Genomic DNA, 72089 nt, shown 5'->3' with positions numbered 1-72089 from the left:
GTGATGGGTGAATGCAATGAATCTTGACATTGTGAACATTACATTCTGCATTAGAATAAAAACTTTTATTGTTGTTTTTTCCACAGCTGAAGCCAGGAGGAAAGAGAAGCTGGGCTGAAGGAGCAAGGCTATGTTTAAACTTCTGCAGTTTCAGAAAGCTGAGCAACCAACCTGAGATATCTCTTACCTTGCTGCTGGCTTTTAGTTTCCTTTTCCAACCCTACAAACAACCTTTGAAATTCTTCCTTTTGATAAGAAACTTGCACAAATGCAGAACAGAACCAAAAACGTGGATTAGAGGTATGAGAGCTGTACTAACCACCACTTTGGAAGAAGGTGCTAACAACTGGGATTAAACAACCTGAGCCTACCAGCACATGAGCAATGATGTTCCACCTTCTGCCCTAGACCCAGGGTTTCAGGAGTGGAACAGATCATAGAATCACAGAATGGTTTGGGTTGGAAAGGACCTCAAGATCACCCAATTCCACCCCCCGTGCCATGTGCAGGGATGTGTCAGCCAAGGTCCGATCTTTTCACTGTATAAGCTTTGATCAGGATCCAAAGCATACACCTCCTTGGGCTCATCCTGCAACGTTCCACCAAATGCTGATATACAATACACTCCAATTCAGATTTCAAATAAATTAATCTACATTTTAGACACTACATTTGAAAATGGGCTGAGCTACATAAAGGTATTTTCTACTCATAAAAGCAAGGTGAGATCAAGTGCTGCCCATGACCTACAACAGCTGCAGTTAGAAAGCTATCTCCAACACAAGTTGTATATGGGATCTCAAAGCATTCTTGATGAAAACGTACTCACAGATGACCTCAGGACAGGAATCCTATACTGCCATTCAGACCAGACTTAGACAGCTGTTGGAAACAATCTGCTGCTTATAGAGAAAAGCTTTCCTAGTGTCTTAAAAACAAGGCCTATTAGTTCTTGTCTATGCTCAGACCTGGAAAATTAATGACTACTGTCATTATAATACCCTTTCTAAGCCAGAAAGCCCTCATAATGCACAGTGTAACCCAGGAGTTTCCACATTCAGTTAGAACCAAAAGCCATGTAGTTCCAGTTAAGAGCATTGGACACCAGCCTGCTATCTCCATTCTGTTTGGCAGGACCACACATAAACAGGATAGAAATATTTATTGTCACTTCCTTGCCGTCCAACGTCAGACGTAATGGCCACACGTAGCAGTTAACAACCGTGTTGCAAGATATGAGCAACCCCATTGAAAACTAGGGTTTAGCTTTAACCTTCGTACAACACTATCGATCACAGCGAGGAACAAATTATGTCATTTCAGCAAAGGAAGTGCTGCCAGCACGAGGATTAGCAACATCAGTTGTAAGGAGCCACTTCATTTACAAATAACATCTAGAAAAGCGCAGGGCCTGGAATTGCAATGATTAAATGGATAACAGAGCTGAAGGGACCGGATATGGATCACTTCTGATTCTCCACTTCTATCCAGTAACCCATCATAAACTATCCACAGTCCTTTGGTCTTCATTTCTCTCACACCAGAATATTTAAACAAAAAAAGATGATCACTCATTGAAGTTACAGTAGTGGAAAGCCAATGAGAGATAAGAAGCTGGCTACAAGTTCCCAGACTTGGATGTCCTGTTTCCAATTCTGGCTGTGTTGGGGAGAATTAAGAGAAATGCCAATGAAGTGACAGCAAAGGGAAAAATTAAAGCAGACCCGACAGAACATGAATCTATGACTTTTTCTGATGTAGACAATCCATACTTATGCATCCGGTTTCACAAAGTTCATTAGTCCCTATTCCCACGCGTAAAGACTGGACACACATCTAAGGACCAAGACCTCAGGCTGAGAGCGCAGCTGGTGTAGAAGTGTTGAAACAGAGCAATTCCCTTAAAAGAACAGAGATCTAAAGAGAGGTATTGATTTGGATGACTTTTTTTCATGGAAAAGGCAGAACTTCTGTTACATTTCTGCATTACTACAATAAAAAAGCTGAAGTGACCAGTCCTCCTGTCAAAGCGTTTTGGTAATGTTAAACCCATTTTTGAAGTGAGCCTGAAGGACACATATAGTTTGGCATTTTATTCCAGTTGGGAACAATCCCTTTCTGTCTCTCAGAGTACAGGATTTCTGAGGGCGCAGAAATTCCTCCTTGGTACCTTCTGTACTACATATGGCTACAAGGAGGTCTTTGCCATGAGTTTCTAACGTTGCCTTTGCAGTTCGAGACACTTAAGCAATTACAGTGCTATTGTCTCTTTCCTTTTTCAATTCCATGTCAAATCTGCTAATGCAGAAATGTTTCAGAATAGAAGTTGCGATTCAGCTGCCGTACCCTTCCTTCTTCAGCTTTAGTTACACTAACATGTAAAGCGGAGTTCCACTAAGCTTGCTAGTGACAGAGTAGCTGGGGTCAGTTTTAATCCAATCCACCTCCTGTAAGCTGTGACCTCCCCAAAACAGGCCAATCCACCTGGAAAAATTAATGCTTCTCTCTTTCTTTCCACATTAAAGTAATGACATAAAATAATCAGATGCTGGAATGTGTCTTGGCATGAACAACAAACACAGGCAGCTAGCTTTATTAGCTGTTGCTCTGGAAGAAAGCTCCAAAGGCCCTACACGTATTTACTAATGTGCACTGGGAATGACCTCAGATCTTCCAGGCCAGGCCAGGGCAAAAGCTCCTTTAAATGTCTTTATAACTCACTTTATACTTTACTTCATTACAAGCGGAGAAGGATGGAAAAACACTCCCATCGCCTGGGAAACTTGTGGAAAGGGGGATGATGTATTGCAAATGGGGACTTGGCATAGGGATGCCTCCCAAACCGCCTGCCATGGTGCGTGGGTTTTCTTCAGCTGGTAGTGTTTAAGGGGCCATGCTATTTCAGGGACAGGGAACTGCCTGGGATCAGTGCAAATGCCTCTGCAGAGCTGGAGGGTTTCATGGTTACTTCTCGGTCTTGGAACCATCAGCTTTTTGGTGGAAAGTATTGATATAGACTCATAGAATGGTTTGGGTTAGAAAGGACCTCAAAGCTGATCCAGTTTCAGCCCTGGACAGGGACACCTTCCCCTAGAACAGGTGACTCCAAGCCCCTGTGTCCAACCTGGCCTTGAACACTGCCAGGGATGGGGCAGCCACAGCTTCCCTGGGCACCCTGTGCCAGCTTCTCAGCACCCTCACAGGGAAAAGCTTCTGCCTTATATCTAACCTGAACTTACCCTGTTTCAGTTTGAACCCATCACCCCTTGTCCTATCCCTACAGATCCTGTGAAGAGACCCTCTCCAGCATCCCTGTGGGCCCCCTTCAGATACTGGAAGGCTGCTATAACGTCTATACATCCTGCTTTTGGGATAATGGCTATTTCCTTGGGGTAAGGTGGTCAGCAGCAATTCAGAAAGGGTATCTTGATATACCAGCAGCAGAATGCTGCTGCCCCGGTGCCTCTGGCATCACCTTGATGGCCTGGTTCTGCAAGCCCTCCCTGCATCACAGAAGGCATCACACACACAAAATTAACTGGAGCTGTTGAAGAGCAAGCATGGAAGCAGAGGGATATTGGAACTGGCATGTTCTGTCATGAAGCAGCCTGCTGAGAAGCTAGCAGGGATTTACACCAGGTGACTCAGGAGCCACATCTGGTTTGTTCTGTGGTAGGCAAATCCCAAATGGGAGGAATTTACTTCAACCAGGGACACACTTGCGCAGCACCTGACCAGGTAGAACTCTGGTGTAAACTAGGACATCACAGGAGGGAGGGTGCAGTAGAATAAAAGAAAGAGAGAATGATATTAAATTTACACATGGCTACATGAGAAGGAAGGAAAAAACCTGATCCTATGAAACAGAAGAGCTGGCTTACAGCAGACAAAGCAAAGCAATGTGTAGACTGAGGCATGGATGAAAGACGGAGGTGTAAAGAGCAGGCTTTTCTTTGAGGAGCTGGGGTCACCTCAGCTCTGTGCTCATCTAAACCAATCACACTGAGCTGCAAGGGCTGATGCCAGCCAGTGCTCAAGTCCTGCAAGAACACCCCTTGTTGTTCAGAAGGGCCACCTGAGACAGGGCCTGCTCTTCCAACAGCCATCAGAAACCACTGGAAATGGCCATGTGCTCTGCTATGGAGAATCTGAGCAGGAGCTACAGCCCCATCGAGGACATCAACAATAGCAGAGAAGCTACTGCACTGCTTCACCAGAGAAGTTTCCATCACCTGGGCCCCATTCTGGCCAACCTGGGATCATCCCTCTGTCAAGCCTGGGCACCAATGCCACCGACAGAGCTTGCCTGTAGGACCGAGAAAGTTTCCTGCTGGCCACTGCAATAACAGACAGCTATCTGGAGGTGTTTGCAAGCCTATAGCATGCTGTAGCACTAGATCCCCAAAACACTTGGCAAAAGCAGTCAAATATTCCCGTTTACACCACAGATTGACAAGATTCTGTCCTGCCTGCCCCAAGTTCACACCACAGACCTAAGTCCGAGTCCCAACCCTGCTCTCTGACCAAAAGGAAATATCACCGCTATCTTATATAAGACAGTCCACTCTTGTTCATGAGCATGCTGGACCATGGATGGCAACTCCAGCCATTAGCAAAGCAATTCACTGAAAGATGAAGCCGGATGAGGGCTTCTGATATTTCAGATGTGCACGTAAAATCTGAAGTGCAAAACACTGAGCAGCCTGAACCTTGAAAGTACTTGTCTCCCAAAGAAACACCACTGCCAGGGCCTGATGGACTTAGGACACAGGAACTCCGTCCATTCAACAGCATGACTCTCCATGATGTCAGTACACATGAGAGTAACGACAAGTCTCATGGTCTCTGGAGGGAGGTTTAGAAGTCTTCCTCTTTGAAGACGAAGCCTCAAAATTTCATTTTTCTCCCCAATTCTCAGTCTTGCATACACAATATTTAAAAAAAAAATTAAAAACCTAAAGAATCCAACATTTGCATAAATACAAATACAAATGGCATCCTGTGTTCTCTCCCACACCCCATTCTTCCTCCCTCCTCTTTCCTCATTGTTTGTTCAACAGGATGTTGGCTTCGCTGTGAGGTACACCAAGCCATCTGTCAAAAACATGGAAACAGTTAACGCGCGCGCACACACAGAGGCTGGAACGACATGTTACGGAGCCTCTTGAAGGTCACAGAGCCATAGGCTGTGCTTTCAGAGAGCAATCCAAGCCCCAGAGCTGTGTCTGCTTAAACCAAATTATAGCTTTTCCCTTTTCACAAAGGCAATGGCACTTTGTTGGACTGGAAGCTCATCCGGGATACACCAGAGCTAACAGGATGGCATCCTGGGCAAAGCAGCCTCTTCACAGGAAGATCTGGAGCCTCCAGGAGTGACCGAAGCCATGTGTTCTTCTGGAATTCAGTGTGAAGAAAGGCTGAGAAAGTTGAGGGTGCTCAGTCTGGAGAACAGAAGATGCGTGGAGACCTCCAGAGCAGCTTCTAGTATCTGAAGGGAGCCTACCAGGATGGAGAGGGACTCTTCATCAGGGACTATAGTGATAGGACAAGCTGTGACTTAAGGACAACTTAACCAGAGGAAGTTCAGGTTGGATATAAGGAAGAAGTTCTTTACTGTGAGGGTGGTGAAGCCCTGAAAAGGTTGCCCAAAGAACTGGTGAATGCTCCATCCCTGGCACTGTTCAAGGCCAGGCTGGATGGAGCCTTGAGCCTTGGGCAACCTGATCTAGCTTGAGGTGCCCCTGCCCATGGCAGGGAGGTTGGGATGAGACGATCTTAAGGTCCTTTCCAACCCTAACTATACTATGACTCTATGATTCTCATACGTATATGAAGGCATGAAGGAATAGGAGTGACATATGAAAGGTTTTGGAGGTCTTTCTACTGGAAATAAAGGATAAGAATAAATCATTAAGAGATTTTTAAACCACAGTGACCTTTTGCAAACCTCATTGCTGAAGTTAGACCCTCTCTTCATAGAATATTGCTCTAGGCCAGTGGTTCAGCTGTTGCCTGTGAACATTAGAGACTCCTGACAGACAAGTTGGGGAACACAGAACTGCCCCATTTTGAAATGAGTGGTTTGATGCCACATCTTGATGCACTAGACCCTCAGGAGGAGGGGGGGGAGAGAGAAATACCTGATTCAGAGCTGGAATCACACATTAAGTTGATTTGCTTGGCAGAACTTCCCACAACTTGGTATTTATCTCAGTCCCAGGCTGAAATAGCCTACCTAGAAAGGGACCAGTAGGTCATTGCAGTTTTTTAGTCCCTGACCCCACTGAGGCCATCCAACAGAGCTGCCAAGTAGCAATGGTTGCAGAAGCATTTGTTGCTCTCCTTTACTTGTTCAGTGGTGGGAGAGAGGAGCCAGATGGCTGGACCTGAGCAATGCACGTGACACTGGAGGTAAAGAGCTAAAGGTGAAAGGTTCCATAAACCCATTCCTGGGAAAACACACAACTGGAAACAAACGCTAATAAAAATTGCAACATTCAGAGACCAAACACCTTAAATCATCACATTTCTTCCATTTAAAAATGAAGGAGGAAATAAACTAGAAAGGCTCTGCAGCACGTTTAAGCCAAGGCTGTATGTTCCAGGCGTGTCCCTAATGAATTTCCCAGCCCAGGTCTAAGAAAGCAGTTATAAATTCTCACTCAACGAAGGTGGAAGAGTTATTTCTATAGGAGCACACCTAAAAAGTTGTTCTCTCCTTCAAAAATGCCATCGACAAAAACCTCCCAGCATTAGGAAATGTACTTTTATCCCTTAAGAGCTGAAGTTGAACATATTCAAGTCAGAATATTTCCATTGATTTTCAGTGGATTTCTATCAGCTTAAACCTAGTCATGACTGAGAATCACAGTAACCCTTTATTCAAAGGGTCTTGTAAGGAGCAGGCCAAGAGACACCAAAGATAAAGAAGAGATTCAGAGCAGCCCTGCGGAGAAGGACTTGGGGGTGTTGGTTGATGAGAAAATGAACATGAGCCAGCTTTAGTGTGCGCTTGCAGCCCAGAAAGCAACCATATCCTGGGCCGCATCCAAAGGAGCGTGACCAGCAGGTTGAAGGAGGTGATCCTGCCCCTCTACTCTGCTCTTGTGAGACCTCACCTGGAGCATTGTGTGCAGTTCTGGTGTCCTCAACATAAAAAGGACATGGAACTGTTGGAACAAGTCCAGAGGAGGCCACGAGGATGATCAGGGGACTGGAGCAGCTCCTGTATGAAGACAGGCTGAGGAAGTTGGGGCTGTTCAGCCTGGAGAAGAGAAGGCTGCGTGGAGACCTCAGAGCAGCCTTCCAGTGTCTGAAGGGGGCCTATAGGGATGCTGGGGAGGGACTCTTCATTAGGGACTGCAGTGACAGGACAAGGGGTAATGGGTTCAAACTTAATCAGGGGAAGTTTAGATTGGATCTAAGGAGGAAATTCTTTCCTGTTAGGGTGCTGAGGCACTGGAATGGGTTGCCCAGGGAGGTTGCGAATGCTCCATCCCTGGCAGTGTTCAAGACCAGGTTGGACGAGGCCTTGGGTGCCATGGTTTAGTGTGAGGTGTCCCTGCCCATGGCAGGGGGGTTGGAACTGGATGATCTTAAGGTCCTTTCCAACCCTAACTATTCTATGATTCTATAACAAGATCTAATGCTGTTCAGCAGGGTCAGGTTTTTGCCTCTATTACAGTCAGAACAATGATAAAGGAAGGAATGAGACCTTTATGCTTCATTCAGCCTCAAAAAACCTTTTGGAGGTTTTACCAAGCCATGGACGTGTCAAGCTAGAGCCCAAACTCGCCAGTTTTGGGGGCTTCACAGGGATGCCTATATTCTGTTTGTAACCCCAGTGTGCAATGATCATAACCAAACCCAAGGCAATGCTCTAAACATTAGCACTGACAAGAATTAGTTGAAACACAGTTTAATACACAAAAATACAACCAAAATGCACAACAGCATGTGGGGACTAAGGGCTAATCAGAACCAGGTCCCCTGTACTTCCAGCTCCCACTCAGCTTTCAAGCACTGAAAATGAAAACCTTTCCGCTTTTAAGAAGCTACAATATTCTGACAACAATTTGACTAAAGTCAAAGACTTTGCTTTTGTTAATTATTTCCCCCAAGAAATACTGGTCTGTCTCTTGAATACAGAGAACGTTTGTATTTGGGGAAAGAATAAAGCCCAAGTAAAACTACATCCTAACAGCACCTCTGGTACCTGGCCAGGACATGGGGTTGAGCGCTACCTGGTCCAAGCTTCATGCACTCAAGTTTCTACATGTGGATTAACAGCTAAAGCCCAAAGCAGGTTCCTGCAGAACCTTTGTGCCTTTGCAGCAAGAGACTTGCAAGTCCTTTTAGGAGCCTGGAAAACTTTGCTAATACTGTAAAGACAGATTAACCCAGAAATTGAAAAGCCAGATAGACCACATCCATCTACTCTGCAGAAACACACACATTTGGGGCACTGCTGAGGAACAGCATGGCCCATTTATCTTCTCTAGTGTTTCCCAAGGAGCCTACCAAGCTTAGCCTGGGCATGGCCTTACATCTACACAAGTCAGCATGAAACAAGGTCAGACTCCAGTTAGTGCTTAGAGTAAGCTGTAGATGCAGCTCATCTCTGCTCATCACCTAACCCTACAGCTGAGTGTTGTCTCATCTCCTCTTACCCATTAACACCACGAATGCAATAGGAAAGGTCACCGTTGGTTTCAATATGATTGGAATGAAGGAGGATTTGCATAACTGTGCCCAAAACAGCTCAGCTCTGGTAGCTGCCTGGCCTTATCTCTCCTGCTGCCCTTTGTTTGCAGATGGGGATGATACTTGGAGACTTCCAACATAGGGTTTGCCAAACCAGTAAATTATGGTCTTATTCATGTATCCTTCCAGGCCTTTCCACGTACCCCAGGAGGATGGCAGAAGTTACAGGACCCTCATTTGTCATTTTTGTCATTTGTTGTTTTCCTCCAATGGCTCCCCTGCCTCTATCTAATCAGGGGGATGTTTCCTGTCTTTGTTCTCAACCATTCATCCTGCAGGAATGATGATTATCATCAAACAGCATTAAAATAGAAAGCCTGGAGCCAGCATCCAATTAGCATGGAGTTAGGGAATCCTGGAAAGGCACAATGGAAGAGACTATGGACACTCTAAAAATGGGCATCAACTTATGTTCCATTCAACCACAGCATCATCTCACCTTCAAAAACAAACCCAGCTTCAAACCCAGCTTGGGCCAATGTCACGTACTCTTGGTACATGACCAGTAGGCCTAGAGAACAATGCGAGTGCTGGTCCATCCACCAATTTAAACCTGACATGACTGGGAGACAGCCGCTCACATCATGGGAAATTATTCAGGTTTCCTTTGTGCATCACATCCCTGGTGCCAGGAAGCAAAGTCAATTCCCTCCTGAAGGAACAGCGAGATAACAGAGAGGTCCTCAGGGTGGATAGATTATTTTAAGCCTTGGATCTTTATTAGAAAAGAACTATTCCTGCTTGTTGCCTGCTCAAGTTCCTCACGTGTATCTCATCATTGTTAGAGTTGGAAGAAGTTTATACTTGTACGTAGCTCACAAATATGAATGATGGACATGTCAAGATGGAAGACTATGGCCTGTAGCGAATTGTGGATAAGATATGACCAAAAATCTGGCTGACCCATCTGTTTTTCCTCCAAAAGTGTCCCTTTCACATATTTTGTTTTCCTTCCTAAGAGAATAAAGACAACATTTATGATTGTGCTTTTTATTTGTTTGCAGAAAGCCCTATCAGCTTCCCCAACCCCTTCACTTTGCCTTGATTTTTAACTGGAAAGCAGATTTAGTAAGCTAAAGAAGTTGGTAATGTCTTTATTAATGTTTTCAGCACTGAAAATACTAATTATTCGAGGTAAGAAATAAGTATTTAGTCTTTTAACCCTTGAGAAATCAGGATTTTCCCAATCTTTCATCAAACTATTCTCATTTAAGTCACCTAGGACAGTGCAAAGAAAGCTCAGCAGTGTTGCTGCTTCCCCACTGCCAGGTGAGTCCATCACCCTGCAGGCACAAAAGTATGAGCCCAGTTGATGGGACACAATATCCTGCTGTTCCCATTGGCATTAGCACAACCTGAGCAGTAGCACATGAGACACTTCAGGTCATGTACACAGGGACTAGCACCAGGTTGTACCATCCCTCCTCTTCCTCCAAAGTACCTCTAGTTTAACCTGTTAAATAGGGGAGACAGGGTCATAAGATCATAGAATAGATTGTTGGAAAGGACCTTAAGATCATCCAGTTCCAACCCCTGCCACAGGCAGGGACACCTTCCACTAGGCCAGCTTGCTCCAAGCCCCTTTGTCCAACCTGGTCTTGAACACTGCCAGGGATGGGGCAGCCACAGCTTCTCTGGGCAGTCATCTATTGCAGGGGTCCCAGGACCTGTGCATCACAGTGGAAACATCAAATTAACCTCAGAAGAGGCTGAAGCTGGAGAAAAGCTTCTCCTAACATCCCTTATGACAAATCCAGCACAATCTGCAACCCCTCCTGCATCACCATCTATTGGCTCCAAACCCTAGATATCGTTTCAGCTCATTTTAGGAGGTAATTCCAAGTGTTGACCTCCAGGAAATGGGGAAATTCAGACCAAATTGTTGGGTTCATCACTTTGCTGTTGGCTGGAAAAGAACCGAGTCAGGTTTAAAAGTACAGCTGCATTCACAATTTGAACGTTTGCTCTTGTGATTATGGTCAGCCTGTTTGTCTTCTTTTTCCAATCATTTTTTTCCACTTTCGAATTGGAAGATAAGAAGTGCTCCCATCCTTACAAAAGAACAAGGCTGAAAAAGGGAACTGTTTTTTTCTTGCTCATCTTATCCACCCTGGCGCCAAAGCCTGCGCTGGTGTAAATCATGTACTCGATGGGAACTTTGCTCATTTATATCCAATGTGAATCCGGTCGCCAGTGTCTCCAGATACTGATCTTGTTGTGTTTAATACTGCATAAACACATAGGATGATGCGTGCCCTGCCTTTAAAAAGTTTGTTTAACTTTTCATGTCTCATCTTCAGTCAGAAGAGCAAACAACGGGAGGGAAGGGTGGGGAAAGAGGGAGATCCTAGCAATGAGATCATGCAATACAGAGTCCGGTAAACTCAAGGGTGAGAAGTCTTTCAAACACAAATCTATCTCTGCAAAATCAATGGGAGGAAGAAAAAGAAGAGGCTAAATTTAACCCCTGTTCTATTTAAAGCCCATTTGTAGCATCTCACATAATTGCATTCTGTAAACACAATTGTGTTATATTTACGGTTCAAAACAAAACACAACCCCCTCAGCTACGAGACGCAAAGTCCCACCCTGCTATGGCATCTTCACGCTGAAAGAGGCGTAGACAGGGAGCAGTCCTGAAGCCCAGTGCTGTGTTGGACCCCCATCCTTCTTGTGGTGGCCACCCACCTTGGCCACAAAGCAAATCCATGCTCCAAGTGCAAATGGCTCCCGATTTGCCACATGGACCCAGTCCTCTTGGGATGACCACCCCGCTGCAGGTGCGGCGAGCTGCAGGCATCTGACACAAGCTGCTTTGGTGGTGCCAAAAAAGCCATTGACAGCAAGGTGGCACAGCGGGAGCTTGAAAGGAAAGCAAGGCACCAGCCTGCAACCGAACCACTGGATACGACCCTTGCTGAAGCTACTTGGCAGAACTTCCAGTGCTGCAGCAAACAACGCTGAAGATTTCTACAGGAAAAACACCAACCATCCTCCCACTTTGCTGCCTACCAAAACATCTGCTTGCCAGAGACATCCAACCCTGCGTGTGTCACTGCTTTGAGTCACACGGGAGGCCTATACCAGTTTCTCTGCATGGGTTGCATAGAATTAAAGTATACAAAAGGGTGGGAACACCCAGCACCCAACAGACCGTAGACGCAGAGCTACAGCCATCAGGTCCCATAGTGCCCCTGGTGCTCGGTGGTGGGGCTCAGGGTCACTCAAGGGCTTCCCAAGGTGGCTGAAGGATGGGTTCGGTTGTTGTGCAACACATGACGCCGTCTGCGGTTGTGTCAAAATAAACCTTGACCAGTATGATGCAAGAGTCTTGGCACAGAGATGCCGCTGGAAACGCTTGCCCCGCAGGCCACAGAAACATTACCCAAACGGAGGAGGATCTCTTTGGGAGAGGTGTACCAGGAAACCCACAGAGCCCCATTCCCTCCATACCACTGGCCTGGTTTCCCCACTCCAATTAACTCACAAATCAGGTTGGATTTATAGAGGACTTTCATATTCAGACTCTTGCACTGGACAGAGAAATTCCTCTCTCTGGGTCACTGGCACATGGACAATGAGCTCCTTGTCCTCACTCCTGTTTCTATGAAGCTCTGCTGTACCTTGATCCACAGTGGGTTTTCTCGCTTTCCCTAAACTTAAAGACAACCTTAATTTTGCAAGCACTCTTCAGTGCAAGCGGCACTTTGTGTCCCCAGTTGCTCCAAAACATCAGGCTTTGTTTTCTTTCCTGGGGGGGGGTTGATCCTGTTTAATCCCAGTCCTCTCAGTTCTTTGCAAGTGGATGGGACCCAAAAGCACATTAGTGCCCATTTCTTTTCAGTTGGCCTCTGCAGTTTCTACTTGACCGAGGTATTTTGCAGCTGATGCTCAGCTCTGCTCCAGCTGTTTCTAGGTGAAAGAAGTGGCTAATGGGATCAGGGACCCGACCTTGGCATTCCAGGCATGTAAGCATTTAATTCTGCCACCCGATTTATAACCTACCAGACACTCCTGTGGCAACACCGCTTTGCAGCAGCATCACAGCCACCAACCTGGAAGTGATAGACATTGCTTTTTAAAGACATCAGCTCTTCAGGGAAAAGCTGGAATCCAATTATAAGGAAAATTAATTTCTTTTTTGCCCTTCATTATCCTCAATCGGAAAGAAATCTCAGGCAGAATGAGTAATCAGGCGCCAGTCAACACAACCTCAGCTGCTGGCAGCAGGGAGGCAGCCCAGGAGGGGTGAAAGCAAAGCAAAATAGTCACAGATCCCCCATGCCAAGCAGGGGACCCCCATGCAAACTGTGAAAGGGAAGGGGGGAGCACTAAGACCCACCCCCCCCAACCACACAGAAGCAGAATAAAAGCTGCTCCCTGCCAGCAAAAACTGAAGGAAGGTTTTCCTTGCAGCTACACCGCCTTAGAAATACATTTCAGAGGGGTCCTGCATCATTGTTCAGTGGAAGGTGAACTCCAGCTAGAAGCATCAGCAAGAACCAAGCTCAGAGCAGAAAGACAGAGAGAAGCTGTGGGTCCTTACACATCCACACACTAAACCAGCAAAATCTTCCCCCCAAATGCTGCTCTCTCTTTGACTTTAGGCTCTGGTTAAATAATGCTGCATTGTTTTGTATCAGGTTCTGCTCTTGCAGCCCTGCTGTGGCACAGAAACAAAGGGGGGCTTCATGCAGGACAAAAGGGGACTGTTCTACCTAATGAGGACCAGTTGAGAGGTATGGAGACAGCACCCTCTCACCATGGGATCGAGGGCTGTGAACAAGCACTATCCTCTGACTAATGAAGAGCAGTTGAGAGGTGCGAGCGGGAGATGAACAGGAGCAAAGAGAGGGCTGGTCTCAAGGGATGCCAGTGCTGCTGCTCTGCGAGGGAGAGCCTGGGAGAGGGAACACGTTTAGGTTCATCTGTCACCGTGATGGCTCCTGACCTGCCAACCTCCTCGGCCTTGCTCCCTGACCTCCCAATCTGACCTCTCCAAAGAGGCGCTGGTGCTCAGCCAGAAGTCCTCTATTGACTACCTGTCAGAGGGCACCTGCTTAAGGAACCCCATAGAAATTAAAGGCACAAAATGAGTCACGAGGGACTGCTGGAGCTGGGAAGCCAGCATTAGTCCCTGGCTGGTAAACCAATCTCCCTAATTATCTGTCAGAAGAATCTCTCTTCTTTCTATTTTCTTTTCTTTTCCCCTTTCCACCCCCCTTGCTGTCCCCTTCCTGGTCCTCTCTTCTCTTTGACTCATTATCTTAATTTCACATTAACCGAAGGGATTAAAAGCACCTTGGGAGGGGAAAGAGAGGGGGAAGGGAGAGGCAGAAGCTAAAGAAAGAGACTTTAAAGCCTCCCATGTCAGGTCCTTGCAGGAGCTCAGGGAAGTGGACCAGCAATGCCACAGAGCTGGCACACTGGGTCACGTTTTCATATCCAGCACCCATTGCCACAATCCAATGTAGTGTAAAGAAAACAAACCTCCGCTGGAGCAGTGTAAACCAAGCCCTGTCCAAGGGAGGATGTATGGCTGTTCTTCATTTCCCCACTCTCTTCCCCTGCAGCGTAATTTTATACAGCTGCACTGGAGCGTCTTTGCTGTTTGCTGGTGGTTCTGGTCTTGGGCACATTGAAAAGGGCTGGCGTGGCACCCAGGGCACGGCTGCACTCAAGGAGCTGCTCTCTGCTCCCAGCTGAGTGGGGCTGAGCAGGACTTTGCTGCACCAGGGCTTAGGGAATGGCATCAGCCTCTCCATCACTGGGGCTGCAGCCTTGTGGTTGAGGCTGACTCCACTGAATGAAGATTTCTGACCCACAACTGCTTTAGTTTTGTTTTCTTAAATGACATTGAGGAACATCATCATTCACCAGCTCTGGATCCCTTTTTCTTTTAGCAATGTCAGCGCTGCTTGCAGCCGGATCAGTGAAGAAAGGAACTGGCTGATCCTCCCTTGCTCTGATAGGATGTAGCTGGGAGCAATGCTGCTCCCCATCCTACAGCAGGGCTGCGGATGGCACAGAACAAGCCCAAAGGTGGGCATGTTTTCATCATTTGCCTCTGATGCTTTTTGGTCCTTTGACACACAGAAAAGCACATCAGCTGGACACAACCGAGCGTCTGTCACAGGCTTCGTCCCCACTTTTATAAGGCCTAACCCAAGGGTGTTTTCTTCCCCTGAAACTCTTGATCCAGCACTCCCAGTCCCAATTGGTGTTCCACCTGAAGTCCAGGCACCATGTTACCAAGATACGGTTGAGACCAATGAAACAACTATTTCCCCACTCATAAGGGAAAATGAGGTTAATGGGACTCACTCACCCACCCTCCGAGAAAGCCAGACTGAAGCCTGCACATCAACTTCAGAAAAGTCCAGCAAATGCACCTAGAAACTGAGCGGAGACCTGAGCAATGCTCTCCTACAAATAAATAGCATCACTGTAACACCCAAAATCCCCTCTTGGAAAGCAGGATTGTATCTCCCATGCCTGCATCTCTCAACAGCCCATGGTACCCAGGACGAAGGCAGAACAACCTGATGCATCCAGCCTTAAAAGCTATAATTCTATCAAGACAATCATTCATGATGCTCTGAAGCATCTTTGTTACAACAATAGGGAACAAATGGGGTAAGCATAATAAAATTGGCTGACAAAAGCCCCAACCTGGGGTGTAATTTGTTCCCAGCTCCAGTGGTTGCTCTGAGAAGCAAGGCCAGGTGGGTCTGACCGCTTTTCCCTAGAGGATCACATCCTAGGGTTTACAAGGAAGCCAGCTAGCAGGGAATTTTCACATGGGTCTAGGTTTCATCATGAAACATTCTGCCCTGTACTACTCCTAACCCCTCAGTAAACCAGGACTGTGTTTCAGTTCTATTCACAAATCTGGCTATAGCACATTACTGTGTTAAAAGGCCAAAGATTTAATAGTATATAACTCCACAGCTAGTCCCATTGGATTCCACAGGATTACTTTTGCATCCAAGTACTAGCATTAAGTGTGAATAAAGACATCAAACTACAGCCTTAAGTGTTGATGATTCATCGGCAGAATTCCTAGAAGGGAGGGAATCCACACAAGCCTCATAGCTGTGAAGTGACCTAACCAATACGTCGTTAGGCAGCTAGGAAAGCTGCATCCACTGGGAGAAGGGGGAAAAATATATTGCCTAGTGGGGAAGTCGCTGCAAGTCAGAACGTTTCTTGCCCTGTTTCTGTGCAAGATAGTTATGGGCTGTCAAACAGCCCTTACTCCTTTGCATGGCTGCTCATACTGGGAGCACCAGTGCAGCTGAGGAGAGGGGAGACTTGCTGTTCGTTCCTGTCCAAGGGATGGGGGAAAGGAGGAGCTCAGCAAGGCACTGGAAGCTGCTCTCACCTGCAAGCAAAGCTGAGCTAACCCACAGCAAACAAGTGCACCCCAGTGTAGCTGGTTTAAGCAGGAGCAATGTATCTCTCTCTCTCTCTGTCCCAAAACATCACCAGCAAGCACATAAATGCTGGACTAAAGTACAGGTCCTGGAGCTGATGCTCCCCTCACACTCCAGATCAGGTATCTCCGGTCACACCAGTCACCCCTTAATGAACCCATGAGGGTTTGGCCTCTGTTTTATTGGGTGAAAACATTTTCTCATGGTCAAATGATAAGGAAGCTTGATGCAATGGGCGACAACGGATGAAAAAAACCCCAATCCAACAGTGGTGAAAAGACATTTTTCACATATTTTCTCCCTGTCATCTTCCAGGAAACTGATAAAACTGGTTTCAGATGTAGTTTTCATTCAAAATGCAACCACATATCTTTGGATTGAGTAAAACCAAGCCTCTAGCACAGGCACCAAGGGAAGGCAGCATGCCCTGCTTAATGGCCCACAGCCGTGAGAACAGATTGTAACCAAAGCCAGCAAAGAAAGCAGCAGAGTTCCCCTTCCCCAGCGGCACCTACAAGCGAGATAAAGCACTGTCTGTGCTTGCATAGGTCTGTGGTTTTACCAACAGTACCTGCAGAGGATCATTGTTAGCTTAGAAGCAAACAAACACAAGGAACTTAGGAACATGGACGCGTAATTCAGCTTCACCAATGGCAAAATCAAACCCTGGGCTTCACTATGGGCTTGGAAACCACACAGTGAGCAATGACAGCTCATCCCACCTTGATGTAAGGTGGGATGCCTTTTTTTCCCCCCCATCTGGTACATAGGGGAAGGATCTTTCTTTATCCTCCCAGGTAAACTTCATGCATTTAAACCAATATAATTTGAAATAAACCCCTTGCAGTAGAGCATTAGGATGAAAACATGGATCATCAGCATTACCCATGGAACACATGCAACAGCCCCAAAGCTGCTGGAGCCATGGTCTCAAAAGCCTTGAAAGTATCTTTGTTTCAAACACACCCTTGTGGATTAAAACCTGAACAAACACCATTTCATGCAGTCAAAGGCATCTTTTCCTGAGGAGCACGTCAAGGTTTTCAACACTGGTGCTCTTGGGCACTGCAGCCAGGCAGAGCACAACGTCCCTGAACTGCCATAACTTCCAGAGACAAAAACTCACTGAAGATTCCCATTTGGAGAAAACCAGCCAAGATTTTGAAGTTTTCTACAAAGTAAAAAGTCCCAAATTTTTCCATTAGGAAGAAAATCACATATTGTCTGCTCCAGTAAAACTAAAGCCCTCCCATGGATGAGAACAACTCAGTTATAGTTTAGTGTTGAATACGACCATAAAGGCAACCAACTCCTCCTCCATGCTCCCTCTCTGGAAGTCACCATGGTGGGAAGTCCTACCTCACCTCCAAAGCCATGGTCTATGAGTTCCTTTTGGAACAAGTATCCAGGCATCACCCTTCCTTTTACAAGTCAGTTACACCTCATGTCACCAACCCCCTTGCTCACTGCAACACCAAAAAGTATATTTACTATTACAGAGAAACTAAGATGAAGTGAAATGCTAGTGCCGAAATGACAAGACCCTAGCCCATTGAAACAAAAGCCTTTGATGTTACCCAAACAAAACATGAAAGCTAAAGGAAGTCATGCCAACTTCATCTGCTGGAAAACAGAGCTGAAGCTGACAGTCTTGGAGAACATTTTGATTTTAGCCAAAATCTGGTTTTTCTTTTCAGTGTAACCTGTTACACAGAGTAGAGAGGACAGTTTTGCTGGGAACATGCTCAACAGAGCCCCATAACCCTGTGTACTGTGCTGAGTTTTACTATAGAGACACGGATACGCCTCGGAGGGTACCTCCAAAGGAAGATATGGATGCAAAGACCCAAGTTCCTCTGTCCATGCCCAAGCTGGCTCCCTTCCAAGCAGTCTGCAGTGGGCCAGGGCCACCTTTTGTCTCCTTGTACCAGCCTACATGGACATATTTTATTTGTACAACAGTAATGGAATCATTAGGAATTAAATCAGTAGGAATGTTGAGGTTTCCCAACAGTCAGATTGGGAGAATAATCCAAATATTCATGTTGGTGTTGACAGTCCCACATGTCTTAAAACTCATTAGGAAGAGCAATGCTGCACATTTCTAAGCCCAAGCATTCCTTCCCCTCTAACATCTTGGAAATGAGACAATACAACAGATAGGGAAGGAACCAGCAGCAATAGCGCTACCCTGAATGTAATGACAAATCCCTAAAGTCCAAGTTAAGAGTAAGAAATCACACTAAGGTGCACACCTCCCCAAACTCAAGTTTCTACTGAAGCCTCTACTCAGCTAAGCTGCGTTTGGAGCAGGTTGGGGCTCAAGTTCAGTACAGATCAATAGTCAGAAATAGCAAAGTGTCAAGTTTTACACGTAGAGGAGGAAAGCAAGCGTAGTTAATGCCACGGGCGAGCAAAGCAGCTGAATTAATGATGCCTCAGCCTGCTTACAATGTGAAGCGTCCAGGCTATGCAGGTTGGGTTTCTTGGCCTTAGTGTTGTATTTAGACTACTTTTGCAAATGTAACAAGGCCAGAACTGTCCCCTGTGCTCAGAGGACACGCGGCCAATTTGGCTGCACAGCCTGAGCTGTTGCAGAGGGAGATGCGATCAGGGAAATCCCTGACCCAGGGCACCATGCGAGGAGGAATTCACTGGAGAACCGAACTGCAGAGGTGCTCTGAGGCTTAAGGGTGACCCTTGTATTGTGTGCAGGACCACACAGCTCAACGCTCAGTGCCTTGAGAGTCCTTATTTCTTAGGGGAGTCTTGCAGAAGAGGCATGGTTCCTGCTCTAGCTCTACACTTACACATGTTGGGCTGCAGAGTCTCTTGACTCGGGTTCAGCCGTGTGACCAAAGGGACAACCACAATGTTAACACCTGCACAGTGACCTTTAAAAACCCTGTTCAGAAGGCTACCAAAGCCGCTCTCTCTGCTTTTGGTACCCGGAATAGAATAATTCACACCCAAGGAGCCTCCCTCCTCGCCTTGCCACTGCTTTCCCTCCTTCTGGGACTTCCCACATCTCCCAGACAAGAGCTGCTGCAGATGTGGAGCCTGCTCCACGCAGGAGAGCCGCAGCTCAGCTCAGCAGCAAAGCCCCAAGGCACTGTTACAGGCCCTTTCTGCCAGCCACAGAGATGCAAAGACACATTACTGCAAACAGAAAACAAGTCCAGAACACTGAGTTTCTGAATCAACAAAAGGGAAAAACAAGACTCCTGCTTAAGCATCTGAAGGACGCATCTGAGCTGTCGAAGCCCTCAGTCCAAGTCCCCCACCCACCTCCCTTTAGATGTTCCTCTGCAGCATTCCTCTGTTTTGGACTTTCCCCCCCCCAGACTCCTCAGCCATCTCACTGGTGGAATGAATGATTCATGTTAAAACACTGAAGCGAGTTTGAAGCTAACTTGCAATGTAACAGATCCTCTTTCCCTCCTGGCTCCCTCCACGGTGCTGGCTGAGGCTCCCGTGCTGCTGCTCACCAGCTGCTCCGCTCCATCTCCGGGGCAGTGCTGCTGCTGCCTTGGGTGAAGCCATCCTCACCATGCCCACTGCTTGGCAAGGCAGTTTTAGCTTGAGGAACGTGCTTAAAAGCCACGCAAGACTGGTTGAATGAAGGCCACGCAGGGTCCCTCGGCTACCTCCGACCTGTGTGTGGTGGCTAAGTGCTGAAAAGGTAAATAGTTAAATGAAACCTTGGGATCTTCCCCCCCCCAACTATACTCAGTGCCAAGTGATTGCTAAGCTCCTTAGCAAAAAGAATAACAAGAAAACCCACAAGAGGACGTGTTCCAAATCAGCCACACAGCACAGCAAATAAATTCAAACACACAGGATTACTCCTCCCAACACTATAAATAATAAAACCAATATACCTAGACTACAGAAACAAACCCGAGTAAGAAACAAACATGCCTCGAGCCACAGATTGATCTATACATCTGAGGATCTATCATCCCTCTGTTTCTCTCCCTGTCTACTCTGGCATGTGGCATTAACCAGAGTTTGAGAGACGACCCTTCAATTTGCTCACTCTAAAGCAAGTCTGTCGTGCCAGAGACTTAACAGATGATATACTCTGGCTCCAAGGAGTCAGCCCTCCGGAGTCTTTGAGCGTCCCACTCCAGATCTGGGATAGAGCAGGACTAAGCACAAGCACGTAATACTTCTATCACTCCCCTTCGATCTTTTGGACTTGGGCTGTTATTTACTACCTGGTCTGGCTGCTGGGAAATCTGGGGAGGACGCAGAGCCTCCCTGCGAGGACCCTCTGGAGTTGTGGTATGCCCCAGGCTATCTCCTGGATTACCGAGTTTTCCATTGTGTTTTCTGGGGGAGATGGCAGGGGAGATTAACAGGAAAAACATTGTCACAAACCCCAGCCGCTGTCATGACTCACTGCTTGGCCCCTCGTCCCCCACCAAGGCAACAACAGCCCAGAGGCTCAGCTGCGTGCTCTGTGCTGCAGTGCTTCGAGATCATGGGATGCACTGTGGGCTCCCCTCCTTGAGCCAGGCATGATGTGGGGGCCAGCTCCCATTCCCAAACCCTGGCTCCCTCCTTCCAACCTCACTTGCAACCCCTCGCTTCCCCCAGGCCTGCCTGGGAGGCTTTGTTCTACTCACTAGGTAGGAGGGGGAACTCTTCGATCTGTGCACGGAGATGGAGAGAAAGAACATGACGTCCACCCTAAAACCCAAGCCCTGGGAGTCATCTGCTCTGGCTGGGGATCAAAGGCTCCGTTCCATTTTTAACCGCTGCCCTGCCCCACCTTACTACTGCAGTGCATCCAAGCATGTTTTCCCATCATTTCATTGTGTGCCAGAGGATAAACAAAAGCCACCCCCTCAGTCCGAGGGAAGGATGCATTCTTGAGAACTGCTAACCCTCCTCTACAGATAAGTGCCTTTCCCACTGCAGGCTGCAACAGCTACTGTAAACCTTGACCGAGACAGTTTTCCTGAGCTTATATGACAGAAGGGCAGGCCAAAGGAGATGGATGGCTTTATTTTTGTTAAGGACAACGTCTACAGATGTTGGTTTGAACCAAAAGATGATTGAGAGGCAGCGGGAGGGGGGGAAAGAACAGGTCAGAGATACATACAGACAAGTAATATATACAAAGTGCTTAAAAATGATGCCAGTGGGAGCTGACATCACTTGTTTACTAATGGCCTGCTTGTGCCTGGCTCTGTATAACCATGGAAAAGCCAGTGGGGCACATGGGGCCTCATCCCACCACCACTTTGGTCCATAGATTCTTGCACCAGACTGTACCCATTCCCTGTGGGCAGGGCCAGGGGATCCTCTTGTTAGACACTGGATTAGAAATGCCCCAGATGTGGGGGTTACTGAGGGATGCTTGGTCTTGCACGCTTCGTCAGGGGATTAGCATCCTCCATGGATCGCTGCCTGGTGGTGAGGGATCTCACCTGTGGACTACAACCAGCCCCATGGCTCAGTCATCTCCAGCTGGTTCTTCACCCCATCACCACCCCTCACCATTACTTTGAGCAGAACCAACAAAATCCATGCATGGACACCTTCAGTAGGAATCACCTTGTTCCAAACAATGTCCTGACTATGAGGTCTTTAGAGCACACAATGGTGACGAACACATCCCCCAAGCAAGAGCCTTTTCTTCAGGCTTCATCTGAGGGTCCTTTTTAGATCCACAATGGAAAGAGCAAGGGCAGATGTCCTAACTGAGGCAGAAGCAGAGAGAACACCAATGGTCTAAATCCATTATCAGACTCAGCACAGGGCCAGCACCACAAAGTCCTGAATTTTTCATCTTGGAATAGTTGCTCCTTCATTTGGTTTCTCTCTACCTTGGTTTCCCCAGCTGGCGATGGGGATGATGGCACAGCCCTGTGCAACACTCACAAACGCATTAATAAACAAATGCTTCTAAAATGTGCTCCAGGTTCCACTTAGAACCACTTTGGGCAGGGGGAGAAAAGCTATGACATTATTGTAACCAGAAAGCCTTGTGCCATAATGACTTTGCTGTTTGCAACACATAAATCTCACACACATCACAGCATTGCTGAGGGGCGAGCATCCAAAAAGGAGGTCCTTGCAACAAAACGTTATTCCTCGTAGACCTCAGCACAGATGGAAGATGTCTACATAAGCCTACTGCTCGAAATGGGCCCGCTGCTTTCCCACCTAACAAGTTTCTCACACACTGCACATGCCAGGGTGCTACCTGATAAAGCTCCCAGCTAGAAGCAAGTGGGATATTTCACCCTTGGACTCATCCAGTCCTTGGCAGAGGCTGCCAACAAGGCTGGCCAGCAGCCAGGCTCTATGGTGTGTTGGTGTGTTTGTGTGCGTCAGCCGCAGATACCTGACTACCAGGAAACCGAGTGAGACCATCAACTCATTACACATAAGCCATCAGATGGTAACAACTTTCAGTCGCTGGGATTGACTCGAGCTGCAGTTGAAAAGGCACTGGTGAGATGAAAGGCTCCGTATCCCATTACTAATCCCCTGAGCTATCCAGTCCCCCAAATTTTGTGGAAGTTTTAAGTTTCACCATGAAATGTTCATAAAATGAAATGCACATTTGTTGCCAGCTCTACTTATTCCTACCCAAGCATTTCCTCCAATTCCCTCCCATTAGCAGCAAAGCCTCGCTGCTGCTGCTGCTGCTGCTGGAGGCTGCTCCTCTGCTCCCACCTCCTGGGATCCCAGCGCTTCACTGGTTTTCTCTCCAGGAGCCCTTGGGCACTTGTCAGGGTGTGATGACCCCTGTTAGTTATCTATAGAGGAGCAAACCCTTCTCAAAGGGCTGTCAAGAAGTTAGAGCCTTTCTACAAACACTCAGAGTTACTTAAGGGTCTGGGTCCAACATCTGCAGAAGCCCAGGGTCCAACTCATGCTGTGGGTTAAGGCCACGCTGCCCTCAGCACCCTCCTCCCCAGCAGCAAACATTCTCCACCACCCAGCAGACGGCTGTTGCCTTGTCCACGCAAGCAGGGCATTGTGATTGCGTGCGTCATCCAGCGGGGAATCTCGCTTACATTTTGGAGGCCTGTGTCATACAGCTGGGCTCCGGCAGAAGGCTGGGAACAATGTGGGAACACAAGCAGAAACATCCACGTCCCACTGGAAGGCCTTTTTTAGTTCTTTCCCCAGATCTATCCCACCCCCAAAGAGGAAGGCGAACACAATGCTTATTAGCAGCAGGGAAATCTCACACACATTTTCTCCAGCTACAGACCAGGGGGCAAAGCCCATTTAACATTGCCCACATGGTGCAGAGCATCTTCACACCCATGCAAAAGGCTGCTTCTAAATCAGAACCAGTCCCACCAAATATGGACACTGCAGAAACCAAACTGGTTTGGGGATATTGTTGCTTAAGAGAACAACCTCTTCCCAGGGAGATAATGAAGAGCAAAACAGCCACAGGAAGAGCAACGGCTGAAACAGAACCGGATGAATATGGTTACATCCGTTGGGAGGCTTATTTGGAAGCACAGCATCCTCCCTTGAGGAAGGGTGAGAAACCTTCCGATAGCTGCTCGGCAAAGTGCTGTGGTCATTCGTGGGAATCCTGCACATGCCCTGGTCATGTGTCACTGCCCACAGCCACACGCACATCCCCAGCTCCACAGCTTCTCCCAGCGGACTCACAGCTGGCAGAACAGGAGCGTGAGCTCTAGGATAGGAATAGGAACCCTCTCTCCAGGGAGAAAGCCCCTCAGTAGCACCCACGAACCAAACCAAAGCCATTGCTTTTGTCCATACCCCTCTTTTGAAAGCTGTTCTGTGGTCGTGGAGTGTCTAAAGACACCGATGTCACGGTTAAAAACACTACACCTACAAATTACTACATTTTGGGATGCCCACAGACAAGTGGGCAGAGCTGATGACAGTGTTGGGCTGAAGCTGCCAGGAACCAAGTGTTGGCAGGAAGGCTGCTGGGTTTGTCACTAGAAAAGGCCAGACTCACTCTCCTGTGCCTGCAGCATCCTCATGTAACCTATCTCTGCTCAGGGACTCATGCTGAGCTTCAGCAAACGTGAGGAAGAACTTCTTGACATTGAGGGTGTCAGAGCACTGGGACAGGCTGCCCAGGGGGGTTGTGGAGTCTCCCTCTCTGGAGACATTCCAAACCCACCTGGATGTGTTCCTGTGTAACCTCCTGTCTGGGTGGCCCTGCTGGGGCAGCGGAGTTGGACTAGATGAACTCCAGAGGTCCCTTCCAACCCTAATGATTCTGCAGGAAGAGCTCACCACTGCTGGCTCGCTCATCCTCCTACTGCTCTGCCTATATTCCCTTGCCTTCTCCAGGGTCAGATCTGGCAGCAATGAAGGTGCAGAATGGATCAGATGAGGAAAATGTTTCTTCTTCACCAATGGGCTCACTTTCCATGGTGCAGCTCACTCTGTGGCAGTGAGAACAACACAAGGGGGGCAGTGGGAGTATATGGTAGGGCCAAGGGCAGGGCAGCTGCCTATAGTCCCCCCCAGTTGCATGTTACGGGAAACCGAATCCTTGGGGTGCCAGCTCAAAACTAGCTGAAAACGGTGTAAAGGCTGTGTTTCCACCCCTTGCTCCTCCTCTTAGCACTGCTTTTTTAACCTTCTTTCTTCTGTTGGCATCAGCACCCAACAAACCAAGCATGTCTAGAGCTAAACCTATCCACAAAAGGGTTATTTATCTTCGAAACTCAATAGACTTGGAGTAAAGTCACAACTCCAGAATGCTTTAGGCAGATATTTAACATAACTTTTAGACCTAGCTCAGCACCAAAGCAGCCAAAGTGATTCTCTGCCTTGAGCAGCATCACTCTATAGCCTTCAACAGGACTCTTGTGCCTATTCCCATTCAAAAGTGACTGCTCAGCGTGTTAAGCTACACGCATGTACGTCTGCACGAGGTCAAAGCCAAAGACAATACTCTTAAAGCAACATATATCATCAGTCTCTGGCCCGGAGAACAGAGTTTCACTCCTCCAGTGGTCATAGCATTTCCCTGCTTCTCCGATAGACTTGTGGCTCCTTGTGGAAAAGCCATGGCTCCACAAACATTTCTCTCAGTGGTAAGCCCAGCTTATCCCATCACACTCCCCCTCCTTTCTCAATCACCAGCCACTCACTCCCAAATCCCATTCACCCTCAATTATGCCAATCCAACTATTTATGGAGCCACGCGGTGAATCAGTCAGGGGAGCTGATCCTGCAGGAAGGAAAATAACCTTGCGGAACAGGAGAAGGAAAGAAAGAGGGGAAGAAAAAGCATTCAGTAAGAAGGGTTTTTAACAAGAACTATAAAAAATCCATGGGGCAAGCTAGAGTTTTAAATGGTAACTCAGTATTGCAACTACTGCCCTCACATCTGTTTACTGTTATCCCAGCGCAAGTGAGGTTCCGGATACCGGCACTACAGGGGCTGAGGCATAACAACGCGTGGCACTTGGCTTTGCTGCTCCTATTAGAGCTGATTACAACTGTCGGAGTTTCAGCGGCGTTGATCATGGTTGGGGGAGGGAAAAAGGGGGCTTCCAAATGAGTCAAAAAGACTTGGAGGGAAGTTCCCACGAGGACCTTTCAAACGTCTCGGTTTTAAGTACCTTGCAGCTACGTTTTCCCATCTTGATTATCCAGGGGGTTTATCTCGAGGGGAAAACCACTGGGTTCATAAAACCCTGACAACCCACCACATTAATCTGTATAGGTAAAGGGAGGTGTTTGGCACTGGAGCAGTGGGGGGGGGAAGGAAGAGGAGTGGAACAGAGTTTGGAGACAAATCACCCCAAAACGGAACCTTTCAGAGAGTACCTATTTCTTTGCATGGAAAAGCTCGATATAAACGTATTCCTCTGTTCCCCCAACCCCTCCTCTCCATTCCCCTGACACAAACCTTATTCTTCTATGATAAAAATTATAGATTTATGGAGTCATAAGGCTGACAAAGGCATCAATTCACATTCTAGGGCCTAAAGTCTTCTCCTACCCAAGACACAGCTCTGCTCTGACACTCCATCATCACCATCCCAACCCCACTCAGCTGGAGCACAAGCACCTCTCTTAGCAGCAGGCAAATCTCCCTTCTGCTTGGAGCTGGCAGGGGGAGTCTGGTTGTGGAGAGACAAGAGTGGAAAGGCGGAAGAAGGGGATTTCTGTGCTGTGGGACACTTTCAATTTACTCAGTTTGATCTCCAAGTTTTCGTGGTCGCGCTGAACAAGATCATGTTCGAGTTTCCCAAATGACTAGAAAGGGAAAGCTTGTTTGTTCTTTTTCCTCCCAAGCTCCAAGGGTTTACCACGGAAATCCACGGCTACAACGCAAACATCAAGCAGCCAGAGCAAAGGAACAAGCCGAAAAACACCACCACATATTATCTCCCACAACAAACACTGGTTAGCAGGAAGCCGCAACAACGGGAGGCAGAGCACAGTAGTGGTCTCCACGGCTACGTGATAACCGAAAATCAGAACATGAAAACACAGTGACCACAACAAACACCAGCCAAAGTCAAAACAAGCACAAGAACAAACCCGACACCACACATTACAGGCAGAAAAGATGGCTACAGCCTGCAAGCATCTCCATCATTGACAGGCGCATAAGTCACTGTCAGCCAAATCCACAGCACTTCCCAGTGCAAAGTGCTCCCAGAAACTCATTTCATTCAAGCAGCCAAGAAATCACCCCATTGCATGCGAATTAAAGTAAGACTCCAAGATGTTTGCAACTGTTCTCCTATGAAAAGGGAAAAACATATGGCCTATGATAACAGAGCACTTTGTGTGATCAATCACATTTCCTGGCCCGCCTAGGAAATTACAGACAAACCAGCAGTAAATGAAGAGATGCTCCTTGTTTTCTGTCTACGTGCCTTTGGGTTCCGAGGAGAGCTGGGAGACACAACCGGTGGGGAAACTCCTGGACAAAGGGAAAAACCCAATAGATAAGTTTGGAGAGCACCTCCAGAAACACGGAAGGATGACCAGATGCAGCAAGGCTCACTGGTCATGCCTGCAGAAGACTTCAGCTCAGCATCAACTGGGACTGACAAAGAAAGCTCGCAGGTAACTGGGGAGAAGCTAAGAATCAAGAGAATGAAATACAGCTCCCTGCAAGAAGCAGGGAGTGTGTGCGCTGAGCAGTTTAGGTGCCTGCGTGGTCACAGAACTTTAAGGGTAATACACAGGGAAAGGGGAAATCTTTGGCACTCCTGAATGACAATTTAGTGATAAAAAGGAGGAATAAAACCAGTCAAGAGCATTTTGCACTTCCCAAGTCTGGGCAGTGGGAGAACAGGGCTGCACATCAGCACAGGAGGTACCACCAGGGCACCCAAAGCTCACAAGAAAGCTTTCCTCTCCTCCCCCCCACCCCTCAAAGAACAGAACAGCATATTAGAAAGGCTTTCTGAATTACAGTGCACCTTAACTGTGTTGTGCAGATGGCATCCATGCCAGCAGTCCTGCAAAGTCTTGCTAACCCTGCTCCACAACATGGCCCTGTCCTGCCGCAGGATGGAGGTGGCATGCCCCAGTGCCTCGTGCTCGGGCATGGCATCAGACCTTCCCAAACCCTCCCCTTTGCCACTGGCTACCTGCTGGAAAAATCACTTCACTGGCTATTGAATGAGAAGAGCAACATGTACCTAAGCTGTCAGCATTAGATTAATGCTTCAGGTAGGACTTGGGCTTATATCAAAGCCATGAACATGTATGGCCAGCCAGTCTCTGGCCCCACATAAAGTACAGAATCTTTTCTCTGGCCTTTGATAAAGCAGGCAAAAGGTCAAAATGGTCCAATAACCTGTACAAACCTTTCCTCCCTGGCCTCAGTCAAAGACAAGTCCCTGACATTACAAACCAAGCAGCTCACCCTGTGCCAAGCCGGGAGAGCAAAGCAGAGCGTGGCTGCCTCATTTCTTCCTCCCTTTGGGGCTGGGGGGGATTATGCTATACAAAGGGTGGCAATGGTGGGCTGGGCTCCCCCTTGCCAACACTGCATGTCCTTATTCTCCTTACTTGTATTTTCTAACTACACCTAAGTTTTCTCATTTTCGACACACACCCCCCACACCCCCCCGCTGCAGATGCCCTGCCTACAAGAAGGGATTTGACTCATGTCAGCATCAAGAGACACCACAAAGAGGGCGTCTTGAAAGTGTTCACAGACTGATCCCAGGGTCCCAACCTGACCCTGGCAGTCAGGTCTCCAGTGTCACTGTACTGACCAGGGCACCTGCAGGAAGTCCCCATCCATCACCGTAGGGACTCTCTTCCACTGGAGATCATCACATGCAGCCTCAGCAGCTGAATCTGGTCTCCCCATAGCAGTAGCTCATACACAGCTAAAGGAAAGGCCACGGCACTCCACAGGTTGTATCCTGGAGGGGAATGCGCTGATCATACTGAGAACATTCAGAGGATGCTCTCAGCTCCCTTGGCTCTGCAGACTGTAGTTAACACCCCCAAAGTCACACGGAGCTTAAAGCAGGCAAGGGGCAGAGTTAATATGCACCCAAAAGCCTTTAACAGCAGCCTCACTACTAGAGCTAAACATTTGTTAAACACCTCCTTTATGACCTCTGGTTTTACGGGACTCCCAGCTATTGATGCCAGCCAACCCCCCCAAAACAAGCTTGGAGCAATCAGTGGTGCAGCACTGGCAGGGATGGGAGATGAGCTCACACAACAGCAGTGCTGGCTCTGGATGTTCAGCTGCCGGCTTGGCAGCGGCATCTGCTCTAAGTGGAAGCCGCTTCCTGCACCAGGTCTCAGCTCTCCTGCTATAAGGAACAGTTAATCTGATTTTCCTCTCACCTAAACTGCCAGTATTTAAGGGTAGGGCAAGCTGTCTGGGACAAAACCATAGTCCAGGCTTTTAAACGAAGCATGGCATGAAGTGAGCAATGCCTCTTGATACTGCTTTATATGGCCATAGTGAAGCTTGGGATGCTGAAGTCCAGACTGAGCCACAAAAGGTCAAATTCTTTTCCTTCTGAATGAGATTTCCAGGTGGTAGAAGAGGCTCAGTTATGGAACTAGATTTGTGTAGATCTTGTAACAGAAGTCATTCGTATAAGGAAAACCAGGGTGTGTGTGTTGGGATTTGGACACATCTCCACACCTCTGTAATCTGGTTAGGCCACATTTCCCAAGAGCCTGGGAAGAGATCCCAGTGAACTGGCAAAAACAGAGGTCTGGGAAGACGCTTCAGTTTAAGGTCAGAGCTCATCCCACCTCCAAATTCCAGCAGAGATGCCAGGATTAAGAACCTTCAGAAACAAATCAAAGGCCTGCTGTGGATAACAGCAGTTGGATTTTCCTCCCCTAGACAATGCCAAAAGCACAGATTGATACTTTTCTCCTTATGATTTGACACAAATGACAAGATTATGGCGCGGTTAGCATAGGATTCCATGGGGCTTCTCTTATTTTGCCTAGTTGGGGGTGTTTTATCAGGTTAAATAAGGATGCAGAATATGAATAAGGGAAAACCTCTCTTCCAGTATCTGAATCCGAGCTTTTTGGAATGTGCTATTTTTAGCTGTCCTCCTGCCACTTGCAGCTTTAGAAGATAAATGATTGTTCTGGGCATCTTGGAGTAAAAAACAAACTAATTCTATTTAAAAAAAGAGGAAAAAAAGTGATTTCCAGTGACTTGGTAACAGCATTTGACAGTCAAATAACTCAGGGCTCAGAGTCCCCAAGTGCCCATCGATGCAAGACTCAGAGCTGGCTTCCAAGTGCCTGAGAACTCCAAAAGGCCCAGAATAATGCTGGAAAAACATGTTTTTTCAACCTAAATAAATGACATCCTGTAATGCAAAAACCAGTGTTCAAACTCACACACATCTGCCCCGCTCCTCCCCTTGCTCTCACACTCACTCGCCCTTCCAGAAAACCTATTTATTTCTCCCCTTGCTCTCAGGATGTTTTGTTTCTTGTTTATCTATGAGCATATCCACTAATAGCTCTGGGAGATGGGGTGATTAGATCTAGGCAGGCTTTTTTTGCACTGCTTTCTGTGGAAAAGAGAAGTCTTTTGGGACTGCGACGTATCCAAATACACGCTGATACTGCTAACTTAGGGGCTTTATATTCCTACTCTCTACTAAATCCCAAACCATCACACTGGCAAATTTCAACACTTTCAGAATTATGATTTCTATTTGAAAAGACTCCTTTGTATTTTTTTTTGCCCTTCAATAGCATTAAATGGCATTAAAATGTCAACATTATTGCCACTGTACCAGACACAAAGGAAAAATCACTTCTCTTTGGGGCTGTTTTTAACTTTCATTCCAAATCAATCACTGCTTAATTCTCTCTTTTCATTGCCAATATATTTAATTATTTTATATAGGGTTTTAATTTTTCGTTTGGTGCTGCCCAGCACCAGAAACAAAACAGAAGCTGAAGGCATTCATAGAATCCCAGCCTGGTTTGGGATAAAGGGACCTTAAAGCTCATCCAGTTCCAACCCCTGCCATGGGCAGGGACACCTTCCACTAGAGCAGCTTGCTCCAAGCCCCTGTGTCCAATCTGGCCTTGAACACTGCCAGGGATGGGGCAGCCACAGCTTCTCTGGGCACCCTGTGCCAGTGCCTCAGCACCCTCACAGGGAAGAGCTTCTGCCTTATAGCAGAAGCTATATCTATATATATAGGTATATAGCTATATATATAGCTATATACCTAAATCTCCCCTGTTTAAGTTTGAATCCATTCCCCCAAAACTCCAAGTTTTCCAAAGAACAGGTAGAAAAACAAACATTAGTTAGGAGCATGGAGCAGTGTCTTACCCTTTATATATAAATGAGCTGCACTGATTAAGCACCTCATCCCCACAAGAAGTAAACCTGGCACGTGGTCCTATCAGCGAGGAGGCAGGAGGTGGAGGGGATCCAGCTTTTGCAACCTTTCATTTGGTCAAATACTGACCATCATGGGGATACACAGCACCAACACAGAGCTCAGCAAAGAAAGTCAGAGCCACAACAGAGGGAGCAAGGCCAGGCTCCAAATGTGGAAACAGGGGAGGGGAAGCCAAAGAACGTACCATTGGCAATGCTGTTTCAATTAGCACGGGTAACCAGCAACATGCACCGAGCACATGGGCTCCACACGCAGCTGTGACCGCGGCACAGGAGGGAAGATCCAAGTCAGAACCACCAGTGTGGCAAAGGGTGCAAGCCACCAGCGTGGTAGGAATGGGCAGAAAGCTGGTGGGGACCTCCTCACACGCACAAGCTTTCCCTGTTCTCTTGGAGTTCACCACTTGCACGTGTTTCTGCACATCCACCTCTACCAACTGTATGACATGGGGACGTTCCTACCTTTAGTCTCTGTCTTGCCCCTTTCTAAAGGGAATCGGGGATTTCTGAAGCAAGAGGTTCTTGGTTTCTGAGGACAGCGCCTATCATCCTCTAGTTAGAATCATAGAATAGTTTGGGTTGGAAAGGACCTTAAGATCATCCAGTTCCAATCCACCTGTCACGGGCAGGGACACCTCACACTAAACCATGGCACCCAAAGCTCTGTCCAACCTGGCCTTGAACACTGCCAGGGATGGAGCATTCACAACCTCCCTGGGCAACCCATTCCAGGGCCTCACCACCCTTACAGTAAAGAACTTCTTCCTTATATCCAATCTAAACCTCCCCTGTTTCAGTTTGAACCTGTTACCCCTTGTCCTGTCACTACAGTCCCTAATGAAGAGTCCCTCTCCAGCATCCCTATAGCCCCCCTTCAGACACTGGAAGGCTGCTATGAGGTCTCCACGCAGCTTCTCTTCTCCAGGTTGAACAGCCCCAACTTTCTCAGCCTGTCTTCATATGGGAGGTGCTCCAGTCCCCTGATCATCCTCATGGCCTCCTCTGGACTTGTTCCAACAGTTCCATGTCCTTTTTATGTTGAGGACACCAGAACTGCACACAATGCTCCAGGTGAGGTCTCACGAGAGCAGAGCAGAGGGGCAGGATCACCTCCTTCATCCCAAATCAATACAAAACTTCCCAATTTAAAATGATACTGGATGAGGGTTTTTAGTGATCTTCCACTGGGACAAGTTACCGGGAGGAGGAAAAATAAGATAAAGAGCCAGACACAATAGAGACAAATCATGAATTACTTTCTTTAAAATCCAAGATTGGGAAACTTCAACCTTATCTCCAGCTGGCAGAAAAACCAGCAAAATCCATGTGCATTTTATCAAAGAGGGGCCTGTTTTCCCTTGGCTTTCCAAACACCATCAAAATAACCCCCTCTCCCAAATTATCACCCTCCAGTTCTACATGCCTTTGGTGAAACTGTCCCTTCTGGCCTTACAAATCTGTGGATTGCTACCTCCTACTTATCTGCCTTTAAGTCCTGCTCCTGCATCCATACATATACCCATGTATCTGTCACAGCATGTGTCTAAATCCACACGATATTCTTTCTTCTCTTTTTCACTGGGAAAGAGATAACAGGTAGGCAGACAGGCGAACACATGTAGAATATTAGCTCTGGGTCCCCATAAGCTTATCTTATCAGTTGAGTCTAAATCTTGCCTTTTGCTCTGAATTGCAAGTGAGCTGAAGCTTTAATTCGGAAAAGGTGGCATCGGGAAGAGAACCCTGACATTTGGCTTAAGAGCTCAAGAGCTGTGCTATCAGCTCCCAGCCGCCTCGCTGCTGAACCCACAGCCCAAAAGGAAAGATGAAGCCGCCTGTCCCCCCCCAAATCCAAAGGAGAAATAAAAAGGTTGAAAGGGAAAGAGCCAGCCTGGGCTAAAATGGGAAGTTTTAGATCTCGCAGGAGGAATGCTGCCGAAAATGAGAACCATTTGAAAGCTCTGGGGGTTATAAAGTGGAATTCCCACTCATAGAGTACACAAGAGTTATTAAGTGTGTATATGAGACTCCTGTTTTACTTCATGTACATGATTATTTTATACAGGGAAGTTTGGAAAGAATTATAGACTGAGCCTGAGGCCAAGCCAAGAAGCAAGATGAGCAGCAGCAGCAGCTAAAGGAGAAAGGTTGAGCTGGCAGTGGAGAAGCAGCCGGCCAGACAAGGGTTATTTATAGTGCCTGGAGCATGGGAATGTTAATTGAAATCAATCAGTGGCCATGAGGACATGAAGTTGGAGTGTCAACGTAGAGCAATTAAAAAGCCCATCTCAGGGGACCAGCATGTCCTGACTTGGGTTTTTTTTTTCATGGGATGGAGATTAAACAGCCATTCAGTTAAGAGTGAGGAAGACACAAGACGGTTGCACTGCACATAGCTAAGCCAGGAACCGAGTCAAACTCGACTACTGTTTAAAATCACCCACTGGTAGTACAAACAACTGTGCTTTCCCTTGGGGGGTATTTCTAACAGGAGAATGGTGGGCAGAGGACTCTGATAGTGTTGTAGCATGCAGGAAAATGGCCAATTTGCCCCAAAAGGGAAGAAAAAAAAAAGTTGCTTTAAATTGCAAGTAATTCCCATCCCCTTCCCTGTTTGGCAATGCTGACATTTGGCAGCTCTGACATCTGACCTAGGGCAGACAAAGGACAGCCAAGCACCGAAGGCATCCTTCAGTCTGCTGCTGTTGTAACTGAATTGTGTCATAATGAAGTAAAAATGGTATTCAAATACGAAGTGGGGACATTGCAGTGTCCTGCATCAGGCAAAGGAGAATAACATTTGGACGTTGATAGGACAAGGGGCAATGGGTTCAAACTTCAACAGGAGAGATTTAGGTTAGGTATAAGGAAGAAATTCTTTCCTGTGAGGGTGGTGGGGCACTGCAACAGGCTGCCCAAGGAAGATGTAAATGCTCCATCCCTGGCAGTGCTCAAGGCCAGGTTGGACACAGGGGCTTGGAGCAAGCTGCTCTAGTGGAAGGGGTCCCTGCCCGTGGCAGGGGTTGGAGCTGGAGGAGCTTTAAGGTCCTTTCCATCCCAAACCATTCTATGATGAGTGTGAAGAACCTTAAACTGAAAGCTATCAAGAAGCGAGCTTGCACATTAAGTGGCTGTGTGGCATCTTGGGCTTTGCCAGATGCCAGGCAGAGAGAAGAGGAAAACTGAATGCTTTAAGAACCAACAGCATCACCTCGGCGAAGCTGGGTGCCAAAAGTGGCTTCGGCAGCAAAACTGATGTGAAACCAGTGCAAGTGAGGAAGGAATCGATAGGGGTTTTAATTGCCCTGGTTAAATTGTTGACAGAACGCTTCCCGTGTCTGCGCCTTCAGCGAGGTAAGGCAAGCACTCTGTTAGCTCGCCGATAAAGCCTCTGTGTGCTTTGTGTCCTTTGAGTTATCAGGGAGATAAGTCCTGACTGACGAGGTTACAAATATTGGGAAATGCACAAACTGTATTTTAAGTGCTGCTGGAAGGGGGAGGACGGAGACTTGGCAGCGCTGCAGGTTGTTTGGAAAGAGCAGAACGGACTCTCTTCCTCTTTGGAAGACCTGGAATCGACTGCCGGAGTCCCGAGGGAGTTCAGTTCACCCCATGCCTTAGAGAGAAATCGGCACACACTTCAGCTGCATACAGTTCATCAGTTAGTCACTAACAGTAAAGGAGGTGTAAAGTCACCATCCATTCATAAAAATCCACAATAAGCATCTTTTGCCCCCCTCTCCTCCCCCCCGACTTTCTGGGTTTTGTTTTAATTTTTAAAGAAAAATTCTGTACTGAAAATGGCATTTTCCACCCTAAAAAGGGTTGAAAAGGAGACAGCTTAAACCCAGGAGGCTTAAAGCTCCGTTCCTGGGAATGTTAATCCTCCACGCACTAACACGATTCCCTTTGAACCAGGACCTTTCGCAGAAAGGAAAGCCTCTCTTCCAGAGTTTTCCTGCTCTCCCAGATCCCATCCTAAGAACACAAGCAGCCCAGAGTCCCCAGGAACACACAAACATTGGCCATGACAATCACCTCTGGATCATCTCTCCAGCACAGCTGGATCTCTGCATGCCAGACCTCAGCATTGGCCAGCACTTTGTACATCATTAACCCTCCTGATGTTGCAACTTCAAGGCAGTTCAATCTGACTGCTGGCAGTAAAACACCCCGAATCTGCTGACACCAACACATTACAGGGCGAAGAAAGCTTCGGGATTTTCGGATCGGCAACAAAGGGCGATTCTTTTCTTCCACCCACACTTTGGAATTTGGATGATGCTGTTGACTCAGTTGCGTTATTCCTGCTCATCAGTAGAGGCTCACACAGGGAGTGTTTCCCGAGGTGCCTTCCCTAAGCAGGCAGGTGCACCGAGAACTCCACAAAGCAAAGGCAATGGGTAGAAGGTTGAGGCTCGGGTTCTCAGCCCTCTGCTAGGAGTGGCTTCCTATAGACCTTTTCCAACACTCAGCAGCCAGAAAGCAGAGCAACACGAGTGCAATTTGGCATCACCGCCAGGATTCCTAGGACTGAGTCAGCAAAACGGTTTGCGGCAACAAGAAGAACTCGTGTGTTACAGCTCACGCTGCTCCTCTGATCCTTGAGGAAAGGCAAGGCAGGAGAGGAGCGCACGCATGTACGTACGTGTGAGAAAGAGAAAACCTCCTTGACAGAGGTTGCTGTAATTAAGCTGGGGTTTGTTTTACCATGGCACCCCCACCTGCTACCCCTCGGCCACCCAAGTTGCAAGCGGTTTTGTTGACTTGAGGCGTTTCCACTTGGTTTTCATAAGCAGGCTAAATTACAGAGGAATTTTCATAGGAAAATCTTCCATTTGAAGGCATTTCCAGCACGGCAGGGACAGGGGAGTTCAGTGTCTGTGAGCAGAACATGGGAACACGTGTGATTTTGAGGGCATATACAGGGTGTTGCTCTGTATGTGTAAGTGGGGGCAATAGAGATTTAGGGGACAAAAGCAAGGCAGGAAATTGCGTGGCTCGCTGGGACTAGTCAGATGGTAAGTGTGTTAATTTCAGCCCAATTTACATTTCCAGTTCTTTGAAGCATATTCATTTTACATCCAAGACCAAGGAACTGGCACAGATGCAAAGGAGTGGTGCTGCCTCTGTGTAATAACAGCATCCTGAGGCCTCACCGTGGCATCATTTAGCAGCAGTATTTCTCCGCAGTGTTATGGCACGATGGAAAGGCCAGGCCAAAAAGCTCTCATCAAGGATTCATGGGATTATCTGATTAAAATTTTCCTATCAAATGAGGGACTTTGCCTTGGCCTTTCTGATACTCCTCCAGCCCTGGATCAGGAGTTGAATTAAGGTCACCACACCATAGATGTCCTTGCACATCCTCTTTTTAACCAGCGATTAAAATCAATCTCAGCTAAGACAGAGGTATCAGGACATTGGTTTGTGCAGCAGCTCTAACTAAACACCCAGATATCTGCAAATACCACAGTGCCATTGAGATCCATCCTTTGGCACATGCCAGATCCAGGACATGTGTGCTGCACCTCCAATAGAGCTAGTGCATCTTAACTGCGTTTACTATGCACACCCCGCTACGCAACTGCCTATATGATTGTGTCGGGAAACCCAGGCAGATCTACACAAGCACTGGCGTTTATCACTGCTGTTCCAGTGCAGATGGATCAGGATATTTCAGGCAATTCTAACACGGGAATTCACCTGCTGGCAGCTGGTTTCCAAACTTACATTCAGGGAAGGACGTATCTTGCAAGCACACAGACACTTCCAGACACACGCTCCCTACTGCACAAGCTGAACCCTGTACTACACTATCAATATGACCTGTGTCTTTTTCAGGAATGCTGTATCAACATTTCCAGCAAAACAGCTTTCATTTAAGCTCGTTTACCAGGTGATGCTCCCTCCTTCCTTAAGCTTCTGAGGAAACTACGCGCGAACAGGAGGAGAATGGAACTGATTCACTGCAGCCTCACTCCGTTGCCCATGTAACCGTCCAACTCGGGATTCAACATCTCCTAACAGATGGGAAACAGTGGAAGATCTTGTAAAAATCATGGGCTCAGAGAAAGATGCCAGAGGCAGTTGTTCTACCTCTGTTTATGAGATGTACTTGTTCTGGGGTGTCCTTTCTCTACCTTGGCACTGAAACAGGGAATTTCAAAGCCTTTTGGACTACAGGATGCCCTGCTTCTCCAGATGTTTGGGTATACTCCACTATGGTCATGCTGGTTCATGTCATTAAAAACAGCAACCCGCACCCAGCCTGGGAACAGCTTCTTTACCAATGCAACTGAGCTTAGGCTACGGGCAAGGGTAGTCTCAAGGTTTTCCCCTTTGCCTGGGTACCCCAAAGCTCATCACCCCCCTGTTGAGGAGAGCAGCCCATGCTTAGAACACAGCAAGTTTGATCTGAGCACAGGTTTGGATCTGCACGCAGTATAAACCGCAGGTGTATCCCAAGAGTGACTGGACAGATTTAAATCTGTGACACACCCCCAGAGATATCATTTCATGCAGGTAAATGGTCTGAACAGGGGTAATAACTGCAAGGTAGATCCTTACCCACCCTCACAGTTTCTTCAGCTTCATCATCTGATGCTCAGAACCAGGTTTACACGGGTAAGCCTTCCACCTGAATCACTCCTACGTAATATCTTGAAGACCAAATCCAAAACTCACCTCTTAGGACCACGGCCATCTATACCCAACTGCATTCACCTGAGCAAGGTGCAGGGCCTGCTGTGCCTGACACGCTGCCCTCCTGCCCCAGCTCTTGAAACGGAGCACCCGGTGCTGTTGGATGGAGGCAGAAGCACAAGCAGCGTAAGCCAATGCCCATGGTGGCAGGCTGCCTGCATTCATACCATGCCTCTCCCCAGGGCCATGCCAAAACCAGCAGGATCTCTCTCTCCAGAGGAGCTATGCCAGAGAAACTCCTCTGTATGTGTAGGATACTGAATAGCTAAAGTGCTCTCAACCCTCGCGAGGGGTCTGGTGTAACAGGCACACCTCCTGCCTTCATAAATGGCAGGCTCCAGCTTTTGAATTTACTCCTTTTGCTTAGGAAGCCAGGAAAGGGCAAACAGCAGCTGCTCACAATCCCACCTAACTTGCCTGCACTACCAGCACACCAGAGGGTTACCTTTCCCATAGGATACATATGGCATTATGAGGGTTTGGACACAGGCAATAGCAGAGAAAACTGCGAGGAGAAGGTTAACAGACTGCATTAATGCAATCCTTTGCTTGGGAAACTCCACCCCTTCAGTACAGAAGGAGGCACAAACATACAACAAAACACCTCAAAAAGCTGAGACCCAGGATTACCTTGGTTTTATCTTGCTCCAAGCAGGGCTCAGCAGCATCCAAGACACTGCCCAGCATATGTGCTATCACAGAGACCTCTTTGGGACTGACCTAGAAGCTCCCTAAAAGCAAGTTGGCTCAAGAGCACGTTACTTGACAAGCTGTCCTCATGAGCAGCTTTCAACACCAGGAATACTTAACAGCAAGCATGAAAAGGCCCTCAATGGTTTGGGGCTGCTCTTCCATCAGGGACAGAGGGATCCAACACCAGGACTGCAGGGAAGGTTGCTCACAGTGAGTTGTTTTCCTCCTGGGCTCCACACAGACCAGAAAACAGTGGAGAGAACCAGCATAAAGTCCTTTTCCACTGAAGAGGACATGAACTACACCTGCCTGCAGAGATCCCCAATGGGTAAACCCCCTCAAACCATCCCTGGGATAAGGCTCAGAGAAAGCAAAGATAATACAGGAACAGAAGGCAAAGTGAAGGCTGCTGCTAGAATAAGCGTAGGGGATCAGCATCCCCTGGTGTAAGGCTCAGCCTAAGGACAGGATTAGGGGTGCTCATCCCCTCAAGAACTTTTAAAGACTGATTTTCCCCTCCTGTGGTCAGGGAGGAGGATGCACAAGCAGGTTCCCAAGGCGGAGGTACGATACACTGCTCCCACACCATACCCATCAGCACAGGAGAACCTCACCTAGTGGAAAGCATCAGCTCCCCAGACTGAATGATCTGCAAAGGGTGACCAGGCAAAATGCTCCCAATCTTTCTCAAGGGGTGGATCAGAGGCAAAGTGGCTCTTCTGGCCTGGCTGGCAGACATCCCTGGACCTCTTGAGACTCCCAGAATATGCCACAGGTCTAATTCTGGAGTTTTAGTTTGATTCCAGAGACTTTTAGGCTGGATAAGGACTGAAGACAAAGCAGCACAAAGGCTCCAAGCTGATGAACTGCACTGGGGTGCTCCAGCTCAGTCTAGTGGTGGGGTGGAGGCAGCAGAGCCAAGAACCACCTCTGCCTTGACCTTCTGCTCTCACCAGCCTTTCCCTCCTCTGTCCCTATGTTAGGAAACAGCCGAGTGACCCTTTTGAGGGATAAACCCCTGGGTTTTATGCCTGAAGGACCATTTCTTTCTCTTTCCCTGCAGTTCCCTCCCACTTCCTCCCTCCTCCCTGAAAGATAAACGACTTTGCTGGAGGAAAGGGTGAAATTTCATCCCGGATCAAGCCCCATGAGCAGAATACCCATGTGACGGCTCGCAGAATGCGTTTTGCATGCAAATATCATCCATGCAAAGTGAAAATGAGTCATTTCACAGCACCTCTGGCTCTAGGCACTGAGTGACTTCTCCTCTGTGACTCCTACACTTGTCTGCTTCCCCTCATTCACCAGCCCCAGATCCTGTGGTTTCCTCGCCACGTTTGCCTGCTCCAATCACTTTAGCTAGGATATTAGCTAGGAAGGAAGGAGGCAGAGGTTTCTTTTTCCCCTGCTTAGATTTGTTTTACATTCTGGTTTTTACAGCGTTGAGGTTTTTTGCTCACTGCTTTTGCCATCGGCTCCAGTCACTGTGTGTTGGCTCCCAAAATCCAGAGAGGCCAGCAGTTTCCAAAACACAGCAGTGGTATTTGTATTGGCTTCTGAACTTGCTTGGGCATGGCCATGGCTTGGCTTGCGCTCCCTGCATACATGAGCTGTTTTCTTTCATTATGGCTGTTGTTTGCTTTTGAGATCAAGACATGGGGGCAAAGCCATTTTACAGTAGAACTGATCAAAAAACAGGAGGAAAAGCTCAATTCAGCACCAGGATCTTGAGCTGATCACAAAAGCTCAGAGATCAAGAGCAGAATGAAGCCTCTGCGGGCCCAGAAGCAAGCGAGGGAGAGGGGAAGCTGGAGGTTTTGGCTGCTTGGATGGAAAAACAAATACCCTCCCACAAATGAGCTATTCTCACAGCCTTGAATTAGTGCTGGCAAAAGCCACCTAGGAGCAGCCTCACTCAAAGCAATGGGTCTGAAGAGATCAGAGCAAATCTTAATACCCTGACAGACGACCCCTCTGCAGCCATGGCTGGGCTAAGATGCGCGAGAGCCATGGAGGACAGTGAAAAGGACAATGATGAAGATAAAACGCCCCTTTCCCCCCAAACCAAACCCACATCTTATTTCTCTTAAACCAAGCAGTAGCAAAAGGGAACCCAGGTTTCACTTTGAAAAGCAGACCTTTAATATTACGGGGCCATTTTCCCTGGCAGCGCTGCAAACCCCAAAGCCAGTAAATAGCAGGAGGGATAAAACCCAACTGTAAAAGGGAATGACAAGCCTTAGCTCTCACGCAGGCATCCAGCCTGGCTGAATGCAGGGAGAGGTTCCGAGCAGCCATTGCCTTCAACCACAGAGCCGAAACTATTTGTGTGCTGTTTATCTCCCACCCCACATCCTCCCCCTTTGCTCCTCCGCCCCGATGCCTCCCTACAACTGACCTCCTCCTCCTCGCCAATCAGCCAAGCCTGCCAGCATAGGGGTTACAGCATGACATAATTGCAACATGAATAAACAACATTTGCCATTAAGGGATACTTTTAATGAGAAACAGAGCTGCGAAGGGGAAGCATCAAAGTGGCTCACGGAAGGAAACCGCCTGGAACAAAATCCTACTTGATGCCCCAATTAATATGTTCCCTAATTCTATTTCCTGCACTTGTGGTCCCGCAGCCTCCTTGCTTTAATTTCTTTGGGAGGATGGAGAGGAAGGAACCTGGAAATGCAGCGTCTTCATGGCTGACTTGATGTGCAGGCAATGCTCATATTAGAACAAATTAGAGAATTAAAAACTAACCGACGACAGACTGAGGAAATGTCATCCCCAGGATAATAGTATTAATTGAGACCTGGGTTTTGCAGGCCAGGCCAGCTTAAATACAAAACAAAGCTGAAAGCTGGAGTAATAAGACTGGATTAATTACATGGGGAGGTTTTTTACTCCACCCGTGCTCTGCCCAGCTTCGATCTTCAACCTCCGTGACACTGTTGTGTGTTAGCAGCATCTTCTCAGCACAGCAAAGGCAGATGTTTGATCAGCTGAGAGAGGTCCACAGGGTTTCTGTGCTGAAGGATGAGCAGGACAGTTGATCCAGACTGGAGCCAACACAAATGCAAGTGCATCCTAAGTGGCTTCTCATGCAGATCTGTCATGTTGTGAATGAAGTGCAGCTGAGCACCTTATGTTCCCCTGACCTTGAGTTTGACTCCAAAGAGAAGGGTACAGTCTACTGTTTGCGTTAGTGTTCAACACATGTACGCTGTATATGGCTGGCAGACTCTACATTCAGAATCTAACCTGGTCTGTGCATCAGCTGTCACTCGGGCAGGTCTGTCCAATGATTCTCTGAACCCAGGTGGAGTCATGGGGATATATTCATAGTAAAAGAAATGAAAACAGCTCTTATTGATCAAATACTCCAAAGCTGAGCACGGAAGAAGCAGCAAAAGAAACAACCTTAGGAGAGACAGTTTGGAAGATGAACCATCTGTTGAACATCTCTGTTTAACCTTCACCAACAACTTGAAGCTAAACAGAGGCAGAAGACTCAGAAATGAGGTAAGCTTCTTTTTGCCTGGATTCCTATGGAGACAAGACTGGTGTGATCAGAGCCTGTCCACCCACAGTTACCTCACCATCTTCGAGTCACACATCTTTATTTAGTTGAAACACTAACATTTCCAACAGACTAAAGGTCTCCGCTGCATAGCTCACACAAGCTTTGTACTGCAAGGAAGCCAGGCAGAAAAGTGTTCCCCTAGCACTCCAAAAGTGGGAAAACCCAAACTCTTTGCAGCCAACAGAGAATGCTACAAGGTGGGGAAAAAATAAAATCACAGCAATTCAGGCTTAATTTGCCCATTAAACAATTCCTTTTAGGAAAACTCTTCCTTTCTTTATGAGTCCATGCTATCAGCTAGATGAGAGCACCCAAAATTATCCCAAAGACAATTGTTGCCTTTGAAATGCTGGCAAAAAAAGGGATGGAAAACTTCTGTGAAATCTCACCCAAAGGCTTGTTTTCTGCAAAACCTCAGTCCTCACAAGAGGTACAAAGAGCCTGAATGACTTCAGCTAAAATCCCTAATTATCATCACAGAAATAAGGAATACCTTCTTCCATCTGGGAAACACTGCCTGAATGATAACCAGCTTACAGGATATCCACAAATCTATGGGACAGAATAAAGAGCAATCTGATGTGGCCATCATCACTGGGCAGTGCAGGCTGGGAGAGCAAGCAAGTTGCTTAAGCACTACTTAAAATCCTCATGCACATTTCCAAGGCTTTGGTGCCAGCACTGCAAGTAAGAATATAGGGGGATATCGCCCCCCACATTCCAGGGATGCCATCAGCTGGGGTTTGGGCTGAAAGAGGGGAAGAAAGAAAGAAAGAAAAGTAATAGGGACCAAAGAGGCCAAGGAGCAAACCTCTCCTGGTTTCCAGCTGTTGAGAAGTTCCGACAAGATGCTAAAAGCTCTGCTTTCACATTACACTCCTCATTGTCTTCCCCAAGTGAGTGCTGCAGCACAGCTATTGCAAATGAACCTGCTATGGTATGGTCTCAACAGGCTTAAAACACCCATCATAGAATCAGAGAGTCATAGAATAGTTAGGGTTGGAAAGGACCTTAAGATCGTCCAGTTCCAACCCACCTGCCATGGGCAGGGACACCTCACACTAAACCATGGCACCCAAGGCTCTGTCCAACACCGCCAGGGATGGAGCATTCACAACCTCCCTGGGCAACCCATGCCAGTGCCTCACCACCCTTACAGTACAGAACTTCTTCCTTATATCCAATCTAAACTTCCCCTGTTTAAGTTTGAACCCGTTACCCCTTGTCCTATCACTGCAGTCCCTAATGAAGAGTCCCTCCCCAGCATCCCTATAGGCCCCCTTCAGACACTGGAAGCTGCTCTGAGGTCTCCACGCAGCCTTCTCTTCTCCAGGCTGAACAGCCCCAGCTTTCTCAGCCTGTCTTCATACAGGAGGTGCTCCAGTCCCCTCATCATCCTTGCACTCTCCTCTGGACTTGTTCCAACAGTTCCACCTCCTCTCCTCCTGGATTTTATGGATGGGGATTGACTTCTGCTCCCAGGTGCTCTCACCAGCAGTGTGGACACTGAGCCTTGGGCTGCTCTCCCTCCGTCCACTCTAAGGATTTCATAGGAACAGCCCCAGATCAGCATCAGACTGACTGCGGATGGCACATGCACTGCAGGCACACCAGCCCTTGCTTTCCCCATTCTCATTTTGCTCAGTTGAGATTTGTTAGGGAGACCAAAGCTTTTGTTTATGGATACAAAAGACAATGACAGCTGGCTTCAATTCTTGGCACGAGAAGTGTTTTATGTTGAAAGCAGCCGTTTCCTTTTCAACCCCCAAATTTTTAGCCAGATTTCCCCCTTTACCATCAGCCTTTCTCAAAGTTGGTTGGCTCCTTGCAGAATAATTCATCAATATTTTCACTGAACTTCCCCACGCTGTTTGCAAACCACGAATGTCTGTTTGCCCCCTTCCCACAGCTGCTGTTCTCAGAAAGCAAAGCTCGCTGCAATCAAAGCTACAGTGGCTGATTTGGGAAATGAGTTTGCTAAAGAGATTAAAACTGGATCTTGCTTTTAGAGCATTTTCAAACCCTGTAAAGCAGAAACAAGCTGAAATGACAGCTTTGGAAATCTTTCTGATGAAATCTGTCACCAGCTCCCACTGCAATTTGTTTTGTTACCGAGGAAAATCCTTCTCCTTGTGGAGTTGCACATTTTAATCTTTTCCACATTGAAAATTGATGGAAATTAAATTTCAAAGTACATTTTACAATCTGGGCTTGAGCCTTTGCAGGGAATCTCAGAACATAACACAGCATTAGATGGAAAAAAAAGAAGTAGTTTCTGAACCCTTGCAGGCTCCGCTATCCAGAAATAACTTCATAATGGCTTTATTAAATATCACGTTCACGAGAAACACTGGATTTCCCACTTACTGAGAAAATACTTAACAGATGGGAAACCATTACAATGGTACATGATAAAGCAAGACTCTGGGCAAGCTTTGCCTTTGGTTTAGGTGGAGATGAGGACTATTAAGAAGTGCAACCTCCAGCTGGGCACTGGATGACAGGTCAATTTTAGCCACGTGTACGATGCTCCCCAGGGAAATCACCTGCACCAAAGGTTTGGTGCTGTGAAGCTTTCTACAACACCTTGATTTAAGATGCTTCCAGTCCTGGTCAGTCTGCTAGCACTGAAGTCAGCTCCCTGAGGACAGTTAGAACAGTCATCTATCGCTGGCCAGGTCAGCTCAAACACCGTTAGGGTGAGTTTGGAATGGTGCTGGACTCAGTTTTGGAAGAAGACCTGGCCCACCTAAGAAAACCACCACCAGTTTTCACTATTCTGTCACTATATAGACCCAAGCGGGGCTAAAACTCACTACCTCTAAGTAACTTTTCCAGGCCTGGGGAGTTGAAAACGTAATTCACTTTAGGATGAGACACATTTAAACACTTTTTAGCCCAGATCTGCTGTCGTTCTGTCAGTCCCCAAACCCTCTCATCCATCTAAGGAGAAACATCAGCAAGTTAAAAGCTTTGGGTATAGAAAACCAGATCATGAAGGAGGATAAAAAAAAGAAACATAGATGCTTCCACTGCTACATCAGCGTTTTCCTTCAGTGATTTTCCCCTACCTTGCCTATTGCTTGACACATCATTACCTGGTAATAGGTCTCTCAGCTCTGGGTGGGAATGGGAGTGCTGGGAACTTCAGGATCACGGCAAACCGTGTGCTTAATAAAACCAGAGATGCATGTCTGGAAAAGGTAGAGCAGACCTATAGAATTGCAAAAGAGGCCCTTGCTCACCCGATCTGGGGCTCAGCCCTGCACAACTGTGCAATACCTCCTGCAAGCAGTGGGAGTGAAAGGTGCTCACATGACGTTCCTGGAGCAGCCGCTCATTCATTACTTGACTCCTGGTTTTACTATTCTCCTTAATGGACTCCACTTCCTCCCTTTTCCCCCCTGTATGCTTGCATTAAAAGGCTCGGCCCTCCACATGTGCTGACTCTCAATTGAGAAACACCCCATATAATCACAGGGAACTTTATCTCATCTGCAGCCTGCGACACCTTCGCACAGAGGATGTGCTTTGTACTGTCCAGCCTGGCTAACAAAAATCTTGCAAAACACACCAGAAAGAAAAGAGACAATCATTTTCCTTGTTTAGATTTCACTGGAGCTGCCAGAAAATCCAGCTGCTTGAAGCAGACTCAGTGGGTTTGGGAACTATTTTCCTTCAAGTTGTCTTCTGTGAAGACCTGTGAACGTTTCTGTTGCTGCCTTTTCCCCAAAATAAACCCAACCCAACAAGACTTCAGAGGGTTTTTGCAGTTGTTTCTCTCTTTCTAAACCTCAAGAAACGAAAAAAAATCCAAAGCTTCAAACAATCGATGGTTTCATTTCTCACATAGACTTCTGTTTCGACCGATGGTCAGGGTCTTTTTAAAGGTTTTCCTTCTTTAGATGAGTAAACTCTGAACACCAACCTTCAACCAAGTACTGAAAGAATGAACAAGTTTATCTGGGTTGCAACCTTCCAAGGCACCAAAGTCACAGCTGAAAACTGGACCGATCTATCCTAACTTAGTTAGGCCACATGGAGAGAAATGGACCACTCAAGATACAAGCAGAGGAATCGTCCTCCTGAGCCACCTTCTTCTCTCCATTGGCGCTTATGGGAGATGACAATGGCTGGGTGACACTTAGCTGTCAACTACTAAGGAACTGAAGCCTGTCAATCCCATGAAACACTCCTGGCACATAGACAACTCAATATTCAACAGCTGAACAGCCTGCCTTGTTCTTTCTTTACCTCAAGACAGAAAACAGCCACGTGGGGTTTCTTCACTTCTTTCCACAGCGCCCAAAAACTCACAAGGCAGATTTCCAACCTCATAAACCCAGATTTGAGGAGTCACTTCGCCAAACCTCCCCCAGGTTATCAGCTGCAGTTGTCATCACTGCCTGGTTTCACCCAGCAGGCAGCCACACCACCAATTAAGATTGCTTGTTGCTTTAAGGATCACATTGACCCTCAAACAGCACCAGAACTTCACCTTCTCCAAGTGAAGTGCTGCGTGCTTCATGCTTGCTGGGCTGAAACAGGGATCCACACTCTCCTCCTTAGTCAGTGTTAATGTGGCTTCATAGAAAGCATTAATATTACAAACAGTGATCCCACAAAATACGGGCATTCAAGTCCAACCGGTTTAATTTGGCAACGCATCAAGAAGATCCAGGTTATCAGATGCTATTACATCTGCAGCACAGCAACTCCTTTTGTGCAAGCTTAGCATTTCTAACCCGGCCCCAGTGATCTCCAGGAAATGTGGTGCCCCCTCTTCAATCCCCCCACCCACCAGTTTGTTTATAGTCCATGTGTAAGGCAAAAGCTTACTTCAGATGGATGGTTTTAGAAGCCATTTCACCTGTGAGAACTCAGCTGTTGCGCTAAGAGCTTTACATGATCAGAGGACCATGGAGTTGGGTAGGCTTGGCAAGTGATTGAAAGCATGCTTCTCAAAACAATAGCCCAACTCGGGCTCCTTCTGCACTTGAAAGTAATGCAACTCATACAAACTTCCTCCCCAGTGCCCATCAAAATCACTCCCAAGTAATAATGCCATGCCTGGAGATGCTAACAGTTCTTTGAATTTCCACTGTTCCAAACTTGATCCTCCTTTTGGGTGGCCCTCATCACTCATGTGCACTTCAACTGCCAGCTGTTGGAGGCAAAGAGTTGGAACGTGGCCACCCCCTAAAAACTTGCAGGTGATCTAACCACAGTGTGTGCATCTGTGAAGAAGTGAATCACAAATAATAACGGGAAATGAAACGTCCCAGCCCTACATGACTCAGTTTTCCGATCTGAGATCACTTTCTTCATCCTTTGTCCTTTACCACTTTATAACACCACACTGGGAAGAAAGAGGGACTTGAAGATGGGAGGTTCTGTGTATTCATACTTTATGGTCACTTGGTGCGTGATGGAGCTGAAAGACCCTTATTCTATCAGCCACACAAGCCAAACCTCACTGGCTGGAGCCACCATGGGGCAGCGCCCTGATGAAGGCCCCTGCCAGCACCCCAGGGCGCCTGGCCAGAGCCCATCACCACTCAGGAACTTGGCTCCCAAATGGGTTCATTAGATGTGAATGGCTTTCCCATTAGCAGCTATCAGGCCTGCTCCTCCACCCCCCCCTTCACCCCATGTACCACCCCTGTCACTTCCGCACGCAGCAGCAGCACAAGCCTGCCTTCAAACCTCCAATTTGTCTGTTTAGTGTCTTCATAAAGGAGGTAGATAATGAAAGAAAGAGGCTGGGGGAAGGGGACGGGATGACTAAAGCAGTAACTTGTCTCTTTAATTTCTCTGCCCCCCCCCCTTCCCATATATCCCCTGGGGACACAGGCTTCAAAGGGAGCTACAAATATTTACTAATTCTATTAACAGGATACAAATTGTTTTCAGGGGAGCATCAACCACACAAAGCCATGTCAGCCCCCCCGGCGCACACCCCGCACCCCGGCGCGGCCACATGCGCTATATAGGCAACGAGTCCTGCCCGCCTCCCCAGTTTTCCCTAAGTTCAAGATGAGTTGAAGGGTCAAAAAGGCAAAGGGTGTTTCAGAAGTTGAGCAGACAGCATTTGGTAAGGGGAAGGCAGTGGGAGGGGGTTGGGGGGGAGAGAAGAGAGCAGGAATCTGGCATGCATTAGGCTGAACAGTTCCAAACATCCATCCTCCACAGACTTGTTACTTTCTTTCTTTCTCACAGGGTTTTTCTCCTTTTTTTTTTTTTTTTGTAATTTGTGGTTTATTTAAGTTTTTAGGGGGTTTTTGTATCAGCCAACAACTGTATTTTAACCTCCTTCCCCCACCCTCCTGCGCTGCCTACTTGCCTCCAAAAGCACCAGCTCACGTGTGATATTCAGGCTGAAGCACTCGGACATATCCTACCTCCTTTGCCAAGAAGCTGCTGCAAAGAGCTTGCAATAGTTGCTGGAAGCTTAAAAGGTGAATAAAATGCTCCATCACGGACAAGAAAGGAGCGAGATGGAGTGAAATGCTCCATTCCCCACCAAAACATGGCAGAGAAGGAATGATGCTCACTGGCATGGGCTGGTGTCCCAACGTGTAGCCCGCTGTTTAGATGCACCAGGAATGGTGAGCAAAGGGAATAAGGTTGCAGTCAAAGGCCACAGTTGCTGCTGTACAGTTCGATGCAGTATAATTAGAGTTAATACCAGCTAAGCCTTCGGCTCCACAAAGTCTTCCAGGATGTAATTTTCCACAGGACTTAAATGTTGACCCATATCTCGTTATGTTTTATGAGCCCAAAATAAGAACAGTGCAGGCTACGCTACATATTTAGAAGAAATAATACTTCCCAAATGTCCAGCTACCTAAAGCAAATCCATCTGGCTGACTGGACACACGACCAAAGCCCTCCCAAGTATGTCAAGATGACATCAGTTGGGACTGCGGCATAAAGCGGGACAGGTCTGACTTCTGCGCTCTACATCCTCGACCTGGAGGGGTATGGAAAACGCAAAGCCAGGCAAAACAGTGCCGTAGGACAACAGCATGGGAAATGACTCGTAGCAGGTATGTCCCTTTGCTGTCACCAGATTGTCAGGTGGGACATGAAGAAGATTGCTCTCTCACATCGAAGTGATCTCATGGCGAGGAAAAGGCTGTGCATCACTTCCTTTGTTAACCTTTTCTGGCATGCCAAATATTTTCACTTTTGTTCTCGGTCAAGGAGTACTAAAGATGGAGCAGAGTGTTCAGCACATTGTGGAGGAGCTCTTGAAGAGGACCTGCCTTCTGCCAACCAGATGTTGAGAGCTGAAAGCCGTGGTACGTGGCGATTAAAAGAGAACAAACAACCTGGCCAAAGATCCCCTCAATCTCAGCTACAAATCTTGTTTCTTTGCTTCTCATAGGATATAACCCTGCTGCTCCTCCAGAATTCTCTTTCACCACTAGGAAACAAGTAGAGAGAAATATGCAACCCAAATCCAACCCCCTCTACTTTTGGGGCAGAGATGGGAGGGCACATGAACACAAAAGCCACAAGTAGAGACCAGCTGAGAACAGGGAGAGCATTGCACCCTGTTGCATGTCACCCAGCTTCAGGTAGTTCTCTCAGACACACGTATTAGAAGTCACATTGCCCCTGTCTCATCCATGAAATAGGTACCTCCAGAGGGCAATTTAAATCTCAGGTGGATTAAAGTGCCCTTTGGCATGAAGCAGTTCAATAGGGCCTGAAATTAGCCAGGATGAAGCCGGGCCTTAATCAGCAAATGGACTTTTCATTCCATGGGAAGTGTCAAGATTGCAAATTATTTTTCATTCCAAATGAGAACCTAAAAAACCAACCCCCCCCCCCATTTCATGTGCCCTGTGATTTATTTTTAAGTTCGTTCGAGTTAATCAAAACATATATTTTCAGGCCCTTCAAAACATTCCCATTTCATTTTACACAGCTTTAATTTCTTGAAATATCAACTGCATTTTGGAAATTAAAACTCTCTCCCCCCCCAATAAACCCCTTTGGTTTGCAGCTACTCAAACCTCTGACATTATTTCCCTCTTAAATGATTTAAAACAAAGATTCCTGAAAACGCATCCCATTTGCACATAGAAAAATCATCAGTTTTCATCAAGGTGATGACATCTCCTTAGGAGTAACCAGTCCAGTGGTGTTTTCTGAACCACTTAGGGCTGGCATGACTTAACTACCCTATGGAGGAAGATAAGTCAAGGGCTGGACAGGGCTTTGGCAAATGACAACTCATCCCAGGGTCCAGAGAAGCTGAACACTGTTTGCTTTTACTCACAGCAAATGACAAGGTACCCGTCTTCCCCCTACTACGTGCTATCGTGTTTGACTCTTGCCTGAGTAATGGGGCTCTGTTAGGAATATCAATGTACAGCAAGAGGCTCCTAATGCAGAGTTCAAGAGGGAAGGAAGGAGGGGAGGAAATAAAAAAGCCCACCACCAAATGAGTTCTCTGATAGTTTTCAAATGCTCGGAATGTCAATCTCCCGGCAACACCTGCACGTGGCACATAGACCTTGGCTTTGTGGAGTCCCTGCAGCATCTTTTCAAGTCACCTACGGGAGAATGGAAGGATGTGGCCTTGGGAAAAAAAAAACCACTCTAAGTGCATAAACAGCTGTGGCCACATTTCCTACATCTGACATCTCAAGGTTGCTGCAAGAGGGGAGAATCAGGACAAATCGGGCTCTCCAAGAGGCTCTCCAAAGGGAAGTATTTGCCATGTGTTAGTTACTTGTTAAAGTGTTCTGCAGGCAAATGTCTGCAAAGGTTTTAGTTGCTTTCTGGTAGCTGCTTTTTGCAATAGCAGGGGTGTAGAGGGTTTCTGTGCTGCCTATCTACAAGTACCTGTGGATATCTGAGTACACGCTATATAGATGGTCGACTAGATAAAGTTATAGATGTGGTAAAATGCAAACAACCTTACTCATATGAGTGCACTTACAAGGATGATGAGCATTAAGCAAAGTGACCACAACAGTCAAAACCATTACTGAAGCGTGGGCATCATGCTAATAGAAGATAATCCTGAGGGTAATCGACAGCAGTTTCAGTTACTGCCATAGCTACACCACGTGTAACACTGGTATCACACCAGTGTGACTGAGAAAAATCAGTTCCAAACTGGGAATGAAGCAATCCTTCTCCTGAGCAGATCTGATGACACCTGTGAAACAGTGCAATGAATCCAAATGGCTGGTGTAGCCATTAGTGCTTTCTGGTTAGCTCATTGTAACACCGCAGACCTGTACAATGCATGCTAGTACTGAATCAAGTCTGCACGAGGGGCTGGGGGACTCATCCTAGACCAGAAGCCATCTCCAAAACAAAAGCAATAAGGCCAAACAGAACACCCTCAGTCCGGAGGGAGCAGAGGGACTGGAGCTCCAATCTGTGCTTCCTCCATGCCTGGCTGGAGGGGGAAGCGAGAACCATCTATCCACACATCCAACATCCGCAGGCACGGAGACCTCCAGCCTCCGCTGTGGCCGCAGCCAATCCTCAGGCACCAGAGGATGGGGAAGCATGGTGAAAACATCAGCCCGCATTGACCTCCAAGGAGTTGCTGAAGTGAAGGCTCATTCCTTCCCACAGGCTGCGGGGAAGGACAGTGGCAGGCTGGCGGGGAGGGCACCAGAACCACTGCCTTGAGCTGACACAGAATCTGCCTACTGAAGGATGAGCTTGGACTGATCACGTGTGTACCAGTGCAATCGCTCTTCTAATCTGCCTTGCAGAAATCCAAGCTCTGATTTACTCCTTGTGTTCTATGTGACTAAACCCCACACTCCTCACACTCTCAAACCCAGAGATAACACGGGATCTGGGATGCATCTCATAAGTACAAATGCAAACAAGTCGTTTAATAGAGACAACTTAGAACACTGTTTGCTGAACACTTCATCAGGGAGCAGAAGAGCTGCTGTGGCAGGTGAAGCCAGCTGTTGAGGAAAATGAGCAGAGAGCAAGAGGCTGAGTCTCCATCTATTCCCCTTGCTGGGCTCAACTCTCCATAATCCTTAAAAAGGGAGGAAGCAAAACAAAATAAAGCCTCTCTGCATCAGCCTGTTTTGGCCATACATCCTCCCTTACTGCAATGGCACTCAGACCATCACAGCAACCCAATGAAGTGTTGCTGTAATTAAGGTTTAATGGAGCTGCAAGACTGTGTCATAGCAAAGAGCCTTATAACAGAGGTGGAATGCAATTTACTACCCACCAGGTATAAAGCAATAAATCTGCAATATTTATTGGCAAGAGAGAGAAATGTGATCCAGAATTCCATATGCTGGGTTGGGGGAGGAGATGAACATCACTTCCAAGGAGAAAAACTTCCTCTGGCTGCTCTTACCCTCTTACTGTTGTGTCCTGGAATAGGGATAGTATATCTCTATTCCTGCTGGCAGCCCTTCCCAAGGACCCCACAGCACCTTCCAAGCTGCAGGCAGACAGCACTGAGGGCAGGGAGTGGCAGCTGGTACCCTGTCACTTCGGGAGGGAAGGGGATGCTGTAGCTAGCACATCTGGCCAACCCTGCATTCTTGCAACATGAGCCCCAGGATAATGTGAACACAAAACCTTGGGGCCAGCTCTTACAGCTGGTGCAAGCTAGCAAAGGCATACTGACTTGCACCCACTGACTGGCTGGCTTTGGGGTTTTCTCTCTCCCTTTTCACTTGAAGCTTGCGGGCAGGCAGTAAGCCGAATGTTATTGGATTTATTGCCCTCTGAAGGGGGAAAGAGGGAGCAGAGTGTGTGGAGTTGAGCCCGTTGCTCCTGAGGAATGAAGGCATTCCTAGCCTGCTGCTAGAGCCCATTAAACTATCCCTTCTGCTGCTGAGACAAGCTGTAGGGAAGCATCTGTTGCACTTCAGTGAGCTGGCAAATTTGGATCCGAAAACAACATCATCACACTTCAGTGATGCATGGAGGACAGTGATGCTGTGGAATTAATGGTGAGAAGATGCCACTGACCAGTCCTCAAGGCACAGAAGTGGTAACTAGAGAAGAGCCATCTTTCTGCAAGGCTGTAACCTGCACAGTCCCATCAGAAAGCAAGTGTGCACACAGAAAGGAGACCTGCATCCAACACAAGCAATAGATGGCTTCCTCTATTCATTTTTAAGCTGAGAAGGGATACATGCGTGGGAATAGGGCATACCTGAGGTGGATGGCCACATGTCAATGTCTGAGAAACCCTACCATTAGATAAAAGCAAAATACAGAACTACTATCAGGTGGGAAAACCACCAGAGAAAAGCCATAATGCCCCACTCCTGGAAGGTGCTGAGTACCTGTGCTGGTGACTGTGAGAATGACAAATGGCTAGTCCTTCCCAAGGGACTGGATTAGTTGTTTCCTATGTGCCTAACAGGCGTTTTCTCTTCGAGCAAAACAGCTAGCAGGTGGCTAGTCCTGCCTTCCGAATGGGCTGTGGCAGATGCTGGGCTGTGCTGAAGGGGAAGCTAAGGTTTCACATCCTTTAATTCCCTGCTATCTAACTGGGTTGTCGGAGGGTCACCGAGATTTGTTTGTGTGCATGTGCAAGCGTCAGAGACCAAGCAAGGAACAAGAGGGAGTTTTCCAGCAAGATTAATCCTCTACCAGAACTGGCTCTGTCCCAAGAGTGACTCTCAGAAATGCTGGCATAAATCTACAACTAATGCTGTTTGCTTCAATGGAGTTGCTTGGGAAGTAATTGACAGCAATGTTTGGCCCACTCGGTGCTGATCCCATGGCTTATGCTCTCATTTTCCCTCTCTGAATGGATTTCCCACATGAATTTCCTACTCCTCTCCACAGTTCAAGTATTTACAACCACAGAACTACATTGCTCTCTAGGAGCGATTCCCACTGAAGACCTCGGAGAAGATGGATTGGCAGCAATACAACTCCTACCTGGTACCATCTGTAGTCACTTTGTGGTGACCTCGGTGCTCTGGCTCCTTTCAGCCAGGAGAAGGCTGAGGTGACAAGGGCATGGGGCCCTTCATGTGGTTTCAGCATTTCAACACAAGCACGCTGCAGACTGGCAGCTTTCAAGATAGCATCCGAGTTCACTGTAGACATGCCAGGATGATAACCTTGGCCATATCTGCAGAGGCAAAGGTTTCAAAGGTTTCTCATGGCTCTGACCTCCAAGTCGAAAAGTCCATCATTTTTTCACTTAAGGAACCAGCTGAATGTGCACCTGAGAGCCTAAACCCCAATAGAGGTACCCAGAATGCAGACCCCTGTCCTAAATGGTGTTGTACCAGCAATTCATCACGTGGCATGGCAGCATGCCTCTATGGTGTTGGTAGCCATCTCCCAGCCTATGCAGACAGCAAAACCCAACAGCTTTAATCTTGTTTCTTGAGCAGCTCGAAGCAAGCTTCAACCTCCCAGTTTGCATGTCTAAAGGTTTCTTTGTGACCCTACTGCATTCAAGTACCATATTCACATGGGACAGCAATAGCCTGTGTATTGCATTGACAGGCTTAACAGAGGGCAAAATAGGTTGGGTTTTTTTTCCATCCTTCAGTTTAGACCATAATTCTAAGGCATTGCCAGGTCCCATCTGGATGCCTTGGTGTGCACCTCTAACTGCTGCTGGCTACATAGTTTTGGGAAGTCAGGGTTGTGTGGAAAGCTTGAAGCCTTATTTCCTTGGCAGGTAGCACAGGAAAACTCAAGGAAGGTGAGACCTGTAACACATTCTTTGCAAGAAATCTCACTGGTTGTCTCAAGCTTTCTGCAGTGATTAAGGTCAGGGCATACTAAGGTGGAGAGGGTATGCAGGGACCCCTCCTCAGCTCTCTCAGTGCTACAGTAAACTCACAGGATATGGGGGTTTTGCTTTGGCCCATTACACTCTGCTTGGCTTCCTTTACGGACAGTGAAAAGTGCCAGAGGCCTCCTATGACTCCTTTCAGAACCCAAGACCCTTCTTGGAAGAGGCAGAAGACCCAAAGAGGCTGTTTGGGATTGACCCTGCCTCTTCCCACAACTGCCTTGAACTGCACTGCACCATCCTCCCTGCTCCTCCCTTTCTGATGGAGCCTCACCATTTTCACAACAGCCACTTTCAGCCCTCAACCCCCTGTGACTTAAACAGGGGAAGTTTAGATTGGATCTAAGGAAGAAATTCTTTCCTGTGAGGGTGCTGAGGCACTGGAATGGGTTATCCAGGGAGGTTGTGAATGCTCCATCCCTGGCAGTGTTCAAGGCCAGGTTGGACAGAGCCTTGGGTGTCATGGTTTAGTGTGAGGTGTCCCTGCCCATGGAACTGGATGATCTTAGGGTCCCTTCCAACCCAAACTATTCTATGACTCTATGACTTCAAAGCTGATACCAAGCTGCCCATACTGGTCAGCTCAAAGCTTCCTTTTTGTTGCTCTAAGTGATCTCCAGGGCATTCTCCTTAGTCAAACCTCATCCACCCCCTGGAGCTCCCACACCAGGGCCTGGCTGAAAAGCCCTGAGGGCCAGTCATCCTGAAATAAGCCATTTCTGCCCCAAGAACAGCTCTATCTCTGCCTGAGGACACGGTTCCTCCTCCCTGAAGGCACTCTGAAGCCTTCTGTGTGCTGCCTAAATACAGCAAAGATTCTGATACTGGGTTCCTTGTTTTTCCTCCCTCCTTCTCACTGCCTACAGGGCCAAAGGGCCTGTTTGTTTGCCTGTTACTTATCAGAAAGGTTTATTTGCGATTGCTTGAGAGGGGAGGAAAAAAACCCCTCTGTAGCCACAGGCAGCCAAGCTCTGTGCTCAGGAACGTAATGGCTGGAGCCCGCGGGCCCATACGCTCGCCATCCTGCAAGGTGGAAGGCCAGCTCTGATCACATCCAGCTGCTCAGGATACATCTGATCAGGTACGGCTGCACGTCAGTCGGGTTGACTGGGGGTTGTGGCGAGGAGCTGTTTCAAGTGTGCTCCAGAACTGGGAATTTTCCTGTTTGGAGATGTCAGGGCTGCAAACACAGACACATACACAGGCCCCCTGAAGGGAGGGAGGGAAGCAGGAGGAGGAGGAGGTTCTATTTTCCCTGTCAGCTGCTATAGCATCCTCCGAGCTTCATGAGAGAAAGAACTAAGCTTTCATACTGCACTGAATAATTCCGGCGTTTTTAGGTTCCTATTTCCTCCTCCCCGTTGAATTAAGACCTAGGAATTCAGCTTGTTTGTTGTTGCTTTTGTTACTGAATATCCATGAAAAGCTCAATGTCCCTGGGAACTAATTAGGTATTAACCCTGCATTATTCCTGCATATCAGCCATGGAAACATGCCATTTGGCTAAGCCGCCTTGAAATATGGAAATATCGAAGGATCAGGTGGAATGGCTAAAACATAAGTTAACAAAAATGGGAAGATTGCTGGTACAGGGAAGGAAAGGAAGGAATATTTCGAGCAAAAGCAACTATATGGTATTAGTTTCTACAGTTTCTATCAAATTCTAAACAAAACTATCTGATAGGAACAAAGCTGCAGAGAACAATGAGGGCTCAGCTACCATAAGGAACCGGGTCTGGGAGGATCTGCTTATATGGGATCTGCTCTACCCTAACCTCAACCTCTTTCTTTGTTTTGCATTGCTCTTAGCACCTCACCACATCCCTGATGTTTTGGGGCAAGATACTTCTGGAACACCTCAACTAGGTCGTTCAAAGACCTGAGCCTTTCATGTATACTCTTGTATTTTGGAGTATCTACTTCCATGCCTTGCAACCTTGCCCAGCACACTACCGCCTGACACAGAAGCACAGACCACTAATGGCATGATCCGAATAAATGTGTAGATATCTATATTTTATTACTCCAACCACTTCAGGAATGTGCAGATAATTCACTCTGAATACTTACTCATCTATTTTCCCCCCTCAAAACTCTTCCCATTTGACTTAAAACCCTCATTTGTGGTCCAAGCACCAGCACACTTAATCAGACCAAACAGGGCCATAGAGCAGCTTTGAAAAGACCTTAAAATATCTCAAGACTCTAAACCTAAGCCATCGGAAATAGGATTGCTCTCACCCAGAGTAAGCTACACCCCTCTTTCTCCTATGTCTTAGGAGAGACAGCAGAGCTCTGACCCCTGCAGTGGCAGGGGATAGAGAACCCTCAAACCTGACTGTTTCAACAGCACTGTGTCAGCCTGGACAACCACTGACTCCAGTGACTACACTGCTGAACTAAAATATTTGGATTTGATAAAACAAACTCAGCAGCTGTTCAGACTTTGGCTGACCAGCCTCACAAAGCAAGCTTCCTTTTCAACTTCCCCATTTACTCTCATCCCTGCCATCGTGCCATTAGGTGACCACAGCCAAGTCTACTCCCTTCTTGCCCCTGAATCCCCATCTCGCACATGCAGATGGCCAATTGTCTCCCAGTGCATGCCTGCAAGGAGCCAGCACGACAGGACTGTAGACTTCTGTATGGCTGTAATGAAAAGTTATTATCACACTTCATTGCTTGTAAGTTTTGTACAAGCACTTCCCACAAACCCATGATGGAAGTAAAAGGCCCCATTTTAACTGTTACTGGACTTACAGAATTCAGCGGACCTCCTAGAACTACCCTTGTTGTCCCTATTCCAATAACATAACCCTGCCTCTGATCACAGCTACACCCAGCTTCCAACTGCCTTAGCACAGACCAGACTCTTGGAGTGCTCACAGTGGGAGGTCTCTTTGCACATCACATTAAAAGCAGACAGAATCAATTAAAGCAAAAAGGATGGGGTCTGCTGAGATGACAGAAGGTATTTGGGGTAAAGTCTCCCAGCTGAATGCAGGAGACGCCATTGCCCAGGCTTTCTTGTTCCTGCATGGAACCTGGGGCCCAACAACATCTCTGCAGATGATTTCTGACTGCCAGTCCTAATTTCTGCTGCAGTTGCTCATAGTGCTAAATAGCAAGGAAGACTGAAGTTAGAGACCGATCGAAGAGGATATGAACATAGGAAGTTATCAGAGGAGGGACTTTTAGTAACTAGGAGAGAGTTGAATAATAGCTGCCCTTCCTTCCATTACTCAGAAATGACTAACCCCTGGGGAGGCCCTAAGAAAACCAAACTCTGATTTTGTATATTACACAGATGAAGATACCATTCCTGCTTCTGAAGACTTATTCTCCACCTTGTATCCCTTTGCAACCACCACTTCAGGGTTGATTCTATGTATTTACACCTCAGAAATGCCCACTGGGCCCATTCCTACCTTTTTCCTCTGGGTGCCCCAAGGCCATTCCCTTGTGCCTTCCTGAAGCCAAACCTGCTTGCCGAGGGGAATGGCAGAGCACTGCAGCCCATACCCTCAGTAACAGATGTTGGCGTTGTAACTTTAACCCCCCTTCAAGCCATCCCCCTCCCTCCTTCCTCAGCAGGCATCTTCAGCCTACATACCATGAAATTTGTTACCTACAAGGAAGGTCAGCATCCTGCTGGGTGCTGCACATCTCTCAGCTTGGGGCACTTAGTTTCCAATTTTTAACTCACTAAAGATGTTGGAACAGAGAAAGAACAAGACAAAGAAACTGGCTTGAGAGAGGAACTGATACAGGCCCTGTCTTCTCAGAGGGGATTTTCCTTGTTGCCACCTCCCTCTCCCAAATTCTCCAATGTCCTGGCAACAGGTACAGACTTCCAGGAGGACAAACGCCTACGCAAGCTCCTGAGATCTTCAGCTTCCACTGGGAGCAAGTAAGCAACATTAGCTCTTATGTGCTTTCCTTGCTGGGCTGATCTGTGGTGTGAACATCCTCTAATTAGTCATTTAACTTAAGAACTAAGACTCCCAAGAGAAGATTTCAGAGGGGAATTCAGAGCTCTTCAGACTGAAATTACCAACTGCCTAATGCAATTGTTCTGCATCTTCTTTTCATCATCTCCCTCAGTCTCCCCCTCTCTATTTGACTATCTATTAAAAATAGGTGGTATGAATACTTCCTGTCACATCAGCATCTCAGCTGGAATCAAAGGCCATAGAAAAGACTCTGAAGAATGCAGTAAGGCAGCAGTTCACCTCATCTCACTAGGTTACATGCTCTTCCTGTTCAGTATAGTGGCTATAGTAGCTTAATGGATTCTGTTCAGAGTTCTCCATGGGTTCCTCCCCCAGGCACAGCACTGGATTTAAGAGGAATGGATAGTACCCACTCACAAGAAGAAAAGAAATCCTTCTATGTCCTTTGAAACATTCTAGTGTCATATTAAATGACATATAAAATGAACCTTTTGTTCTGAGCCTTAGGTTCCCCAACGTTGCAAGAAGCTGCTAACAGCCATTTACACAAGCACAGAACACTGTTTAGCTCTTCCCACATCATAGCTCTGGCCACCAGAAAGCTGTTACATTTTCCTGAGAAGCCTAGTGAGAAAAAAATAAATCATCACCACACAACAACAAGAATTCCAAAGGATATAGGCAGCAAATCAATCTCTAAACTAAAAACCAGAGACCTTTGCCTCAAAGTAGTGTTTTAAGCAAGAATCCCTGTGCTAGAAATACCTAACCACAGAATTAAACTGCAGGAGGTTTGCCAGTGAGGAATCCCATCTACCTCTGATAAATGGTCCAGGATTTTCTCCTCCCAAGATTCACATAACATTGAGAAGATGATCCAGTATATGGCAGTCCAGTCTCACTGGACAAGAGTCTTCACAAGGCACAACAGCCCTCAGCACCAAACCGTGGAAGGGAAGGGTTAGTGCAAGGCCCACTGGGATGAGTGGGGGCCCTTTAAAGAGCACTCAGCTCCACATCCATGCAAATATTGGGCTTCATTTGCAGAGCTGACCTGCACTGGTTGGCTTGAGGGGGAGCGAGGAAGCTGCCCCCAGCCCTCCACCTGTGGCCACCCAGGACCATGGACAGCACTTCCCCCTGCGAGACCGGGACACACAGTAATCCCGCTCTTCCCGACAGTGGGAGAAGTACAGCACAGATATCAGCAAGAGGCTCGGTTTGCTCAGTTACCCTGGACTACAGGTTGAAAACATGAAGTATCATGACCCAATTCTGCTCATCCCAAGTGCTGGGGTTCTTCAGTGAGGGCACATTAATCCAAGGAAAGCCATTGTCTCTGTGGGTTCCGATGAACACCGTGAAACACTGAAGAGAACTGTTGTAAACAGAAGCCTGTTCCCCTGCCCATGTCCTGATAATAACTAGGATGTAATGACAACAGAAGAACCCCTATGAACTTCTCTTTCAGCTTCCTCTATTAAGAGGCTTCTGGCTTTCAAGACACACTTAAAGGACTTCAGTGCAAAGCCCAAGTTGTTATCCACCTACATACTCTATTTACTCCATATGTGCACTCCCACCACACAAATTCACCAAGCAAGCAAGAGACAGAGTGACAGCATCCCATTTTGTGAGGTGCCAATGCCGTTTTACACAACTGAATTTACAACCATGCTACACTAGGTGTATACATCACTGGGTATACACATCTTCCCAGGAGGAAAGGAATGCATCTCTGCCATACAACTGCAAATGCTTTTAAGTACCTACGCCAGTATATCAAGAACTAATTATTAATCCCCTCACATTTCCAGTTCCACGCAGTTGCCTTAAAACAAGCAGACCATGAGCCAAGTTCAGCTATCAGCAGTCACTTTTACTTTGACAAGGAGCACATCACTAAGATACCACAAGACCGTCACTCCTATAAGGCGGCTTCATGCTCACTCGGCATTCAAAGTTCAACTTGGAGGATAAAGAAAATGAGAGAAATGGCTAGTGACAGTAAGCCTTGATAGGGTCGTGAGCTTTGCAACAGCTTCAACATGTGGGAGAGTGAAAACATCGCTCTCAAAGTAAAGGGACAGAGGAAAGAAATAAATACAGGGAAGGGGGAGAGGAAAGAGAAAGGAAAGGTTGATGGACAGTTGAACTTGTTGAGGGTGAAATCAATTAAAGTGCATCAAATCCAGAATTCATGCTTTTTCAAAGTGACAAATATGTGCTGGAAACTGAGAAAGATGAGGGGAAAATAATGTCTTTGACCTCCCGGAGACCGGCTGTTCCTTCCGTCAGAGGAGCCAAAAGTGAAGTGAGATGCGTTCATGATAAATTGTAACAGCCAGGCAGCCACCTTAAAAAAGAACGAGGTGAAAAGGTTACAGAAGGGACCCAAAATGCAAAGAATTCAACCAAACATCAAGATAAATCAACTCAGGCCCTTGTATATGTGTTCCCAGCCTTCACAGAGCTGCTGCAGCTCATCTCAATTTGTTAGCCTTACTTAAAGGGTAAGACACACACGCACGCATCTTTACAAAAGGGTTTGAAAACATCGTTACCAAGAATGAACTCGCTTCAGCCTTCCAATGCTAACGGATGCAGTGACCATACTACCTGCCATCCCCTTTGTGGAACTGTTAGGCAATGAGAGCATTCCTTTGGTACACACACGTATCACTGGCAATCCTGTGCGAGCTCAGTTGAGCTGGGTTTTAGAACACTTTCAAAGAGCCTGACACACCTCTCTCCTAAAGCACACATTAACACTTCTGAAAGCTTCAGAGTCTTAGTGTATCTTAATTTTCTCTTGCACTTTGTCCTGGGTTCAGCAGTAGCAGTCATGTTTCTCCTCCTTGGTAGCTGGTGCAGTGCAGTGTTTTGACTTTCAGCTTGGGAACAGAGCTGATAACAATGATGTTTTGGCTTGGCCAAGGGCTTTGTGAACCTCATGCTCTGCCAGGGAGGAGGGGAAGCCGGGAGGAAGCAGAGACAGGACACTTGACCCAAGCTAGCCAAAGAGGTATTCCATACCGCAGCACGTCATGCCCAGGAGGTAACTGGGAGTTACCCAGAAGGGCTGGGAGACTGTGGAGTTATCAGTTGGCTGGTGGTGAGGTGATGTATTCTCTTCCCTTGTTATTTCCTTTATCATTGTTATTATTGGTGGTAGCAGTAGTGATTTGTGTTATACCTTAGTTACTAAGCTGTTCTTATCTCAACCCATGGGAGTTGCATTCTTTCCGATTCTCCTCTCCGTCCCTCCAGAAGTAGGGGGAGGGAAGGAAGGGGGAGGGGAGTGAGTGAACGAGTTACCTGACTGGGTTTAAACCACGACACACTTACATGTTCAAAGCAGGGTACAAGTATTTATCTGGATGCTTTGACCAGCATGGCAACTTTGGATCTTTTCCCTTACTGACAGCCAGAAATTATTAACTCTGATGATCACTCTCATGCAGAATAGCTGAATCCAAAGCTAATATATCTATATATATACATATATATACACACATATATATAACCGTAAGCATATGATAACTACTAATAAAATCTTTGAAACATCCCTCCTTGAAACAGTGTGTCCTTCTGAGAACATGCATTTTCAGCCCATTAAAATCACAGAATCCCAGCTTGGTTTGGGTTGGAAAGGACCTTATCCAGTTCCAACCCCCTGCCTCAGGCAAGGGCACCTTCCACTAGACCAGGTTGCTCCAAGCCCCATCCAACCTGGCCTTGAACACTACCAGGGATGGGGGAAGTGCCCAAGCAAGCATCTCAACCATGGTGAAACTCAGCATTAAAGCATTATGCAACTCCCTCGACAGCTGTTTTTCCCACATATGGGAAGATTGTTCAAATGGACACTCAGTTGTTTTGGTCATGGTTTTCCTCCTAGACCAATTCTAGCAAAAAGCTTCCTTGGTGATGCATCCAATGGTTCACATGAACTGTAACAAGCAGCATTTTAGGGAACATTTCCTGCCGTTCTGCCCGTTTATGCACTTTGGCAGGATACACCCAATAAAACTCCCATCCAAACACTCCCACTTGGGCTTCAGACTGACTCCCACTTTAGCCCATCAAGTTTTCAAACACTGGGTGTTTGTGATACATGGGCCTTCTTAAACTGCTCATACACAGCGATGTACATCACCCTGAGATCTTCCAGAAAGAGCTGCCCGAGCCTTTCTGAGTACTTATGACAACAGCAGATGGACCTTTGAAGAAGTTACTGAAGAAAGAATGTTTGCTGTCCTTTCCTGAGCTACTGCCAGCACTGAGGGACTATATGAAGTAGCCTACAACAGTTCAGCCTGTTCACACTGCTGACTGCTGTGCAGGTGGTCATGTTAAGGTAGCCCTAAGCACGGGAGGTACAGGAGATTCCCAGCTGCAGCATGGAATTTGCAGTGCCTGGGATCCCAGGTAGCATTGACAGCATATTGTTGCACGTGCCTGCACTGAGAGGAAGTTTGCATTGCCATCGATGCTGCGAGAAAGCTCAGCTATCAAGTCCTAACTGGCATCCTCACAGCCCTCCCTTCAGAAAGCGCTGGCGATCGTCTCCCAGCTCCTCCCAACACAGATGCCCACCCCACTGCTGTTGCATTCTTCATCACGACAACCTTCCCTGGATGGTCCCTTCCCCGAAACAGCCTGATTCTCTCAGGGAGACACGAGTTCACATCGACAAATCCTTCCCGACACTGCCCTGAAGCACTTTCGCTATGATCAGCTATTCAGAGTGATGGGACACACTAGTTAGATCTCCTTGTGTGTTTATCAATCCCTTCTCAGCCATTTTCCTCTGTAAACCCGTCAAATCTTTTTCTTCAAGCTCTGTGGGAACAGTTAGGAGCTATCTCCTCAGAGGTGCTTGCCCTGCCACTTGGATTTCACCCGCCTCCTGGAGAAGTTGGACATCAGCACTCAGAGGCTGGCCCGCACAATGCAGACGCAGCAGCAGTGCTGCTACCAGAGATCTTTAGGGTGATGGGATCCTTATGAAAGGCCCTTATGAGATCTCATGTCCCTGCACAGGGGATGAGGAGTCCTCTTAACCTGGGGCAGAGGAGGAAGAAGAGGAAAAGCCCAGAGATCAAGTCAAAGGAGTAAGAAGCCTGTAACACCCCAAACCAGACACAACCAACTCATTCTGAGTTGAGCCAGGGCAGGCAGGGATCAAGCTGCTCCACAGGAACACAGGACCCCACAGTATTTTGACAACACAGGACAAGCGTATTGGATTTTACATGTACATCAGTATTTCAAGGCTCTAATGCAATGACCCTTTGCCAACATAGTCAAAGACATTTAAATGGTACCAAAAGAGGAAATCAGTCCACTACAACCCTGTGATAAATGTAAATGAAGCCACATACCACCACCAATATACCTGGACCTTACAAGTTCCCTTTTATTCTTGCAGGGAATTTACTGCCTGAGGCGTCACACGTCTTCCCTTTCACACAGGGAGTATCAGACAGTCTGCTTGCCTTATATTGATGCTTGTAACCTTCGTGGATGGCAGTGAATTGCCAGCCACTGTAAATCTGCCTAGCTGCTGTCCTATGAAACTACACTCTGCAGCTTACATGCAGTTTGACTGTGCAGATCTAGGTCAGCATCCTGCATCCTGACAAACATCAAATGAGAATGCTTATTTTTCCTTTCACACTTGTCATCAGATGAACTGGTTATCGTCCCCATTTTGCAGTCAGGGGAATAGAGCACAAAGCAGTGAAGTGCCTTGGCTGAGACCACTGTGCAGACCAGTGCCTGATTTGGAAATCAAGCCCAGACAGCAAGCTCCAGGTCCTCCACACCCCCAGCCAGGGCATCATCATGTTCCTAAGTCAAACTTGCAATGCTTTTGGAGTAATCTGTAGATAGCATCACTTAGATTTTCTCAGTCATCTACCTGATGAGTTTACCACAACAGTTTACAACAATCCCTAGTGTCTCCCAACAGGTTACCTACTCCTTGCTTGCTCACCAACCAGAATAAGCTCTCGGGGATTTGGATCCTTTCCTTTAAGCCCTGCAGGATAGGGCAGGAATCTCACAGAACAACGCTTCATGCTCCATTTCATCAAATGTGCTGGATGCACGCACAGGGACAAACATGAGATTATAGACATGAAACCAACAGAACATTTTACCATCCAAAACTGGGAGTTCTGTCACTATGACTGAATAGCTTCTGGTCTCGTTGCTGATGCCTCATGTCAGAAAGGGCACATGAGAAAGGACCAAGTGGCAGAAACAAAAAGCTTCACTAAAAAGAACCTGGTAGCTCCATATCAGACACATCCACAAAGGATGAAAAGGAAGAAAATAAAGGTTCCAAGAGCCAGACAACAACTCTTACTCTTTTACTCATCTGAACAGCAGCATTTCTTTTACTTTGGGTTTGGAGTCCTGCTGGCTTTCACTAAACTGCTTTCACTCATTGCATGGAATCTTCCATCTATGCAGTGTTTCTGTTATTTTTCCCCATCTCTTCAATTCTTTCTCTATTTTCATTGATTTCCAAGGCATCTGGTGCTGAAATACTCTGGGTGAGCATGGAGATTTTAATTGTTAAAGGAAGAAGCTGACCTTTTAGCTACTGTTTCATGATTGATCATTTTAATAACAAACAAAAATCTTCCTTTTTTAAAGGAAAACCCTCAGTAAAACGTGACTAAATGAAAGTTCCTCTTTGCTTGACCACTTTGCTTCCTCTCTGTGGCTTCACCACAACTGCTGCCACACAAAGCCAGGCTGCAGCTCCGGGATTCTGGCCATGTAAATGGTGAGGGACAGTAAAACTGAATGGAAAAACCCCACCTAACACAAAACATCAAACCACAACCAACCTTCTTCCTCCTTAAGGACTGCCTGTAGAGAAGGAAGAGATGCTTATTGCTTAGAGACCGGCCACAGCATGCCGCTAACACACACCACTTGCCTCCACACACGGACAACCATGACTGGGGCCTCACTGCTACAAGTTCATCTGCTCCCTGGGAGCTCCCAGCCTGGAGCTCCTGCCTTCCTCCATGGGGCAGGTCAACACCTTCATAGAACCATAGAATGGTTTGGGTTGGAAAGGACCTGAAGATCATCCAGTTCCAACCCCCTGCCATGGGCAGGGACACCTCACACTAGACCATGTCACCCAAGGCTCTGTCCAACCTGGCCTTGAAAACAGCAGTACTACTCCATCACCTCTCCTGCTTGACCTAAGGAGGCTTCTTGCCAGCATGCCTCAAGATAACCTGCTGCCAAAGTTGCTCCATTCCTCTAGACTCAAAGATTTCAGACACCCTTAAGTTCTCATTTTCCTCCACTCTGCGTGACTCCTGCCTCACACCTTGCTTAAATACAAACTAGTGATTTCCACTGGGATGCAAGCCATGCTAGGGTGCCTAGGCAGTCCTGATAATGTACTGGGCTACTGATACAACACTATGTATGACTTCTGCATTTGTTGCCTTCTAAGCACAGGCTAGAAGTTTGCATCATATCTTAATCCATGCCCTTAGCCCCTTCCACTGTAAGGAGTAGCTTGAGCACAGAAATGTCTTTGAAGGATCTCCAGGACATCTTTGAAGGACCTGGAGATCTCCGTATGTCAGCCAACACAGAGTGCAGGCTTTCATCCAAGGCATGCAATAGAGGGGTTAAATGCAGCACACCCCCCACACCCCCCCCCAAATCCGAATACTCAATGTTTGCTGTAGATACCAAGACCTGATCCTAATGTATGACCCCAAAGCAACAGAGATGAATCAACGACAGATTTTGGCATAGGATTGTTTTTCCTGATCACGAAGTGTTCCCTACTGTTAAGCAAAATCCATCACCAACTGAAACAAGGCCATTTCCTCCCAACGTAAACCCTAGAATTACTGGTGGGGAAGGGAATTCAGGAAAAGTGCTACAACACTGTGCCATGCATGCAATTCAGCTGGTTTAATTCACAGCTTCCCAACCTTTGGCAGCCTTGACTTGCATAGATTTGTAAAGGACCTGAAGCTTTAACCCCCACCTTCTTCCCTCTGGTACAACTTCCTACACTAACCCTCTGGGATATTAAATCTTCCACTTGCCATTTTCTCCTAGGCAGAGAGGATATGAATTCCATAACTCCTCAGCTGGGCTGCCATCAGGAGCCATGAAATACGACAGGAAACCAACAGCGTGGACTTGGGAGCACTGTGTGCACGCTCACACGAGCTGCAGGACTGGACAAGCTATTAGCAGCAGCACACAGTGCAGCTGCCTGGGGCACAGAGGTCCACGGGGGTGCGTAAGGAAGGGCATGCTTACACTTGATCACATCAGAGAAGGAGCAAATCAGAGCAGCACAAAGCCGACGCTCGGGTCAAGGTTGGACATGCACAGGAAAACCTGTGCTTAGCAAGGAGTTACTCCTTACATTTGGCTGACTTCAGGGGTTATGAAGGTACTGAGCTGGCAGCTTAAAAGGGCTGGGAGAGGGAAACAAACCCTTAATTTATGGATGTAACAGCTACAGGAGCAAACCACAGCATATTTCCTACCTGAACTTGTGCCTCTCCGCCATAACCAAGGCGATGGGAACGGGTGAAGTCACAGGCTGAAGCAGCCCTGCTTCCCTCACCAAGAGCTCTGCCAATGCAGATGCTTTTCCAGAGGTCACAAAGCCCAGTGTGGATCACAACGGCGACAAAGTGTTTCCAGTGAAAACAATGGGGCTGTGGAGCAGCCTTCCAGAGGTGGCTAGCACGGGGAGCCAGCACCTCACCGCCCTGAGGACACAGGCAAAGCTTTCCTCCTCCCGAAGGCTATTTTGAGCAGGAAGTTTATGCAGATACCCCCTCTTAACGCAAAGCACTGCGTTATCCACTCCTTGCCGTTATTCAGCATCAATTTAAATTAAAAGCCAAGCATTTTTAAGAAGCTAACCCAGTATCACACTTCACCCTTCCCACGGCTTTTGCCCCCTGAAAATAAGGGTTGAATAATTAAAGAAATCCCAGAAGGGACCCAATGCTGCTGCCAAACAGTTCACTTCGGCAGATGACACAAAGCCCCACACAGCACAGTGTGCCCCCTGTACACGTAGAACAGGAGGAGATACTTTGCAGGGGGTTGAAGAGTTTATACCACAAATGAGTACTGTGACCTACCAGACTTCTGCTATCCCAAGCATGCCACTACAGCTGGAATAATCAATAACTGGGGAAGCTCCTTAGTGCTTGTATAGAAACTTGGGCTATGCAGAAGGGAGAAAGCAGCACAAGATCCTTCTGCCACACAGAATGCATTAGTAAGGACATAAGCATGCATGAAAATGCATGTAGGAAGAAGGTGTTAAGGAGCAGTTACATGAGATCTTATGCAGTATGTATGGACAATGTTCATGATGCACAGGAAATCAACTGCAGCAAAGCATCCAGAAAGCCCTTAGCAACACAGACAGCCTCTTCCACATCAAGGTTCACTTGCATGGAGGGCCCTCAGTGGCACTGTCACAATCCACACATTCATGCCACACCACACAGAACAATAGCATTCATTAAACATCCCATATCAAAAGCTGTAACAATAACAGGAATGTTTTATTGTCATAAAGATCCCAGCACTAAAACTAACATGCTTAGTTAAGGAAAAAGAACTAGAGACAAAGAAAGCATAAAACTGATTGTTTGCTGTACCACAATTAGCACAATGATTGCTATTCAGTCTAAGCAGGATCATAATCAGCTCTCCACCTGAACATGTGTGGTGAACCACCAAAAGAACCTCATCACTTTAAAGCAGTATTTGAGAACTACTACATACAGGCATCAGCATATTTGGCCTCTTTTCAGCCAAAAACCACTTGTTCCACACTCCACATTTGGCCAGAAAACGAAGGAAACAGCCAAGTTCAAAGTAACAAAAATCAAAGCTCAGTATAGACAAAACAGCTCCTTGTACACCCTCTTTCCAGCCACAATGCAACCAGAACCAGGTCTACATCTCTCAACACAAGTTACCAAGCTTCAACATTCTTCTGGAGAGAAGGTTCTTAAAGAGCCAGCTTAACACTCTGGCTCTTAACACATCCACCACCCAACGCAGCAGAGAAGCTCCATTCTGATGAAGCACCATTCTGCAGTCCTGCTACTCACTACATACATTGCTTCTTATTCAGTCTCTGCACACCAAAGTAAAGTTCGCTTACTCACAGTTAGGAGCAGATCGTGCCTTTCCTTCCATCTCTTCTGGGCACTCCTGTTTCTCTGGGATCCTTGTGGCAAAGGTGGCTTTGGGCAGGCAGTTTATTTCAGCCAGTCAATGAGGAGACTTCTGTAAAGTCAACCTCACCCCACAGTAGGTTTTCCTCATGACACAGGAAAAGCTTTCCTCATCCTTTAGGGAGGCTCCAAAGTCACCTGTATCCTTCCCACTTGTGATGTTACATGTGGGCTGAGAACAATAGAGTTCACTTTTCACTTATCAGCACAGGTTGGCTTCTTTTCCTCTTCTCAAAGCAACATAGGCACCAGGTAACACACCCCAGTTGCAGAACCATAGGGTGCGAGCTCCAGCATAAAACTACTCAACCTGAATCCTCCATAAAGACACAAAGGGAAAAGGCAACCCTAGCATTGTGCTTATAAAAGAGAACAAAGCTGAGGGACTGAGCTTAAGATCAGCTCCTGGACCAATGAGCAGAGGCTGGGGGACCCAGGTGGGGCTGGTCAGGGCAATAAGGTCTTATTGGCTCTATTGGTGTACACAGGTTCTGGCAAGTTTTACTTAATTGCTGCCAAGAGAAGACACCTGCACATGGCCAGGGGACTTCAGAGAGGTTACTTGATTTCTTTAAGAGGATTTTACTCTTGAAACACCAGTGTAGAAGAAATGGGTTGCTTGCCCCTCAAAAGCCAGATTCATTGGCTATCATAGGCTCTTGATCAACCCTCACTGCTACCCAGGAGTTCAAACCAAGGAACTATGCTGAGTTTCAATTGGATGAAGCCTATGGACTGGCACACAACTCTGGCCCTGAAAGATCCTGACTACTTTCTCTTACAGTCAAAATGTCTCTTCACACTTTATGGACTCAAACTGGGGCTGGCAAAACCCACCTGACAGACAGCACTTGACTGAAACCCTCCCAGCTCACAGTGTGAACCCAAAGGGGAGCCAAGCCCCGAAGGGCAAGGAGCACAAGAGCCTGTGATTCGTGTTCCTCACCAAGGTGATAGCTCTCTAAACCCACCCTTCCCATGGCTCAGCCGGGCAGGGTTACCATGCCCCATCTGGCTTGTAAGCTATTTTTCCACTTGCTCTTTGCTTTTCCTTAGCCCTTGAGTCCAGGAGATGAGTGAAGCACATGAATAAAAGGAATTGTCATTTTACAACAGTCTTTTCCTTTCCTTCATACCCATCTTTCTCTGTATGCATTCCTGTGCCCTGCCATCAGTTGTCTGCAGACAACTCCTTGGCACTTTGTCCTCCTTGCTTTCTCTTCCAAGTCACCAGTAGCATCCTCCCCGCCCCGCTGTGGCAGCATTTCTGCACCAAGAAGATAATAAATACATCAAAGCTGTCAAAGTCACGTTGTTTTGGCTGGAAAGAGGTGCCCTCCTGCTGGGTGAGATTACTTCCCACCGCGATGTATGGCTTTCCCCTTACTGACAGCTCTCCAACAGGGAGTAATCGGTGTCCAACTGAGAGGAGCAGGCAGCTAACATTGCTGAATGGCACTTAGGACTGATGAGGGCAGGGAGGAGGAAAAAGCAGCTTAGCCTTGCTCACAGACGGCCCTTCCCTTGCTGGTGCAGTCTGCTGACAGAGACACAAACTGGGTCTCCTTGCTTGCTCTGCCTGTGATTTCCCAAGCAGGGGCTGGCAATGAGAAATGGGAAACTAATATTCCTGCTTGAGTCTCAGGGCAAGTGTCAGCCTTAATCCTACAGATGCCTGACACCTGGAACCAGTAGCTCCCGGTGCCTAAATGTATTAGTGAAGGTGAAATTAAGAAAGGCATGAAGAAGGACACAGAAGAATACCTCTCTTTGCCCTTGGGTACCGGTGTTCTAGAGGCCACCAAGGAACAGATGCCCTGGCAAAAACACAGCCTGAGCTGCACTCCCAGCACAGGACAGATTTCTGGGACAAGAGCTAGCAGGAAAGAGGCATTCACTTGGGAAACAGATTTCCCATGGGAAAAAAATCATGAAGAAAGGGTTTGGTTTGTTTGCATTCTGGAATCGTCTGGGATTTTCTGCAGTCCCGAAGGCAGCCAGGTACAGTGAAGGGCAGCTGTTTTCCCACCTGCATCAACTCCCCTCAGGAACCTGTCATCATTGGGCTGTTGTTCTGATTATGCCACGTGAATTAGCTTTGTATTCTTGGCTTTTTTAATTAAAGAAATAGAAAAAGAGTAAAATGATCACTGAGACACTGTGATGAGACTAAGCAGCAGTATAGTGAGTCATGTGGAGTTTCTCCACCTCTAGACCAGCCTCTTCAAAGACACTTAAGGGAGTCAATTGCCCATATCCCACTAAAATCCTCTCTGTATGTGGTTCATGAAGCTTTAAACCCCTTTCCCACCCCCACAACCTCCATCCCTCACCTCTCAAGTCTCTCTAGTCCATTATTCTTGAGGCTGGTTTGTGAACAATGTGTTCACTTTCCGTACTGCCTAATGAAGATGTTCCTGTCCCTGAATATTACATCTGCTGCACACTTAATGGAAAAAATAGCTATTATTATCGTTGGTGGTTCAGATGAGTTTCTTGGCAGCGAGGGTGGTACAGTTATGTGGACAATCAAACAAGCCAGTGATGATTGCCAAGGCATTTTTGAGGAAATCATTGCTGTTTAAACTCTAATCACAGCAATACCTCATTTAAAAGCATAAAAGCTTTCACCCAGCAGACCTACCTTTACTTTTTTCTTTAATAGCCAGACAATTAAATAAATCTCCTGACACTTAACCATCATTTACCCAACAGTCAGAAAATGGATTCGATGCCTTTGCATTAGTTAGATTACTCAAGCAAAAAGTGAACAAGTACAAGCAGGTGAAGGAAGGTGTTTGAGATCTTTTGCTGCTCTGCAAGTACAGTATGGTATCTTCTGCAGCAGATAGGGGGATTTTCTTCTCTTATTCAGACACCAAGAGAGTTCTTAGCATTACTGTGTTTCCTAGATTTTAATGTACTTGGGGGAAGGAGGTAGTTCTACCCCCTTTTACAGCCTGGAAACTGGAGTACAAGACAGATAAAGCCACACGGAAATTCTGCGTCTGAATCTGGTGAACTGCTCAAAAAGT

At 47.1% G+C, this 72089-nt stretch overlaps 1 long non-coding RNA gene across 1 annotated transcript; it reads right to left on the bottom strand.

The window, feature by feature from the left end:
- Positions 1-60635: 60635 nt before the first annotated feature.
- LOC134170079 (uncharacterized) lies at positions 60636-69649 on the bottom strand. Its single transcript, XR_009967118.1, has 2 exons — positions 68986-69649; positions 60636-61133 (listed from the first exon to the last, which is right to left on the bottom strand). It is a non-coding gene; the product is annotated as an uncharacterized LOC134170079 (long non-coding RNA).
- Between the last annotated feature and the right edge of the window lie 2440 nt (positions 69650-72089).

The sequence above is a fragment of the Pezoporus occidentalis genome, unplaced genomic scaffold (genome assembly GCF_034315485.1).
Source record: "Pezoporus occidentalis ecotype Australia unplaced genomic scaffold, CSIRO_AGI_Poc_V1 ctg37, whole genome shotgun sequence".
Taxonomy (NCBI): domain Eukaryota; kingdom Metazoa; phylum Chordata; class Aves; order Psittaciformes; family Psittacidae; genus Pezoporus; species Pezoporus occidentalis.
The sequence above is the reverse complement of the archived record's forward strand: the minus strand, read 5'-3'. Positions and strand labels throughout refer to the sequence as shown.